Below are 60,948 nucleotides of genomic sequence, written 5' to 3'. Positions count from 1 at the left end.
AACATAATACGAGACTTGTATTGAAAGATATTTAATTTTTAATGAATAAGGGTCAAGCAACCTAACAATATATAGCGGGGGAATATTTGAAGAAAAACTATATTAATTGGCTTAAGTAGAAATTCTGAAATATTTATGGTAAAAAGTTCATTGAGCCTAGTTTCAAAAGCAAAAAGCAGATCTTAATTTCGAATTATGTAGGCCAAGATATAAATAATTTAGTAACTACTACTCAAGAAAATAATTTTGTTAAAAGTATATGTATAAAGAGTGAAAGAATAATTAATGTTACATCTAAGCATGCCATATTGAAGGTCAAAGATTATTATATAAATACATGTACATATAGGATGTCCTCAAGTCGTCTCTCAGTTGGGCTCAACATTTTGAATCTTTTCTGCTTGGAACCAAGAATGGATCTAGGCATTTAAAGATTCACCATCATTGCTCAGAAGAATGGGTGTTCCTATTTACGGATGGAGCAGTAACCAGAACCTCCGAGAATGCCTCAGCGAGTGGAGTGGTTCGTGATTAGGATGGAAATTGGATTTTGGGGTTCACATATTATCTGGGCAGATGTTCACCTTTGGAATCAGAACTTTGTGGTATTCTTGATGGCATCCTCATTCTTTTAAATAAGAGGTATAAGAGAGTCAGGATCCAGACGAACAATATGGAAGTGGTCAGAGCCTTAAATATGGAAGAAAATGTGGACTCCGACATTACCTTGCTTAGAAGAGTCAAAAGACTTCTGCATTCTGAAGGACAGTAGGAAATCATGTATGTTCCTAGAGAGTATAATCTAGTTGCTGACAATCTAGCGAAGATCAGCCTCTCTTGGCAGACCTCTCTCCAGATATTTGAAGTCCCCCTAATGGGGTGGCTACATCTATCTAACAAGATAAACCTTTTAGTTTATCTTAAAGCCTTTTAAGTAGCCTTTCTGTTCATGTTTTTTTCACAAAAAAATAAAAATAAAAATAAAAGAGGTATAAAATAAATTAATGAAGTCCTAATTGATAAATTGCAGGATGGAAAACAGGCAAAAACATAATCGAGGTTGCGACGAGCACAAATCAAACAATCACATCACGATGTAGAGATTCTAGAAGTTGCGTCGTTACCCTTGAATTTTTAAAAGATTTACAAATTAATCACTACTTGACCCGAAATAATTTAAAGAGCTAACGAAAGCTCGATTAAAGCCTGAAAAATCAATTGAGACTTTATTATAAACATTAATTGATCATGTTAGCTTAAAATTATAAAGGAATCGAACCGAATTTCTTTAAAGTTGTTTCGACAACGAATGTAACATTTCAATATCTAAATTAGCAATCGAGTCAACAATAAAAGTGTTACATACCAAAAAATGTACTAAGCCAAAAAAACTATTAAAAATTTATTAATAAATTCACATTTGACAGAGAAATGTACGTAGTGATGAGGCGAAGACGTGGAAGAGGAACAGATAACGGCAACGGGAAGATGAGCTGGCAAACGGCATGGTGACAGTGGACAAGTGATTTGCTGGCAATGTTTGGAAAACAGTTTTTTGAGATTTAATTTATTAATTATTCTTTTAATTAAATTATAAATTTTAATTTAAATACAAAATCTGTTAATATCAAATTTTATGTTATTAATTTTTATTTGGAAAATAAAAATAAATAAAAGACTACGCGTTTTCAAAAAAATAGCTTATGAAATCTTTTTTTGTCCTTTTTTTAATTTTCATAAATATTTAAATTTAAATTTTTAAATTTTTATAATTTTTAAAGTATTTATTGACGTAATATATATAAAAATAATATTTTAATTAAAATTTTCATTAAAAAAATTATTTAAACTTTTTTATAAAAATTAATAATTTAATTTAACTAGAAAATAAATAAAAATTAAATTAAAAAAATCTAAATATTAAAAACTAAATTTATTATTATACCTTATCAAAACAAAATTATCAAATTTAAACATAATTCAATTAACTTATATAAATAATTAATTATTAAAATACAACAAATGCCAACCCCAAAGTTTGAAAGTAATATAGAAGATGCTCATTACACTATACTATAATATTATATTTTATTATTATAACATTAAAAAATATTATTTAATATTAATAGTGTTTTGGGTCTGAGATATTTTTATTCTTCTCAGGGAAAGAGAAGACAATTAGATAAACCCAAAAGAGAAGTCAAGGAAAAAAAATCCAAACATATAATAATATATGTCGATCAAGTTTTAACTCGATTAAAATATATATTATTGTTAATGTAGAAGGACGTGAATTTGAGTACGCTAAAACGTATTATTCTCCCATTTATGAGTTGAAAACGGACTATAGGTAATTTTAGACATTATGTCAAAAAAACAGATATGATCTGAACTTATAATGAGATTATCCAAAAAAATAATACATAAAAATTTATTAAAATACATTATAAATTAAATTTGGATAAATATGGATATAGGAATTTTCAGATTAATTTCTGGCATACAAATTCATTAAAAAATAGAAATATATTATAGTTTGATTCGGTAAATATCAAAATTATACATAAAATTTTATTTAATTTGTAATGTTATATATCAATATTAGTTTGATGCATTTATACACATCAAAATTTAATTTTGGTTTAATTTTCTTATTTTATTGACCATCTTATCTATGTGATACAATTTTTTATTAAATTACGAGTAAATTGCTAACATGATATTTTATTAACCCAATTGGTATGGACATTATTGTTAGAGGTGTGTTGGAAAAAACGAGTTTGGAAAATACAATAGAAAATAAATTTAGGGAAAAACTAGAGTTTGAACAATTTTTCCAAAATAATATCAAGATTGTGATATTAAACACTTAATTAAAATTATACATTTTTTATCCGTCTAGGATGAGCACTTCAACTTAGTAGCCTTCTCCGTTATCCTCAAGCTCATGTTTGCCGAGTGTGAACTCGCTTCGAATAAGAAAATTTTTCACAAAAATTACCAATGGAGTAATTTTGTAATTTCTCTAAACTTTTGAGTTAAGTCATAATCAGAAAATATATCTAGAAATTTTCTAAAATATTCTCTTCAGAGAATAATGACTTAAGACTCTCTTTATATAGGGAGAGTTTAAAAAGTTTAACTATGATTAAATTAAGAGAATGATGCGCGACACACCCACTAAATATTACTAAGCTTGCTGCCCCTCACTTATCATATGAGGTGGATTTGGTTAATTTAATTAATTAAATTAACTAAATTAATATCTTAATTAAATAATTTTCTCAATCCAATTTTAATTTTGTTAAACAATTTTATCTTAGAAGAATCTATAAAGAAATATCTTTAATTTCTATATTCAATGGATTTATTATGACTAATTAGTTTAATTTTATTTTCGTAACTTCAAATATTTATTTATAATTGATTAAGAAATAATTCAAAAACCTTAAATTAATTCTCAAGTCATTTCTATACTCAATGAGAAAACGGATTCATGTGACCCAGTTCTCTAACTTTATCATTTACGTTCATTTGGTGTTACATGTATTTCATTTCTAGTTTCACGAGCTAGTAGATGAACCGATTTAACATATATAATTAGGGCTCAAATAATTTATAATTAAGTTTCAACTTTTTGCATATTAATTATAAATTTATTTAGTCATGAAGTCGTTCCGTTATAGTATAGTAACCGAGCTTTCCCTAATTTTTTGTCATTACGAAATCTACTTAATCAGTGCTCGTCCAATGACCTTCTCATAAATGTGTTACCTTCATAAGATATCTTTATCATAACATGATCCTATTTTATCTCATGATAGCCATTGTATTTTCTTTCATGAAAAGACAATTACTATCAAATAATAATCAAGTCATTTATCACAAAGACAAACGATATGTGACAACGTTTACTTTTCAACCCATTAGTTGGCTTATGAATTTCGCTATTATGAATGATGCTACATACTGCAAAAGTTGTATACCCAACACACCAGCTTTCGGTTCTTTACTTATTTGAACTCAGGATATCACAGTGTATGGGTCACATGTGCATAATCCATCATTCACTAAGGATTAAAATATATCACACTATGAATATTACAAATGAATATATCCATAAACAAATGAAATCTATTTTACTTGAAGGATTTCATCTTGTAATACTTGAAGGATTTCATTCGGTGGTTGCTTGAAAACATTTTTTCCAATTGTCTTTATTTACCATTTCATCCACTATCTTGTTATCATGCGATAATCGTATCGAGATTGGACTCAATTTTAATATAATAATTAATAAACATTCACTATTCCGGAATTATTCAATATCCAACAGCCTTTCACAGAAAACGGCACCGTTCTGACCTTGTCAAAGCAACAACGGAAAAAACATAAAAGTTCCACCTTTTCTTCATTTCTAAGTTCCATAGGGGAACAGTTATTCTCACACAGCAAACCTCACCACTCCCTTGCACTTAAGCTTTAAATAATCCATAAAAAATAAATAAAACCCACCGAAAATTTTGAAGCTTTAGACCTGTTGCTTTCGAACAAACCCCAGAAAAAAGATGCAAGCTTGGTTCTCAGGGAGCAGTAGTGTAGGTGATGGGCAGGGAAAAGAAGGATCATCGCTTTTAGCTGATTGGAACTCTTATGCAGCTGCAAGAGAATCAGAAGATGGCTCTGCGTTTGGGTTCGATCTTGAGTCTGCTATGAGGTCTGCCAATGATACTGTCTCTGGTACCTTCAACGTGTAAGCCCTCATCACTCTCTTCTTTTTTGATCTGGGGAATTTCGATTAAAGCTTCGATTTTTAACGTGTTTTTTAGGGTTGATTTGAGTTTGGGATTTGATTTTTTTATGTAATTGCAAGTTTAGCATTGCGTTTGTGTGTTTTACTAGGTGATTTCCATTTGGATGATGGGTATTGGGTATTTGATTTTATGGGAATTAGGGCTTTAGGATTTTGGGATTTTAAAGCATGTTGATTTAGTAATAGAACTTGCTTTGCTATTGTTGGATGCTACTAAAATTGATTTTTGAATTATGGTTATTTGTTAATTTATCATCAATTTTAGGATTTAGGATATGGGTAAAGTCAGGGTGATATGATTTTGTAACAATCATCTCTTTGCATGATAGATAAGTAGAAATGAATCTGTATGTTATGTATATATATATATATGGAACCCTTGGTTCAAGGCTTTTCTCTATTCTGTTGAGTGTTATAGGATAAAAAAACATAGGATTTATGGCATTAGTTGGTTCTAGAGTAAACAAATAATGGTTTAGACGGGTGGTTTATGGGTTGGAAACGATGTGACTCACAGTGGAAGAGGATTTTTAACTTGGTTTAATGATGAATTAGAAGGGTGGTATCTTCCTTATCCGGATCATGCCGTTTAAAGCCATGTCATAATGTGCCATTCCAAAGAATGGTCTTAATTTGTCTTTATCAAACTGCATAGTCGACAATGAAGAACATATCCGCTTCATATTTTGGATAGGATTCCTTCATGTTATATAGTTTAAGGGGGCCGTTCTTCATTGCTTTTGCAATGGTAAAAGCACTTTTACACAGCAGAAGCAATGGAAAACACAGTGTGTTTGAGAAAAAAAACATCTGGGTGGTATACAGCTGCTTCTAGCTTCTGCGTATCACGTTTAGGTAATAAAATTACCAAAACATCCCATTTTAATGGTCATGCTTCTAACAACATGTAGGTTTTCTGCTCACTTATTTCCTTTTAGAATTTTATTTTTGAATTTTTAATATTAAATATTTAACAATTGGTGGGAGAGTAGTCATTAGGTGAAATTAATGTTATATTAACAACTATTGCTATATTATCATCTTTAATGAATTTTGATGTATCCATAAATAATTAAGCAAATACTTTAGCAAAATATAGTTTTTATGCAACAAGTAATTTTTACTAATTATTTAAAAAGTATTTAACTTTTTTATATTTATGTACTATTATGTAAAATTTTTAAACATCATTTAAATTAACCTATTATTTACTTTCCAACATCATGTCTAAAATAGTCATTTTAACTTCTCACTGTAATTTTTGGCAGCGATGAAGAACACTTGAAATTAACAAACCATACTTTTTTACAGCACTTTTGAAGAACACTTTTCTAAAAGCACTTTTCAATTACAACAACAATGGAGAACTAAGCCTAAGCCAGCTTGCTTGATATGAGTTTTAGCTCTCGAGAGAACCTCCAATTATGTGATGCTCTAATTTAATGAACCATGGTATTTAATGTTTCGATTCAGGACTTACGAGTGCAATGACCATGTTAATCTTGATTTCTCTATGTCATAAGATCATTTATTCTTTTATCTGTTAATGTATTTTTTGTTTGGTTCTTGGTTCTCCAGCGTTTCAAAAGGTGTGAGAGATATTCCCGGAAACTTCCAATCCGCCACGAGTAGTGTCCCTTCAGGAAAAGCACTTCTCTATTTTGGTTTATTTCTGGCAAGCGGGATCTTTTTTGTTTTCATCTCTTTTACCATGTTTCTGCCGGTCATGGTGATCATGCCCCAAAAATTTGCAATATGCTTTACTCTTGGATGTGGCTTTATCATCGGGTCATTCTTTGCTCTAAGAGGCCCAAAGAATCAGTTAGCTCACATGTCATCAAAAGAGGTATTACGCTATACTTCGATTCTTCTTCTTCTTCTTCTTCGATTGTGTATATCTAATATATATGTTTCACACCATTGCTGCAGAGGCTTCCTTTTACACTGGGATTTATTGGAAGTATGGTGGGTACCATATATGTTTCCATGGTGCTTCACAGCTACATTCTTTCCGTTCTCTTTTCTGTGTTACAGGTATAATGCACCCTGTCATTTTTGTTTGATTATTATTATTTTACCTTAAACATGTTAGATTTATCGAATCATTGTCTGATATATAGTTATTGGCTTAGTGCCTGCATGAGCATCCAGTTTTGAAATCAATTCTTGATGTTTCCACGAAACTTGTAGGTTCTTGCCCTTTCTTACTACGCTATTTCTTACTTCCCTGGTGGATCTGCCGGGCTGAAATTTCTTACATCGGCTCTTACCTCTTCAATAACTAGCTGTTTTGGCAGGTGACCTGGCCACCTTCCACCTTTGTTTTTGACTTGTATACTTGTTTTGAGTCGTTAGATGGTCTTAGTTACATGTTTTGTTGCTTCCATGCTGTCATTTTCTTGTATTTTCTGAAGAAAAACCGCAAAAAGTGTACCTTTTATCTGCATCAAAATTTGGATCCATTAATAGATGAATTCGCTTCGTTTTGGTTTGTTACCAGTTTGTCACTCATATTTTCATACAATATCCTAACCTCAGCCTAAGTACCCACGGTTCTGGTTCTTTCGTTTAGTGGGTAGCTATGTTGTTCAGACTTGGTCGGATACAGATATATCCAATACAGGTATGGTTAGATATTCTAAGGTTTTTTTCATGTATTTAGCGGATCCTTGAAGGTAACATTCTCATATCTGTGTGTTCGACATGAATGTTGGACACAGGTATTTCAAGAAAATGAAGAGTCCGAGCACATAGGTTTTTAGTTCATTTTCATACAGAGATTATGACCTAAAACTGTTGAAGGGTGAAAGTTGAGCCTATTGGCTTCATTAATGAGATTTGCCCGAATTACATAGGCGCTCTTGTTGATTTATTGTGTAGTGTTTTATGTTGGATCTTGGATGCAAATTGAAGCTGCCATTGCCCATGTTATATGCTTTATATAGCTGTACATGAAATACTTAAAAAGAAATCAACATAATCATGTTGGACACATATCTCTAGCCATATGTGTAGTTTGTCAATTGGGCGAGTCAAGTTTGTTTTGGTTGTGTCAATTTGGATTGAGTCAATTTAATTTTTAAAATTTTCGGATCATTTTAGTTCATGTCAGTTCTGGGTTTCGGTTAATTTCAAGTTCGAGCTATTTTTCTAGTTTGGATCATTTTACTTATTTTTTCTGGTTGAGTCATTATGGTTCAAATTAATTTGGGTTCAAGTTTTGGTTTCGAGCTGCTTTTGGTTTGGATTAATTCAAGTTTAGGTGGTTGATTTTTCTTTTATGATCAAATCAGGTTGAGTTCGAGTTTGAGTTGATCGAGTTGAATTTTCTAAGTTTTGGTCAGCATTGATAACTACTTACAATTCTTTCCAACTTTTAAATAGAAAGATAAATGCATTTCAATGCACTTATGTTCTTTTACAGCGGCAACAATGCTGATACTAACTAAACTAAACTTAGTTGAGTTAATTAATCAAAGTTAATATTATATATTATATATCTATAACTCAAAATATTTGCCCATTATAGATAAGCTAAATGGACCTTTAACTATTGGTATGATGGGCCCAAGAAAAAACTATGATGAAGAACAATATTCATGAATATTGCTTTAATGTAATGCTAATATATTTTTAATGTAAAATTTAGTGTTATTATGTTATTTTCATGTTTCAAACTTGTTTGAAAAAGAAATTTAGTTATAAAGTTTGATTATTTCGGTTAATTAATTGAATTAATCGAAATTTATCTGATCAGGTTAACAGTTTAGAGTTTTAGAATTTCGGTTAATTCGATTAATAATAGTTTGAATTGGGTAATAACCAAATTGATCGTTTGAACATTCTGAATAATAACCAATGCAAAATTTCTACTCTTCACTATAATGTATGTGATAATTATCCGATAAATCTATATCAGATTAAAATTTAACTTTGAAGTTACATATACGAGAAGGAATAGTAAAACATTAAAATTAGAAGGAACAAATGAAGGTAAATATGATTTAAACAAGATTCATATTTATATTATAAAATATTTTTGACTAAATATTTATAAATCGCACTCTAAATATTTATTAATAAAACTATTTAAATTTTAATTTATTATTAAAATAAAATCACAATAGTAAGTAATTTAATTTAAATTGTAAACAATATTAATTATATGAACAATTTATTATATATAATTAAATAATATTATTAACATTAAAATATTTGGGATCAATAGTTTTGATATCTTAAAAATTAAATTTAAGAATTACTAAAATAGTAATCTTTTGCTCGATTCAAATTAATTTTTACTTATAAGAAAGATTTCGGTTGAAAAAATTTATTTTACGCTTTTCAAAAGAGAAAGATAATTTTTTTAAAAGTTTCATTAACTTTAAATAATTATTTATTCACCAAATTATTTGCCACAAAATAAACACAAAAAGTGAAAAAAATAAATAAATTTGTTATGGTAAAATAAATACACATTTAAATTTGATGTCTTTTCTCCACAAAAGGTTACACTTTTGGAAAATTCCCAATTTTTTTTTGGATATTTTAAAATTGGAAAATGGTATTAAACTGCACATTTTTACTCCCAATCCTTCTCACATTTTTTTTGAATAATCTTATTATAAATTCTGATCATATCTGTATTTTTTGACACAGCGTCTAAAACAACCCATAGCCCCTCCTTAACCTATAAATAGGAGTATAATGCGCTTCAATGCATTTAAACTCACATCCTCTTGTATTGGCAATAATACCCATACCAATTAAATTAAGACTCAATCAATACTCTTCTCAAATTTCTTTGTGTTGAAGAAATTAAGAAAAAAAAAGAGTCTACAAGCAATAAAAAAAGATTATTGTGGGTGATGTTCAAAGCAAGAAGCAAAATAACACGATTAATTTCATCAATCTTTGCATGTTGGTTTGACTTGTTGATTTTTTTTTAATATCATGCATGTTCGTTTTACAATTTGTATTTAGGATTCGTGACTGTTCTTCTCAATAATATTGTCTCTAAGATTTAAACTCATGCTCTCCCTTTAAAAGTACAATGTGCCTTGCTATTACACCCGACAACCCAACCACCTATTGGTTTAGTGTTAATGATATTATAGTTTAAACACATAATCTCTCAAATTTGGAATTTTCAACAAAGTTGATTCACATGCAAACATGTTATGTCTCAAAGCAAAATAACGATGGAATCTTTTCTAAAAATTGGGTTATTATTCCTTCGGTTTAATCAATTTTCATTGAAGTTAAGTTTTTTTTTTAAATAATTAAGCTGTTAAGTTTTCTTTTTAAAGTTTAATTGGCGAGTTTTAAGCGATGATTTGACAATTAGTACGATGAATTAATACCCATCGATGATAGAAAAGCATGCCTTAGATCCAAGTCAATTTGACAGTCAATGTTGGAGCTTAAAGGAGAAAACTCTCTGTATTTTGGTTCATAGATTTATGACATTTAAAACTGTTTCATGAAAAAAAAAGAATAGTAGAAGAGAAGGGAAGGAGAGCTTTCGGTTGGTGCAAGCAGTTCGAACAAAGAAGGCCATACAACAACGATTTTAATAGCCCAGTGACTTAAATGAAAGCTTCCGAATATTTCAATGACCATTTGATGTTTAGTGACCAAAACGTAAGCATACTAACACTTTAGTAACCTTAAGTGTACTTTACTCTTAAATTTTGTTAGGTTCGGATCATTTGGATCATTTTGAGGTTTAAGTAATTTTGAATTTGGATCATCTCCAGTTCGAGTTATTTTGAATTTTAATCATTTCAATTAAAGTCATTTTGAATTCAAATCGTTCGAGTTTTCCGATCGAGATCTTTGAATTAATCATCTCAAGTTTATGTTATTTAAAATCATTTTAAATCACTTATTCTGATTATTTTGATTTAAATCTTTTCAGGTTCGAATTATTAAACTTTTTAATTTTATATAAAAGATTTTAAATTCGATTCAATATTATATAAAAAAAATCTAATCATGCTTTAAATAGCACATTCTCGAAGTCAAGCCGGCAAATCTAAACATGCTTTAGATCGGAGAATCTTGAATTCAAGCCAAAATTTCTAATTAATAATAAAAATAATATAATATTTAATTTATTTTAATTATAAAAAATTATGAAAATTAAGGAAAAGTATTATTTAGTCCTTAAATTCAGTAATTTTCTTATTTTGATTTGTTCACATTCTTAAAATTTGACAGTTTTTTTTCAATTTGATACCTGAATTTTAGAGTTTAAAATTTTATAAAAATTTAAATTTCCTTATTTTTGTATTTTTTTTTAGATTTTATATAAAAGTTTTCAAGAATAACATGACATAATTTCATAATATCCCATCATCCCGCTTTAACGAAATCTAAATTCAAGGGTTAGATTATAAAAAATTGCCAAACTCCGGACCAAAGAAAAAGTTTAGAAATCAAATTGAAAAAAATTACAAAGCTCAAGGACTAAATATTAAATTATCCCAAATATTAGTTTTCAATATTTTATGTTTTGAGTTGAAAAACTTTTTGAAATTGTGAGTCACAAACACCTATACACCATTAGGTTGAGGCTATAATCAATTAATTTAATCTCTTTAGTACACAAAATTTGACCAAATTATTAAGAGCTTGATGTCACTTTAAACCCATAATTATGAAAGAGAAGATATGTTGGGAACCCACAGCCTGAAATTAGGGAAAGATTAGGAAAACAAAATTTTGATTAGGGGACCATGATTTGACCTTTAAATATGGAGCTTATGCTATCACCAAACCTAACCCTTTGTTTTTATTATTGCAATGCAACCTCTTCGCAACTCGATTTATCTGTTTAACTGGTTATTTTTAAGTATCGAAATTAGATAAGAAAGTAACACGAATACCACGTTAAAAAGTGTTAATTCAATTGATTTAATTGCTGGTATTGAAATTTTGATTTGATTTAATTTTTATAAATCATTAATAATACTATCGAATTAATATTATTTTATATTGATATATTATATTTAGACTTGATCCTGGATTGAGTCATCCGGTTTGGCTTGAAGGTTCATCCGAAAAGTGAGAAGATTTTGGTAAAAATATATGTCCGAAAAATGAGCTTGGGCAAAAAACGAGACCCATTTTCTAGACAGCCCAGGCCTCAAATAAGCTTTTTTTGGTCTAGGCCCAACCCAAATCGACCCGAATTTGCAAAAAGAATCCTGCTTTTTTTTGTTGTTGTTTCGCTATTATATTACTAGTATTTTGTTGTTATTGTTTGGATGTTGTATAATTCTTATTTTATTAATAATTTTGTTACTATTTTAGAGGTATTTACTTACTAAATTGCACATATTTTAGTGTTATTTAAGTATAAATAAATTTTTTAATTTATTTTTAATTTTTTGAGAAATATTTATTTTAATGTTTTTAGTGTATTTGATGTATTATATTTTTTAAATTTGTTTTTATATAAAAAATTTAATAGGGCCAGGTTGGACTTAAGTCTTAGCATTTGTATCCGAATTCGACTTGGGCAAAATTTTAGGTCCATTTTTTGGGGCTGGACCTAGGAAACGGGCCTAAAAATATATTGAGGCTCAGCTCGGCCTATGATCACCTTTAATTGCATGCACAAACAATTATATTATTCTAATATGAAAATAAATGTGCATATTCAATTCTTCAAAAATATATAATTACATCAAATTAAAATTTATATATTAAATTGTAATTAAATAAAAATTTATATATAAATTTAATATTTAACCCAATAAATTAAAAAGAAAAAATATTGGGATTTGAAGCTTCATAATTTGATTTTCTAGTAAGTGGAGGTTGAATAATTTGTAGATTCATGATTACAAGGAAAACTAGACCCATAAACTATACAACATTAGGCAAGAATTAAGTTACAATGAATGTAAACTCACAAAAAAAGAAGACCCTTTGAGGGTCCATTTTTTGAGAAAATAAAGAGCCCCAATATGAAAAGATAATGGAATTTATCTTTGATTGATTAGACATACTCCCTTTTGGAATTTTCCATTATTCAAAAGTTAAAGCGAAAATTATAAAAATAATTATTTTTGTTTACTTCAAATTATATTTTAATCACTTATGTTATTGTTTTGTTATAAATGTCACTCTACTGTTAATGGCGATTCTAGGTGGATATCCTGCGTGACAGTCCAAATTAGATTTATTTAATTAAAAACCTATTTTCATCCCAATAACTGGACATCTAAGTTGGCATTTAAAACCCATTTGGACTGTCACGTAGGATTGTCGTTAAGGAGATAACGAAGTTTAATGGTAAAGTGATCATTTCATAACAAAACGATAACGTAAGTGACTAAAACGTAACATTTCAAACATAAGTGATTAAAATGTAATCTGAAATAAATAAAAATGACTATTTTTAAAATTTATCCAAAAAATTAAAGGGTAATTTGGGTTTATCATTATAGGGTTTGGTTAGGGTTTTTAGAATTAAAAAATAATAATAAATTGTATGGTAATGGTGTTAGATTTATCCAATTGCACGTGTGCTAAGTACAAATTGGCTAAAAGGTGAGTTTGATTATTACCCTTTGTCTCACTCATTATTTCTTCTAGGGCCCATTTCTTGCCCATCATCATTCATAAGTTAATTATTATTATATAACATAAATATATATTAAAAACCAGATTGAATTTTAGCTCAATTGGTATCGACATTGTTACAAGTATAAGAGAACGTGAGTTTGAGTATGTTGGAGCGCATTATTCTCTTATTTAACTGTTGAGGAGGGGCTATGGATAATTCGAGACTTTGTATCAAAAAGAACAGTAATCTATGATGAGATTAATCTTAAAAAAATATATTAAAAAAATTACGGTAAATTACATCTAATTGAAAGCTTTTTTTCCTTCCTTTTTTTACAATTTAGTCTGTTTCATGAAACGGCTTTAAACGTCATGAATCTATGAACCAAAATCTGAAGAATTTTCTTCTCTAATCTTTGACATTGATTGACAAATTGACTTGGATCTAAGGTATATTCTTCTACTCATGATAGGTATTGTTCCAATATTTGCCAAACAATCTCTTGGAGCTCATCGACTGATTTTTTTTTAAAGATTTACTAATTCAGTAACATTTTAAAAATTAAAAATTATTAAATAAAATGAAAAATCTTAATACATCAAATTATGAATTTTTTACACATTATAACAACAACTAATATTTCTTTTTTTTTTTTTAAATTACAATTAATTATGTTATACAATAGGAAAATAAAATTCCCCTATTTTTTTTCTTTTCTAAATTGTTTGAATCTTGCTTTATTTTTTTTAATTGAATTATTCATCACATGGCATACATATTGTAATTAAAGTACAATAGTACATACCTTCTCTCTGTCATGTGCAAGTCTCATGCAACCCAAATCTAAAACCAACAATAATACGAAGTACATGCAACCCAAATTTAAAACCTAAATCAATACGATAAATATATCAGATCCATTTGAAAGTTTATATGTATATGACAAGTACAATTATATTAATATATTCAACAGTTAATAACATAAATAATTATAAAAATATATAAAAATTAATTTTTTTTACACAGTATAAATAGATCTGTCCTTCTATATATATATAAATCATCAATCTTAAATAAACTAATTAATATGACCCATTTGTTGCCTACTAACCTTGATTCCAATTTAATTTGTATGAGAGATAAAGTTCATCATGTGGAGGTATGAAGTCAAAGTGCCTCAAATGTGATTTAGATCCACTTTCATTAACATCTTAATTGTTTTTGGGGTTTAAATTTAAAATAATTTAATTTAAATATTGGTGACTAAAGAAGATGTAGATGAATCACAATAGGGGTATGGATCAATGCATGTTCATACCAATGGATTCAAAATTGAAATTAATATTATAAAGTTAATATTCGAGTTAAGATAATTCTGGTGTCATTTATAATCGAGTTTTTTTTAATAAAGCAATAAATATTAATTTAAGGGTATTTTTCGTATTCGTTGTTTAAAGTTCGTGGCTGTATCTCTAATAATGTTATATTTAAGGTTTGGATTTGAGTTTTTTTTAAGAATGGTAACAAAGTGAAATGGGTCGGATTTTTGCCCACCTTGACCTATGCCTCGAAAGTGACCTGATTTTGACTTAAAAAAAATTGTAATCCATCCCAAAAATAAATAATGTACCTAACTCCAACCCGAATCAGTATGCAAAATTTTCACATTTTTAATACATATTTTGAAAATTTTCAATTTTTTATTTAATATAATATTGTTGTGTATGAAATATAATTTCTATTTTTTTCATTAACTTTTGTCTTTATATTTTAAGTTAATTAAAAAAGATGAAAGAGATATAAAAAAAATGGAAGAAGAATACAAAGGTGAGTGGCACAAATAATGGAAATTAGGTTTTCTCAATATTTAGATCCGACTCAATCCAATTACTATTAAAAACACATCCGTCACTCCAATTTATCTTGAACCCGATCTTAAAATTAAAAAAATATAATATTATAAAATCAAGTCGGAATTTATCGAAAATGAGTTTTTACTTTTTACTACCCCTATCTTTCTCTAAGAATGTAACAATCCTTACTATTATACTTTACTCTTGTCGTGTTTGAATTTTAAATCTTTTAAATTATATCTTTTAAAAATAATTATATGTATAATTAAATTATATTTAAAAATTTTAAATTTTTTTTTTTACATTTTGGGAAAAATAATTCTCCTTCCTCCCTCAGTCCATTTTATTTAAATTTACTGTGGATTAGGATGTCATGTAACTATCAACTCTGCTGGCCAAAAGTTGTGAAAGAACAAGTTCCAATATTGACTATTGACCTATTGATTATTTTATATTGAGAAAACTTGCTAGTGGGGTAGCTGAAGATGAAAAATTAATATTAACCATTTCCATTTTTATGAACATCATGGGGTCCATTATCCAAATTGTTACCACATATTAATAATTAGTTGAAAAAGGTGAATGTGGGATTTTCTTCGAATATTCGGGTTAAGTTTGAATCTTAAAGTTATTATCATTTTAATTCAAACGTAAAAGGGATGAGAATATTTATGGTTATAAAAAAGATATATATTAAGATAAATTATATTCGATGTTATTAAATTATTAATAAATTTACGTTTCAATCACTCAACTGTAAAAAATTATAAAATAGTTCGCTGAACTATTTGAAAGTTTTTATTTAATTTAGTTCGCACCAGCGACAACAACTGAAAACTTTCATTCCCTTCTCTTTGACAGTTAAGTTTTTTTTTTCTTATAAAATAGCTTTGAACGTTATCAATCTGCAAATTAAAATCTAAATAGCCTTTTTATTCGATCTTCAACATTGATCGTCAAATCAACTTGGATCTAACGTATGTTCTTCTACTTGTCGATGGGTATTGACTTATCGCACCGGTCGTCAAATTGTAGCTTGAAGCTCGTTATCTAGACTTCTTTTAATTATAAAAAAGTAACTTAGATAAAATTTTTTGAATAGTTTAATAGCCATTTTGTAATATTTTTAACGTTAAATAACTAAAACGTAAACTTACTAATAATTTAATGATCTCGGACATAACTTACGGATATATTATTTGTTGTTTGGTAGTAGTAAATGAGTAGGAATTTATGGTAATGTTAAAAGGTAAAATGATTCAGCAATACAGACAACATAGCAAAATTAGTACTGCTTCTTTAAATTCTACCTTGGAATGGTCCCTATCATTCAATATTTTTAAACATCACGTACACCAGTTCGATATTATTGAAGATTCTTGAGAGTTGTTCGATTAAACTTGTACACATGTAACGTCTGGTATTATCAATTAAATATTGGGTTAAAGATAAATTTAAAAATATATTTAAAAAATGTTAATAAATTTAAAAATTCTTTAAATTATTATATTTTATTTAAGTCCTTAACTTAATATTTTTACTCATGAAAGTCTTTAATTTTAATATAAAAGAAAAATATTTTAAAAATGTTAAATTAATTTACATTTTAATGCATATATGAATTTATTGAAAATAGTTTATTAAAAAAATAAATTTTTTTAAAGTGGTTTTATGCATAACACTTAATTTTAGTAAAAAATATACCTAAATACTTGCATTTATATTCAAAATATTAAATATAAATTCATTATGGCTTATCTAGGGGTATAATCGAGTCAAACTAAGTTAGAATACTATCAACCTTGATCTCGATTCAAGATATAGTTAAGTTACTTGAGCTCGAACTTGATTCAATAATGAAGTTTGGGGTTAATAATATATATTAAGGATAATAACGTAATTTAATAATATAAAATATAAAAAAAACTCGATAAGGCTTGCAAATTGTTCAAGTCAAGTATTATTAAGTTCGAATTCGACTCAATCGATGGTTCGAGCAAACGATAACTACCGAATTGAATTTGATTTTTTTAATCGAACTCGAATAACTTGTGAATATTAGTGTCTCATTTACAACTCTAAACTTATCTAAGTGTTCTAAAAGAATTTAATTCGAGTCTTAATTTAATCGAGAACCAATTGGTGGCAGAGTTGTACCTTTCAATTAACAGCAAACTAAAACTACATCATTTATTTGGATTTTTACAGCAAAGATTGCCCGACAGCTTGTCCCAATATGCAGTTTAAAATGAATTTCTAAAATATTCCTAATATAATTCCTTATTTTCTTGTGCTCTTCATTATTCTAATGCATTATTATAAATAAACCAAAATACAGCTCTTTAAATATATATATTTTTTAAAAAATTATTATTAAATTATTATAAATTTATGTTTTGATCATTTAAATTTAAAAAGTTATAAAATGTTCATTATATTGTTTGAAGGTTTTATTAAAGTTATCGAGCTATTAAAATAGTCAATGTATGACCTTATTTATTTATTCTCACGTTCGACACCAATCGAAAGAGTAAACTTTCCATCCTCTTTTACAATTTTTTTTTATGAAAGGACTTTGAATTTCATTGATCTACGAATTAAAATATGAACAATTTTTTTCTTCAATCTTTAACATTGACCATTAAATCAGTTTGGATTTGAAATATATGTTTGTTGAGGAGGAATTGGTTCCTCCGGGAGAAGTTTTCTAAATGTCGTCCTCGAGGACACCAACTCGGTTCTTTAACAATGAAGGTATTTTAGTCAAAGTGGTACTATATACCACAACAATTGACCTATATAGTAAATGTTAGGGGTTTGAATCCCACCAATGTGAGATTCTCATATCGCCTCTTGGCGGGTGGTCGGTTGAGACACTTCTACTTGTGAAACGTACACGACTCTCCGTATAAGGGAGACAAAATCTTTCTTGCGGGGCAATTATACCTTCCATTTTTGAGGTATCGAATCAGTGTTCTCAAGGACAATATTTCAAAGACTTCTCCCAAAGAAACCGATTCTTTTACTCGTCAATTGCTACTGTTTCACCATATTAATCATCGAATCGTTACTTGAATCACGTCAACTAAACTTAAAAAAAAAAAACATAACGGTCCAATAACTTAAATGAAAACATTCGAATAACTCACTGATTATTTTATAATTTTTGAAGTTAAATTATCAAAACATAAACTTATAATTTAGTCACCTTCAACGTAATTTACTTTTTTTTTTATACATAAAACACTTTCAAAAACACAAAAAAAGAAAGTTGTCTGAAAAAAAAACTGTACTTTAAAGCTTCATAATAAATCATTCTACTTGGAAACAAAAACACGTGGTTGGGAACTGAATTGTAACCACATAAAAATTTGATGGACCACTTTTATGTTTGGATATTTGCTAATTACACAACACATTATTGCTCCTTATTTCAAGCTTAAGACATTCCATCCTTATTTTTATCTATTTCTTAAAATTCGGTTTTTAAAATTTTCGAGTCATTTTATGGGAGTTTAGTGTTTGCATCGTTCAAGTTTGAGACTTGAATTTTTCGGGTTTGGATTATTTTGATTACTTGCATGAGTCATCTCAAATATAGGTTCGAGTTAAATAAATCGGGTTTGTAGATTTTTTATGTTCAAGTTTAGGTTAACTAGGTTAAGTTCTAGTTAACTAAACTATGGGTTAACTAGGTTAAGTTCTAGTTAACTAAACTATCTTTTTGAGGGTGGAGAAAAATAAAAATAATTGATAATTGATTTGAATAATATTTTTTAAAAAAAGTTATAAAATAGTTATTGAATTATTCAAAAGTTTTCATTTAAGTTATTGGGTTATCAAAATCGCTACTACGTGGCCTCTTCTGTTCATATTGCCGACACCAATCAAAAGCTTTCCTTATTATTCTCTTTTACAGTTCAAATTTTTTTATGAAATAAATTTAAACGATACGAAACTTGAACTAAAATCTAAACAACTTTCTTTTTCAATCTTCAACATTGACCGTCAGATAAACTTAAGATATGTTCTTCCACTCGTTGATAGGTACTGATCCACTGTACTAGCTATCGAGTTTTTGCTTAGAGCTTACTAGCCAAACTTTAGAAAAAAATTAACTACCTAGTGACTTAAATAAATTTTTTTGAATAATTCAATAAATTAAATGAAAACTTTTGAATAGTTTAGTGACTATTTTGTAATTTTTTGAAGTTGAGTAACCAAAACATAAACTTATAATTTATGAGTTTGACTGTAGTTTACCAATAGCTTAATTACGGTAATAACAACCGAACTAAAACTCAATTTACGAATATTTCAATAAAAAAATGGATAAGATAATATATTAATTTAAAGAAGTACAGCTATTAGAATAATGATGGAAAAAGAGAAGAGCACTTGGGGATTTCAAAATCTTCAGCTTTTTGGTTCTATAAACAAAAAATTCTTTTACACAAAAACATGGTGTTCCACCCTCAACAATCCCAAAACAGATCACTTGTTTCCTTCTCAAAGCAATGCCTTCAACTCTAAACACTCTCTTTTTTCTTATTTCAATTACCTTCCTTTTCTTCCACCACCATTGTTACTCCATTGATGAACAAGGCCAAGCTTTGTTAACATGGAAGAACAGCTTAAACGCCACCAAACCTGCATTAAAATCATGGGATTCATCAGACACTACACCATGCAACTGGTTTGGTGTTCATTGCAATTCCAATGCAGATATTGTGGAGATAAGCTTGAAATCAATGGAGTTACAAGGCTCATTGCCTTCAAATTTCCAATCTTTGAAATCCTTGAAGACCCTCATACTTTCATCAAACAATCTCAGTGGTGTGATTCCTAAAGAGTTTGGTGATTATAATGAACTCAACTTTATTGATCTTAGTGGGAATTTTCTCACTGGTGAAATCCCAACGGAAATTTGTAAGCTGAAGAAATTGAAGACCTTGGCTTTGGATAGTAACTATCTTGAAGGTAAAATCCCATCAATGATGGGTAATCTTAGTGGTCTTGTTTATTTAACGCTTTATGATAATCAACTCAATGGTGAAATACCAAAGAGTATTGGTGAATTGAAAATGCTTCAAGTGTTTAGAGTTGGTGGGAATAAAGATCTTAATGGTGAATTGCCATTAGAGATTGGGAACTGCACCAGCTTACTGATGTTAGGCCTAGCTGAAACCAGCATTACAGGCAACCTTCCTTCATCAATTGGGATGTTGAAAAGGGTCCAAACTATAGCTATTTATACATCTTTATTATCGGGTTCAATCCCTGAAGAGATTAGTAATTGTAGTGAGCTCCAAAATCTTTACTTGTATCAGAATTCTATATCTGGTTCAATCCCAAGGGGCATTGGTCAGCTTAACAAGCTTCAGAGTTTACTATTATGGCAGAACAGCTTAGTTGGTACCATCCCGGATGAGCTCGGTACCTGTTCGGAGCTGACGGTGGTCGATTTATCTGAGAATCTACTTACAGGTAGCATACCAAGAAGCATTGGGAAACTATTTAAGCTTCAAGAGCTTCAATTGAGTGTTAACCAGTTATCAGGTACAATTCCTTTGGAAATCTTGAACTGTTCGGAGTTGATTAATCTCGAGATAGATAATAATGCATTCTCCGGCGAGATTCCGGTCAATATTGGCAAGCTAAAGAGTTTGTCTATATTCTTTGCTTGGCAAAATAAGTTGACCGGTAATGTTCCTGATAGTCTTTCTCAATGCAAAGATCTTCAAGCTCTTGATTTGTCTTATAATAGTCTATCAGGTTCAATCCCAAAAGACATTTTTGGGTTGAAAAATCTCACCAAGTTACTGCTGCTGGCCAACGATTTATCTGGTTTTATTCCACCGGAAATCGGAAACTGTACCAATTTGTATAGGTTGAGGTTAAACGGTAATAGACTTGCAGGGACCATTCCATCAGAGATTGGAAACCTGAAGGGCTTGAACTTTGTTGATTTAAGCGAGAATCGGTTCGTTGGAGGGATTCCTCTGTCGATATCTGGATGTCGAAACCTCGAGTTTCTTGACCTCCATTCGAATGAACTTGCAGGTTCCTTGCCAGATACTCTTCCTACAAGCCTCCAGTATGTTGACATTTCAGACAACAGTCTTACAGGTCAACTGAGTCATAGTATTGGGTCCTTGAGTGAATTGACTAAGCTTAACTTGGGAAAGAATCGACTTGCGGGTCAAATTCCGGCCGAGATATCATCTTGCAGTAAGCTCCAGTTGGTAAACCTGGGTGACAATGGTTTCTTTGGTGAACTCCCAAAGGAGCTAGGCCAGATTCCGGCACTCGAAATCTCTCTGAACCTTAGTTGGAATCGGTTTTTGGGCAAAATCCCTTCCGAGTTCTCTGGTCTTACAAAGCTAGCAATACTTGACTTGTCCCATAACAAGTTCTCTGGCAAGTTAGATGTTCTTACAAGTCTTCAAAACCTTGTTTCACTTAATGTCTCCTTCAATGACTTCTCAGGTGAGTTGCCGAATTCATCTTTTTTCCGGAAACTCCCATTAAGTGACCTTGAATCAAACAAAGGCCTATATATCTCCAATGGTGTTGTATCTTCTTCTGATCTTGAACATTCGAGGCATGTTGGACCAGCAGTGAAGCTAGTGATGTCGATCCTCATAAGTGCCAGTGTGATCCTAGTACTACTTGCTATCTACGCGTTAATCCGTGCTCGATTTTTCAACAATGGCCTTATGGAAGATTATACTTGGGAAGTGACTCTATATCAGAAACTCGACTTCTCGATCGATGACATAGTCCACAACTTGACATCATCTAACGTGATCGGCACTGGGAGCTCCGGGGTTGTATACAGGGTAACGATTCCGAATGGCGAAACGTTGGCAGTTAAGAAAATGTGGTCATCAGAAGAGTATGGGGCCTTCACTTCTGAAATCGAGACTCTAGGCTCGATCAGGCATAGGAACATTGTAAGGCTTCTCGGTTGGGGTTCGAACACGAATTTGAAGCTACTGTTTTACAATTATCTGCCGAACGGAAGCTTGAGTTCGCTCATTCACAGTGGCGGTAAGGGAGGAGCTGATTGGGAGGCACGTTTCGACATCGTGCTAGGCATAGCACATGCCCTCGCGTATTTGCACCATGATTGTGTGCCTTCAATCTTGCATGGTGACGTTAAAGCCATGAATGTCTTATTAGGTCCTTGCTATGAGCCTTACTTGGCTGACTTTGGGTTAGCTAGAGTTTTGAATAACAATGGTGACGATAATGATAAAGTTTCAAAATCAAGTCCGAGGCCACACTTAGCTGGTTCATATGGATATATGGCTCCAGGTATTTGTTTAAATTTTTTTTTCAATTTTTTCTATCTTTTCGATTAAGCTTTAATTTTTTTTATATACAATGGTTACCTTTCAGAACATGCAACAATGCGACGTATTACAGAAAAAAGTGATGTCTATAGTTTTGGTGTCGTTCTATTAGAGGTGTTAACCGGAAGGCACCCACTTGACCCGACTTTACCAGGTGGTGCACACTTGGTTCAATGGGTTCGAGATCATTTGGCTAGCAAGGGAGACCCGAGTGAAATCCTAGACCCAAAGCTCAAAGGAAGGACTGATCCTGCCATGCATGAAATGTTGCAGACATTAGCTGTATCGTTCCTTTGTGTTAGCACCCGACCTGAAGATCGACCCATAATGAAAGATGTCGTTGCAATGCTCAAAGAAATCCGTCATCTTGAAGCATTAAGGTTTGAAACTGACGTTTCAAAGGGAGCCTTAACACAATCACCACCATCCAAAATAGTGGTTGCGGATGGATCATCGAACTGCTCGTTTACTTTCTCCGATGATTCGCTCCAATTTTGAAGATGGGGTTTTCGAGTTGCAGCTATGTTTGTAGATTGTAATAATTAAGTACTTAGCTTTCACCTTATGTAGAATATTAGCATATGTAACCAACAGTAAAACCAAAAACCTATTTGGTTTAATTTGAATTCGATTGTTAGTGTTGGATTTAAGCAATTAGAATTTTATTACAAGAATGAGATTCTGTGTCTCCAAACCTAGCTCAACTCACGTGGTCCCATCTTCCCTACATCACATGTCCATGTGCTGTCTGAAAATGACATTACTTTCAGCAATGCAAAAGCCTAACCTAAGTTTGGAACACTCTGTATGTCCTAATCTGCACAGCACATGCTACTAACAAACTTCAAACTCGGATATAAGAATCGAATACGGGTTATATCATATCTCATACCCGAATAAAAACGTCAAACATAAATGTCGGATATAAAGTCGAACATAAGTGGCAAGATAATTATACATCGAATATACATAGAAAAACAAAATAAGTGTCCCATAATGATATAATGCTCCAACCTGCAAAAGAATTATGATCCACAGATGTTAAAGATAATGCAGCTCCACTAGCAATGGCTACTGTCATTGTCTCAATATTTTGATGTTTTTGTCTCAAGATTTCAAAAAACAACAAACAGACAGATGAAACACATCCACTAATTGCTCAAATTCTTACAAGCTTTTTAATCAAGAATTCATCTATAAGCTAACGACACGGCTGTAAAAAAAATGGGGTCAATCTAATCAATGTCAAGACTCGAGATGGTATCAACAGGTTAGAAATGGCCTATGTTAATTGGAAATGGGCGTGAGCATCAAATACGAGTATTCAAGCATGGTTTTTTTTTTTTTTACAAGACATGGGTGTCAGACACGAGTACTCGGAGCAATATAGGTAATCACATCCGGATTAGAGTCTATGGGGCACTATGGTAAGGTTTATGTTAGGAGTTAAGATGAGCTGTTTATCAGGGTTGGCATTTCAAAGAAGTGATCCTATCTATATTTTCCCTGAGATACATTTCAAAATTCAAACAACGGGTATCAAAATCTAAAGTCAAAACCTGGGTGCTGAACCATAACTGAGTAGCTTTTGGTGCCTTTAGGAAGGATACTGAGATTCCAACTTCTTTAAAACAGAACCAATAACACCCCAGTTGAAACCGCGATACTGAAGCCACCGAACAATCCTTGACTTCCGTGTCTCTTTGGGAACATCTCGACCTCGAAGCCATTGCTTCGAGGCCTGAATTAATAGGTGATCCATTGAAAGCTTTGAAAAGCCAAGTCGGGATTCCTGATCATCATTTGAGTCACTATCCCGACCCTCGAAAACTAGTTTTAACGCATTTTCTGCATCAGCTTCACTTATACCCTTCTTGAACAATGCCTGATTCAACATTTTCATGAGAATTCAAAATTTTTGCTTGAAAACATCAAATGCGAGAAATCAACAAGTCATTTTACTTCTTTACCTTAGTTATTTCCGTTTCTTTTATTACAAATAAAACAGTGAATGTACCTGAGAGGTCCTTGTATTCTAGGGGCCTAATCAAATTAGTCCCTCTACTATTAAGTGGATCAATTTAGTCCCTGTAATACTATAAAGAATCAACTAAGATCAAATTGGAATAGAGTTAATATTTTTATTGTTTAAAAGACATCATTTACTGTTTAATAGAGTAACTATCTTTTTAAAGTTTTTGTGGTTCTGTAAATGAAATCTTTTGTTTGGAATTGAACTGCGACTGAAACAAATAATTTTCAAGACATTTTTTTATACAGTAAATGTTAACTGTGCTACTATTTGGACTTATTTGATTCTTTTTAATAGTATAGGGACTAAATTGATCCATTTAATAATAGGACTAATTTGATCCAATCCCTATAATATAAGGACCTCCTAGGTACTTTAACCCAAATGAAACCTAGAGGCTAAATATTATGATCAATTATAAAAACAGCAAGTTCATTGTACATATAGAACTAAAATGGTCAAATTATAGTTTTGGTCTCTCTACTATATTAAAATTTAAGATCTTGTCCCTCATACTTTAATTTTGCATAATTTTGTACTCTTACTTTTGTAATATTATTAGTTAGCCCAAATTATGCCAAATAAATTTAGTACCAGGACTAAATCCCAAATTTTAGTATAGTAGAGGGATCAAAACCAACTTTCTGAGAAACTTAGTACTAGCAACCAAACAAAGCCTTATTTGTCAATATGGTTTTAACATAATTACGAAACAAAAGAAGTTACTCCAAAATTTTAATTCGAAAGAGGAGTGCTTACTTGCTTGATTCTCCTTGGTCCCCAGGTTGATGAAGACCATCTAGATCGAGAAAATGCTTCCGCATACAAACTATCATTGATCAACCCTCTACAATAGGCCAAAATAGTCGAATTAGTTGTTTAACATGCGATAAAATCAAAAGGAATATAATGTAGGAAAAGTTAACTGAATAAATTACATATAGAACCAAATACGACACCCTCGAAAAAGTCAATACGATATCTTTCCTTATAATCCACACACCTATTTTGTAAATCAGTAATCAATGTCTCGACAATATCCGGATCAAATCTCTTGCCAAGCAGTTTCTTTCTCAGTTCAACTGCGGTAAATGCTCTGCAGAAAATGAAGATTGCATTCAGTGAAGAACTAGTGAAAATGAATACACTATATAGGGTAAAAGTACCATGGAGGCCCTTATATTAGGAGTTGGATTATATTTTACCCCCTTTACTAAAAAAAATAGCAAATTAATTCCTGTACATTAAATCAAAGAGCAACTGGTCATTATTTTCATCCATTTTTATTGTTAAAAACTGACCTGACTGATGGAATAACCAGACAATTATACATGGCACACCACGTATACCTTATGCTGACGTACAAGGACCAGTTTTCAACAGTAAAAATAGATGAAAGTTTTAATAAAAGGGTCGGTTTGCTCTTTGATCTAACGTACAGGGACTAATTTGCCCATTTTTTTTAATAGAGGGAGCAAAATGCAATATGACCTTTAGTAGAAGGGCCTCCATTATACTTTTAGCGCTACATAGTGAAATAATCAGTGAATTTCATATCCAAGAAATAGCGTGTTAACCTTGCTGCAAGTAATTCAATTGCCAACTTCTCGGCATCTGACATTCTCTTGCAAACTTGTAACGAATTCTTTCTGTTCATGTTTTGTCCTTGAGGCACCTCCTCAACCACCTCTACAGGTTTCACCATTATTTCATCACCTACAAATAGGAGCAATTTAAGTTTCCCAAATCAATGTGTAATAACAATTTAAGCCGTATGAATCTAAAAATACTAAGAAGACTAAACTTGGTAATGTGTTCGTGTTTCCATCTTAAAGGCCATCACTAGCCCAAACTAACATATATTACCGTCTGAGCTTCTACAAATGGACATAAAAACAATTCGAGAAGAAAAAGAAAAATCATTACATCCACAAAGCTGTGAATTCAGAAACAATAATTTTATTGATGTTCGCACGCACGAGTCAAAGTAAGCCATCAAGAAGTGCAAACTTTATTACCAATGTAAACTTATATAAACTGACATAAATACGACTCGGGAAACCATTCCATCCACAATGCTGTGAGTTTGAAACCCACAATTCTAGCGATGTTTGCATACACAAATCTCGTAAACCATCAATTCGCATGCACAAAACTTGTAAACTATATTACCAGTATAAACTTCTATACATGGACATAAATACAATCCAAAAAGACCATTACATCCGTAATGCTGCGAGTTCAAAATCAACAATTTTATCAGTGTTCACAAACAAGAGTCTCATAAACCATCAATTCCCAATAGCAATCCACTAGGATTAGATACTACAACATGTTCATTATCATTCATACCTTGTTGAACATCATCATGTAATGCAATTTTCTTGAACATTCCGCTTTGTGTTTGTGACTTTTTATCAATAACACTGCCTTCATTGTTTGTAAACTTTCTACCAAATACATTCCAAGCAGTGCTTTTACGAGATTCATTCTTACTCAAACCCTTTGAATGTGAAGAAGTTTCGGGCTCTTCAGTTTCCAAAGATTTCTTTGGTATATACCTTACTGGAACTGATGAACTATATTCCTTCTCTTTCAAACAAAAGATTGCCTTGTTGCCATTCACCCTGAAAAGTCAAAGCTTTAGAACTAGGCAAGTCGGGTCAATCTAGATTGGGCCAAATCGAGTTTTAATATTTTCGGATCATTTCAGTTTGAGTCAGTTTAAGTTATTCGAGTTTTTGGGTTGGGTCATCACGGTTGGGATTATTTCGGGTTCAGGCGACTTCGGATTACACTGACGTTTAATGATCAAATTGGATTAGGTCAACTTAGGGTTCGGATTGATCAAACGTGAAACAGGTGAATCAAAGTACCAATTTTCCTTCACTCACTTTCATTTTCCTACGAAACAAACAGAGAATAGAAAAATTAAAAAAAAACCAAAATTTGGAGTGAGAGAGCTTACCAGGGAAATGAGAAAACTCGAAACTGAAGTGTGGATGAGATTTTGAAGCTAAAATTGCCCGCAAAAATCGACATTTTGAGAATCTTCAATTTCAAGTTCAGAGATTTTAGTTCTGTTAAAACTTTAAAATACCTAACCTGAAGTTTGTGTCCGAACGACAGCGTACTGACTGGTAATTTAAACGCGCCCATTTTTATCAACTACGCCTATTATCGGTAAATTTATGATTTAGTTATAAAACTTTAAAAAGTTACAAAATAGTCTCTAAATTAATCACTGGACTATTAAAATTATTGTTGTATTGCCTTTTTTATTCCTATCGTCAGCAATAATCGGAAGCTCTTATTTCCTTTTGTTCTACAATTCATTTTCTATTATGAAACAATTTTAAACATCAATAATCTTTAGATCAAAAGCCAATAACTTTCTTCTTTTATTTCTGATACTAACTATCAAATCAATATAAATCTAACCTGCCAATTCTCGTGGGAAATTCATTGGATATTTGTTTGTGGCGTAATTCCAAGTAAAGTCATTCATTGTTTTGGATGTTTATAATTGGGTCCTTGAAGTCCAGTTTTCAATTTTGATAATTTGTCTATTGCTACCAGTTTCGTTCAATCATGTTGTAAAGAGATAATTTATTATTAGTATTTGTTTTATTCATTTATTATTGAATATTACCCTTAATCTGAACGAGAATGTATTATTTAAAATTGTAATTACATGTCATCCCTACCCCTTTCTAATAGTAGAATAACAAATTTATAGAAAAAACATGAAATCACACTTTGATACAATCCCTTCTCTAACCTGAACACAAACAGAGGACTTATAGTGATATATATTTGTAGTAAAACACTATATTGATGCTACAAATGTTTATGCTTTTTCTAGATAGCATCTTATTTGTAAGATATAGAGATCACAGTGCCATACAATAAACTGAAAATAGAACAACAAGGATGTTTAATTTCATGTCTCTGAAACTGTTATCTGCTTTATTAACCCATTGAAAGAACTTGTAGAACCGTCTTCCATAAGACAAAGAGCAGCTTTCTTCTTCAAATCCATAGCTCTCTTTCTGATATCCTTTCCTTCCATATCCACCATTAGTCTTTTTATTGTTCTTTCTATATTCCCTCTTTCTAGATTCTGCAATTCCAAGCCTATTTTCCAAACATTACATATGTAACTTGTGTTCAAGAGTTGGTCGCCAAAGAAAGGTCTGCATAGCATTGGTACCCCTTCACAAATGCTCTCAATGGTTGAATTCCACCCACAGTGGCTCCAAAATCCACCCACTGCACCATGAGCCAACACTTCCTTTTGAGGTGCCCATTTCACAATGCAGCCTCTTTCTCCCACATTCTCCTCAAACCCATTTGACAAAGATTCAATCCATTCTGAGCCACAAACCATACCAGGTCTAACCACCCACAGGAAGGGTTGTTTACTGTTGGATAATCCCCAAGCTGTCTCAATTAGTTCTTGCTTATCAATGTTGGCAATGCTACCCAAGCTCACATAGATGACAGATTTGGGGGCTTGTTTGTTAAGCCAAGAGATGCATTTATCATCTTCAGTCAATAATGAGCCGCAAATGGCTGGAGCTAATTTGTGTAATGGTCCTACAATGAAAATTGGAGTACGAAAGTATTGTCTTACCTTTGACAGTGCTTCTAGTTCCAAAAATTCCATTGAGTTCACAATTATAGCTGATGAGAACTTCATCGCATTTGTGAATGCAGCTCTCACCTCCATCATCGCTTGAGTCGGATTCTGTACTATTAATGCTCGTAAGCGTTGAAGCTGCAGAGCTTGAAGCTCTGGTGATTCAATTCCAGACATTAATTCTGCAACACAAATTTAACCCAGACCAAAATTACGTATGATCATCATGTATACAACTTGTTGCAACCAAATATTAAAGTGGCATGTATACCTTTCTCACCAAGTTGAGGAAGTACCGGAAATAATAGCAATGTTGTAGCCGAACTTGTACGCAAAGTTATCCCGGGTAGCCCCAGATCGTTGACTATAGTTTGAGCACAAAACATGAGTGTATCATAGATGACTGCAGCAATATGGTGATGAGAGTGCAAAATGTTTTCGAGGCATTTTTTTAATGGTGCTGCACAGTTTTTGTTGAGACTCTGCACGGAACCTGCAACATCTACAGTTGACACTAGAGATTCCTTGAGCTTATCTGCAAGGTCTTCATCTGAGAGTTGAGATTCCTTGATCTTATCTGGTATGGGTACGAAGGTGAATTCGGGGTGGTTTGAAGGGTTAAGAGAGTTCAATTCAGGGTGAACTATAGTAATTGAGAAGCCCTTTGAGTGCAAGATAGTAGCCAGCTGGAGCATGGGAGTTAAGTGGCCTTGGAAGGGTGCCATAACAAGCACCAAATGACCGGATTTCTGTTGTTTCTCCATTTTTGTTCTCTCTTTCTCTGGACTTACTGGTGGAAGACTCGAAGGCTAATGGGATCAATAAATAACAAGAAATTAGATATTAAAAACTAATTTTTCCTATATTGGTTTGCTTCCGGAAAAAGTGTCAATCAGCACATCAAATTTGACCCTTGCTCTTTTCAAAAAAGGCCTGCTTTAGTCTTTGTTTGAGTGGAAAATAAACCCAGCATTCGTATGATACGTCCAAAATCAACCCCACATCAATTCGATTAAAAAATTTACCAAAATATTTTTATAAATTTTTTTATTTTTAAATCAAAACTTTATTTTAATATAATATTTATATTTTAATTTTGTTATTCTGTTGTATATATTGATAATATTATTGATTGAGTTGGTATTACAAGTAAACTTGTTTATGGGTCGGGCCGGGTTGTCCACCTGAAAAATGGAAGGATTTAGTTCTAAACTAATTTTGGTGCAATTAGAATTCTTGATATGATATATTAACGTGTTTAAGTTTTATTTTACTCACTATTTAATTTATTTAAATTTAATTATAAAAAATATAAAAAATTATATTTAAATAATAGAATGAATAATCAAGTTGTTTTAAATTAAAGAACAAACAATATCTAAGTTTTGACCCAATTCATTAACAAAAAATTATAGATAAGATAAAATAATCATTGAAAATTTGTGTTACTTTGGACTTTTTATTTTATTTAAATTATCCGTGATTTTATGTTCAACATATTTTTAGACATAATCGAGATATGATCTTCTAAATATATATACATATAAAACTTAAAGTTACACTCTTTAGGTTTATATTGAGTTCACCTACAAATCCGGACAACATAGATGTAACATACAATTACCAAACTAGACCAAATCAAAACAAATGTTTATAGTTTCCACCGTGAAAGAGAATGATGCCTACTTAGTTTTCCAAGCATATAAAACATAACAAAACTTTGGAACATTTATGTTGCAATCATCATCACTGTTTATGATAGAATTTGAACCCGGTTCACCTGGTATGAAAATAAATAATCCATGGCTTGAACTGGATTTATTATATAACCAGTCATGTACATCCCAGAAAACTTGTATGGATGTTTTGTTAACTGTGACTATTTCATTTCCTCTGAACCTCCAATGAAGGTTCATAACTCGAATGATGGTGGTACCGTCTATGGTAACCCACATTTCGGGATCATCGGGATCGGATAGACAGTTCTCGATTATAATGTCGTGTTCTTGTATCCCTTCACCTAGTTTGGTCTTGGAACAAAAGAGTCTTTTCCCACAAATATGCTCTTGCTTGCACAACAAGGTAGGGTCTATCAAGGAAAGTTTTTTCTTGGTTCTTTTTAAAGCATCTTTTGTCATGTCACCTATAACTAATACCACTTTTTCATCACACACCATTGCTACATAATAGTCTGAGCAAGGCTCGGGGCTAGCATTGAACTTCGTTTCTCGAAAATCCCAGTAAATATCGACCCTTTTGCCATCTATTTCGATGTTTTTCAGACCTTTTTTTCCCCAAAATTGCCATCCATTTAAATCAATCTTGCAGGTATTATGGCTTTGATCATCACAAGGACTTTCTACACTTATAGTAAACGAATGGCTAACCGGGCTTTTGCACCATTTAGCCGTTACTTTGCGGTACAAGTCCCCAATATTGGCACCGTAGATAGAGGTGACTGAACATTGTGCAGCATTATCCGTTGTTACCTGATTCTCCTTCTGTTTCCCCGTTGATGGCGGTGGCCTTGGAATATTAGGTAATGCAGCTCCCTCGAGATTTTTTAACATTGTTGAGGCCCTCGGCACAATGGTGTTTCAAACTTGCAGCTGTTACCAAATGCTCTCTCTATATCCGATATGATCCAAATCTACTTTCTTTTCTGCATAAAGTGGATGAGACATTAGCCTCAAATGTTGCATGAATGTAAGATTTGCATCTAAAATAAGCTATTCTGAGAAAGCTGAAAGCCTGAAACTGACCATATACTAGAAGATAATATATCGAAACCGGTACGTATTAATGGAATGAAAATTTGCACATATATGAGTTGAAGAAATGGTTCCATGCTAATGGTTTCGAAGTTAGTAACAATGGAAGTTTAACTTTGCAAATTTTACATCTAAACTGAGGTTGTCAATGTTTATCAATCTTAAACAGAAAATTTTCTGGTTTTTCTCTACCATTACTATTTATAGACCTTTGAACAAGTTTTTTAAAAGCCATCTAAATCAATGTCTAAATTTAGGCAATACTTAAAAACAGTAGTGTACAAGATTGTCTGCAAAAAAAACAATGGATGAAAAATAAGTTATCTGGTATTTGGTTTGAAAAACATATGGATGCAATTATTCACTCATAACCGAGTCCGGTTAACATTTTATTCATATAACTTGTGTTTGAAGGTATCCTTGATTATATTTAATGAAATATAGACCTTCTCTCAAGTAAAACAAATCATATATATATATGTGTATGTTTTTAAGTGTACATATAATCAGCTTCAATGACATATCTTGATCAGCAAATGCAACCTGGAATTTGGAAACACCAACCTCAGTACTTACTGTACAAAACCTTTAAAAATATATCGAAGTCCAAGAATTTAATTCCCCTATATACTGTAGTATCATCAAGGCAAAACCAAAAATTTCCCACGAGGTGATGACCGGCTCCTTCGAAATTCAGGCATCAAAGTTTTACTTCCATCCTTTGCTTGTCGGTTTTTCTCTCCCAAAAAAGGTTCTACTGCTTGCACTGAGCCCCTGCACATGGTAATACTATGTACGTTATGACTAAATTGATGGTATATCATAACTTACAAATGGAAATTGGTAAAAGAAAGCATTGAAAGTACACCTTGGTTCAACATTCTGTGAATTCCTGGTGATGTTCTGTCGAAACCTCTTCGTCTTCAACGCGCTGGATGTAAGAGAGCCAATGAGTGTATTCTCATTTTCTGTCTCGGAGAAGTCGCTTTTTCGAGGCTCCTCTATTTTCTCACCTGTATCTATTTCAGAAAGCAATGTGACTGCTGCATCGGTTTTATGAAGTCTTGTAGGCAGTTGGTGCTTCATTTTAGCTTTGCTCTCAGCCTTGCTTTTCCTAATTCCACCTTGTCTAACATTAAGGGCTTGCCTAAACTGCTCTTCTTCGTGTTCCGGATGCAGTTTCTTCGTGCTAAGTTTATCAGAGATGCTATCTTGTTTGGAAATCTCTTGAGAACTTACATGAACCCTGGAGGAGTTGCTATCTGCTGATGGGGTCACGGTTGTACTGGCTAAGGATTTGTTAACCGGTACTCTAGCCGGAAATGGTACTTTTGAGACTGGTTGATTGTCAACTGTGTCAGCCTTGATCCTGCTTCTAATTAAGGCTCCTCTATCAGTGGATAAGGACCTCCGAACAGGAGGAGACGGTGACCTTGCATTTACTACACTCGGTAATCTCTCTTCAGCTAGAATAGGCATCTTAGGAAACGTCTCCTTGTCTGCAAACACGGATGGAAATCTTGACCTCCTTTGCTTACCCGAAGAACAGCTTCTAGCCTGAAAAGGATCCAATATAGCCATAAAATAGATGTAAACAGCTTCATTATTCAACAAACTCCGGTCGAACTTTGAATGTCCAATATTTCTTCAGTTACCTCTGTGATTCTATTATCATCACCACGTCTCGGAGATGATTCAGGCTTACGTCTTGGAATATGGAAAGGTGAAACCGCTCTTGCTCGTTGAGATTCAGTCGCGCTTCGAGCATTTCCACCTTTCAGTTGTTCTACTTCTGCTTCTTTCTTTTCCAATGCAAGTTTAAGATTTGATATCTATAACAATTATTAAATAAGGTATAAGACAATTTTGCATCCAAACTATATATAACAATGGCACTTAAAAATTTTAATAACTTGCCTCTTCTTTAAGTTCTCGGATTTCACCGGTTTCCTTGTTCGATTTAGCTGCCCCGAGTTCTATGGAAGCAACCCTCTCAGCAAACTTCAGTGTGCTTACTGTCTCTCCAATGGAATTGACTTCAGGACTTATGTGTACAAACATTAATGTTTTAGCTTGACCACCTATCACACAAAAAGAAGATATGAATAACTAAAGAACATAAATTGAAACATATGTATATATATGTGTGTATATATATACCTAAAGAATCTTGTAATACTTGAGTAAGCTTGCTATTTCTGTAAGGAATATGTGCACTCTTTTGTGCAAGTGCTGAGATGACATCTCCTAGTGCCGAGAGTGATTTATTTATGTGTTGAGCTTCCTTCAATCTGTCACCTACTGCCTCAGACTTATCCACTCTCTCGCTCCCAGCCAAATCCACCAAATGCAGGCAACCTTTGAGAATAGATCCAGAAACCAACTCTTTACCATACACATGAATAGTCAAAACACTGTGAGAACGGCTACTTCGCTCGTTTAAAGCCGTAGCACCTACAGCACGATTCTTTTGACCTGTTCTCATCAGTTCAAGAACATCTTGAGTACTTGAAACTGGAACCCAACTTGCATCAGGCACATTTAGGCCATTCAACTGAGAATTGTTCCGAATATCCAATGTATGGGTTGTTAAGGTGAACCGTATGCCAGATTCAATAAAGTTATACAGTTCAACTATATAAACAAGAAGTAAATGTGAAAGGATATCTTCTATTCGAGCCATCCATGACTAATAAATCTCTCACTTGTTCATTGTATATTTCAATCATTTGCACACCAACTTCATATTTAACAAAATCTGCTCTCTCCTTGGATATTTGAAACAGGTCATTTAGAGCACGGTAGTTTACACCCCACGTTTGCTCGGTAGTCAAATCCGGTCCACTCTACAAAGAACAAAGAAAACGAATTGCAATTAAAGCTAGATGAAAGGAAAGAAGACTGTGTGCAGTTGGATACACAAGTACGGTTGACGAATATACCATTGTATATGTCTTTCCTGAGCCAGTTTGTCCGTATGCAAAGATGCAAACGTTAAAGCCGTCTAATACAGATCTGACCAGCGGTTGAGTGTCGACATATATTTGTTCTGAGAATAATGCCATCACGATATGAATGTAAGAAGAAAGCCGTGATGGATAACAAAGACTTAACCATATTGTATAGGAAAATACCTTGTGAGATGGTTGGTCCAAACACTTTGTTAAAAGAGAATACTTTTCTTGCATCTTTGCCCTGCTTTAAAGGATTGACAATCATAATGTTTCCATTTTCTCCTATGTAATCCACAGTTGATTGTCCGTTTGTTTGGCCTTGCAAAAAGGGCCTCACTCGACAGTAAACTCGTATCGTTCCTGTTTGAACATCATAAAAAGGATTTAAGTCAATAACCATTCATAACAAGAATAGATTCAGCTCATGTATCCAACATCGATGCAAACCTTTGAGGTCTTGGACTTGATTGTAAAGCATACGATTTTCTTCTAATACCTTGTGATAAGAAGAGGATGCCACTTCGAGACCCTTGATATGATGCACTAAAAAAGGAAAAATATACAGTTTCATAATTTTATTCAAAAACATGTTAAAATGAATATGTAATGTCTTTGGTTGTAAGATTCTTACCTAGTCTCTTAAGTTCTTCCTCCCAATTTGAATGAATCTGTTTGACTTCAAGCTTTGTTTGTTGAAAATCTAATTTGATGTCCTAAAATGATATAAAACATAAGACAACAGGATGTCAGTTGTCTAAGGTATGTTTAGAAGTATTCACGAGCTAATGAATGATAGCAGATCAGTTACTAAGGGAAAAAAGTTTCTAACCTGTATTTCTCTCTGCTGAAGATCAAGAAGGTCTGCATTAACAGCAGAATGACTAACGCTACGGCGAACAATGTCTCGTTTCCCACCACAGATGCAGAACTTGGAGACATCATTTGATGCCAGGCTAGTCTTTTGACCGAGATATAGCGAGATGGCTTCTATAAAATTGGATTTCGATAGAGAATTCATGTCAGCTTTCAAGAGTTTCTTCAGAAACAGCCCAAGCTGGAAAAGAAGCAACAAAAGAAACTATTAGATCATTTCAGCTCAGGGAGAATGACAATAAGGTATTTGTCTTGTAACTAAAAGCATAGTTACTTGCTTTCCAAGGCATAAATACTAATCGGGACAGTGGCATACTGGCAGTTTAAGTTCGTATTACCTGTGTTCCTTGGTAAACAAGCAGTGTTGAGAAGTCCTTCACGATCTTACTGATTAATGTATCTACTAACTGCAAATTTGATCAATAAATCATACCGGACTACATGATAAAACAAAGAACCGACTTGGTTTAGACAGATCGATAATTTGGCAAGGATCTTACCTACCATTGCATTCAAGGGGAATTCTTCAATCCCATTGCTGTCTCTAAGGTAAGCTTGTAGAAGCCAAAGACCAAAGCGATCAAAAAGAAAAGCTAGAGCATTGGCAGTTTTGGACTCCTCAATTGTGACTTCATTAGAGAGATGGAGAAACTCCAATAATTGTTCATATTGCGATGAATCTGACCCATCCAGAGAATCATCGGCACTTTCACTTCCAATCAAGGAAGGTAGTGACCCTTTTGGGAAGGCCGTAATCTTTACAGTTCCTCCATATCTCCAAACTCCAATTCCTCCTGCTTGCTTCCATTCATAATATCCTTTCAGACATAGAATGCAGTCCACAACTTTAGTCATTGAACCACCCTGAAGATTCAAGTTTTCTGTATTCATTAAACAGCATACTTGAAGCAAATAGAACCATCAAGATAACAATGCAGAAAGCCGGGAAATTTCGAATCAATCAGCAAAAACATGCTTCTTAAAGAAATAATTGATGGAGCTTGAACTACTTGGATTGCAAAGTAGACCAGGTAGAGAAGTATGCTACAAAGGCTGAAGGACTGAAAGCAGTACATAAGTTTAATATATATCTAAGTTCTAATTTCAAACCTTTTCAACATCAGAAGCTTCAAAGGTCAAGAGCTGCATATCTTTCACAGCTACCAAGAAATTCCTCATGTTTTCAAAATACTGAATAGCAGATTGTGCTGCTCCTTCTGTTGACTGGTCTGGGATTATTGGATTTTCCACTATCTGTATACAAACAAGTTTCATAATCAGAAGCAGTTCAATTTTTTATTTCGAACAATGATAGAACATAATAAAGTTTGTGAAAGAAATGTGACAGCATTCCATTTGGGAACCTTAAGAACAGCTCCAGGATTGACTTTGTTAAGGACATTGCAAAGAATGAGCCCATTTCGAAGTGCAAGGCAAAATTCTTCTTCAGAGGGTTCTTTGGGCAGGGTTTCTGATGCACCTTGGTCCATCTGTCTCAACCATTCTGCTGCTTGGTACCTCCTTGAAGCTGATTGACATAAAGGATTAATGCAGTTAGTTTTTTTCCTCTGTTTCTGGGTCTCAGGTTTGAGTATCCTATACTGATATGTGTCTAACAAGGGTATGTCAGTTTTTTCTATGTGTTTGGAGGATCTTTAAAGCTCATATCCTCATATGTATGTGTTAGACAGGAATATCAGGTATGGATACTAAAAAAACAATGAAGAGCCAGAGAACATAAGTTTTTAGACTCCAAATTTCATTAATCTCCCACAAGCAATATGATCCTAAACCCTAATCACAATTTGGAACAACAATTAAAATACTTTGAGCTATTGCTCCTTTGTTATAGCCTTAAAAGTATTAGAACAATGTGATCCTATGTTACTCGGTCTCGAGAGTATGTGCCCGAACATGGATATGTTTAGAATTTTCCAAGTTGTTTCCATGTATTTAGAGGATCATGAAGACTCATATTTCAAAAACTTTTTTGAAAGTGTTACAAATACAATCAAAGTATCAAAACAAATATATGTCCGAAGAACCATAAGTATCAAACTATTACAACTCGGATTGTCTGACAAATCACAAAGTAGAACCAAACTATTACAACACAACTAGAATAAGAACTGGTACAGTTCAGATTAAAGCCAACAAACTAGACTAACTAGACTAGAACTCACATATGGAAACTGCACGTGATGGGACTTGGAGACCCACTCATATAATTGCACATGACGGATCTCGAACCTAAATGCACAAGACCCAAAGCCTCCGCCTTTGCCAACCGAGCCATGACCTCATTGGCAAGATCTTAAAAACTAAACTCTACTCATCTATCATTTCATCTCTAAAATATCATATTATTAACATCAAATACTTCACATGCAGTTCTCAATTTACCCTTTGTTCCTTTTTTTTTTACCATCATAATTTTTATTAACTGCTTAATTGATGCTCATCATCTATTTAGCCCCAAAAATAAGGAAAAGAAAAAGATGAAAAAGAGAAAGAGACACACTGATAATAATGAGTTGGAATGTCCCAATACCCTACACCAAAACTAAAGTAACATGCAGAAGTGGGTTTTCTTTTACTTTTTACAAAAGATTTTTAAAAACGAGATCGTAGTTCAAGGATAAGGAAAGGGTTACAACCACTGAAAAATTCTAACTTCAAACATGTTAGAATGTCACTATTGAACCTAAAACTTTAAGACAATACTTTCATGCAACCCCTTTTCTACTTAAAAATTAAATATACACCTAACAATCCAATTGATGTGGGTCTAAATCAGCACTATGATGGTATCAACAAGTAATAATACTAATGATAATACCAGAAGCAACTTTCTCAGAGAAAGATATATATATTATATATGGATGGATGGATGCATGGATGGATGTGTGTGTATAAGTAGAATATACCTGCTTCTTCAGCTTTTCTTTGAGCTAATTCATTTTCGTTGAAGACATCATCAGTGTTTGAAGGCTCAACATTGTTAGAGAGTAAAGCCTTTAACCCTTTGAGATTCTTGGAAGGAGAAGTGAAAATTGAATTAGAGTTGATTAGCTGAGGCATTTTATCAGTCACTTTTTCCCCCAAGAAGAGTTCTTGTGAAAGATTTTGATCACTGGACAAAAAAAAAAAACAAGAAACAACAATGTTGGTAAACAACTTAAAAGATGGTAAGAAAAAAACATGGAAAGAAACCATTTTTCTTAAGTTCTGCTAATAATATATGCTTCAAAGAAAACAAGCAGTTTCAGACAAGACACATAAGAAAGAACACTAAACCTTTGGGAGGTACTGAAACAATGGCAGAAACCCAGAAATCTTGGAGAGAAGAACAAGTTGAAGGGTTGAAGCTAATTAGTTTAATTACTTTGAACGATCCAATATATAAATATTATATATAGATATAGAAATAGATATAGATATAGATATCTGACAACTGATATATGTATGTATGTGAGGGAGAGTGGAAAAGAACAGAGAGAACAAAGAAAAGGACTCCTCAAATTCAAAGTTCAAACGTTGGTGTCTTCATTTTATTAAAGACGACAAAAAGAAGATTGAATATATATATATATGGTGTTTGTTTAATGTTTTGTGATTATTTAAGCATGTATCAACACCGTTGATTACATTTCTTGATTAATGTTTTGTGATGATTAAGTTTGCCATTGATTTCAAAGCATGAAACAGTAATCGATACAGATGCCAACGTGCATTCAACAAACATAGCTATATGTATTGGATTTAGAAACATCACAAATATTGGACCCTTTAATTTTCTGGATCAAAGGATTATATTTATTTTTGTGAACCAAAAATGTATCCCATAATTTAATTTGGTCATGATATCTCACCACTACTATTTACATTTTTAAAATTTCTAGTCAACAATATAGGGACATCCATAGGGATTTGGTGAAGAATAACTGAGAGTAGGTGAGAAATGTGAGAAGATTCACCTGAGAATATTAAAATCACCACCACTCATTTCATTTAAGGACAAATTACACTCATTGTCTCTAATTATTATTAAGTTTTCGTTTTAGTCACTCAATTTCAAAAAGTTTTTTTCATGGGTTTTCTGTTAAATACCCTTTATTTAAAAAGTTACAAAATAGTCATTGAACTATTCAAAAGTTTTCATTTAAGTCACTGGGTTATTGAAATCGTCAATGTATAACTAATCGAAAGCTCTTTTTCTCATTCTCTTTTATAGTTCAGTTTTTTTTATAAAACTATTTTGAACATTTAGATTTTCTTATCCGATATCTGATGCTAATCGTCAAATACTCTTTATTTAAAAACACCCTACTTTTTCAACTTTTTGAATTGTTTAGAATATTGTATACTGTTGGCCCCAATCTCAAGTATACGTTGGGAAATGAATTTTTAATTTAATTTTATTGTATGCTTTTGGTTGGTTTGAAATGAAGAAGAGGCAAATAAAAATATAAAAAAGTAGGGTAAGGTCCAATTTGGAACGTTGGATCCCTCAATTCAAATGATTGCAAAGGGCTTAGCTTTTGTACATTTTGTATCCCCCATTAAAACGTTGGGTCCCTTTGCTTCTCTCATTACCTCTTTACTTTCTGTTTTTTTCTTTGTTTTTGGCTATATATATATATAGTTAAAGAAGATCAAAGGTGGGGATGAAATTGAATACAACAAAAACTTGTTTTATAAGCAAGTACAATCAACCCAAAGGAATCAGGGGTTAAAATTTTATGTTGGTATTTAAGGGTGAGGTTAGAATGAATTTTTTTGAACGTCGGGATTAGGTTATATTTTTAGAATTTTTAGAAGGATTAAATCAAAATTTTATTATTTTTAAGATTAAATTATGGACTAACTTATAAATTTATAGATTTTGAGGGATTGGCACCTCAAAATCTAAGGTTTGAATACTGATTTTAACATCCCATTAACTTTGATTGTACCAAAAAAAAATTCAAAATGGTCAAAATAAACATAAATGCAGTTGAGGTAGGTTGATTGAATCAATTTGAATAATTTTAGGTTTGGATTTGAACTATTCTGAGTTCGAAATATTTACGTTTGTTAATTGAGTTTTTCATGTTGAGTTATTTTGGGTTCAGGCAACAGTTTTGAGTTCAAATTTAATGAATTTAGGATATTAATTTTTTATGATTAAATTGAGTTGGATCGAACTTGAATTGGAATTGATTAAGTTGAATTTTTGAGTTTAAATTATTTTTTGGATCGAAATTAGTAATTTTTTTTTAAAGAATAGAATAAATATAAAAAGATGAAATAATGATGATCCAAACTTTGTGCTTCAAACATGAATGACACAATAGCCGGTTGACCCGGTTCTCCAATCAACCGTTCTATTCTTTGTGATTCATAGACAATAACCCAACACAAAAACTATTACTACTAACTTCTTCAACTAATGCTCCAAAATCTCTTTCATCAAACACTATATATATATATTCTTTTAGCTTGTCTTGTCTGCCATTGTAACATTCATGTGTTTATGCTCAAATTTATTACAACATTTGATAACCCAAAGAAGTGGATTATCTCTGTAGCATTTTGGGTTACTTTTTATATAATTAGATTGAGTATTAGTTCGATTAGTATACGTAGGTTCGAGTGTGTTGAAACGTATTATCCTCCTATTTATGAGTTGGGGAGAGACTATAGATAATTTTAGACATTGCGTTAAGAAGAGTACATTTGATCAGAACATGTCCCTTTTTACTCAAAAATGGGTAAATTAGCTTATGTATGTTAGATCAAAGAACAAATTGATCATTTCTGTTAAAAATTTTATCAATTTCTACTATTAAAAATTGACGTGGCTGACTGAATAACTAAACAATTACACGATGTGTGCCACGTGTACCTCATTTTAGTGTATAACGACTAGTTTTTAACAGTAAAAATGGATGAATTGTTAATAGAATTAATTCGATTAATTACCCGATTTCGAATTGAATTAACCGGCAACCGAAATTTCAAAAAACTATTAACCAACCACCAACCGATTAACCAAATTAACCAAATTATATCAGTTCGATGAATTAATTCAATTCTAAATGCGCGTAATTTATAAAAATTAAATATTGCATTATTTTTCATATTTTTTTTTGAAAGAAAAAAGCATGATGGTTTGGGGTCCTCCATTATTCACGCATGACATATATTCTTTTCTATTGTTATTGGTAACATTAATGTTTATATAACTCTAAATTATTTTCTTCATAATTCATGTAATAATTAGATTATTTAAGATTGATTAGTAGCATGACAAATGTGCAATGTTGTCTTTGATTGTGTTGCCAATGGTAGATGATCTTGGGATTAGCTTAGGAAATTGTTTTAGGGGCTAGAAATAAATAATTAGACTACAATTGTTTTAGGGATTATTTTTAATTTATATATAAAATTTTAATCCCGATTAAAATGGTATTGGTTAAATTTATTAAGTTATTTTATTTTTAAAGTATGATGTAGCAAATCGCTATTTTTACGTGCTAATTACAAAAAGAAAAAAGCTAGTTATAGGATTTATTGACTATCATTTATGTCAAGATTGAAATTTTCACATTTGAGAAGTACAGGGGCTAAGAATGATCTAATTAAAATGTATGAACTAAATCTAAAACTTTATACATAGTATAAGACTAATAGCAAAATTTAACCAAGCATATTTAACTACTACCATTCGGGTCAAGACTGAAATTACAAAATTTAAAAAATATAGAGTCTAAAATTGACCAAATTAAAGTACATGGACTAAATCTATAATTTATGTAAAGTGTAAAGACTAATAGCAAAATTTAACCCGAAATTTCTCGTTTTCCAACCAAATATAAAAAAAATGGAGAAAAATTGTTTTAAAAAATGGACCAAAACTAGAAAGTTCCATTATTAAAAAGATATTCAAAGTCGACTTGCTTAATAGCTTCGACTTGCTTAATAGCTCAAGCAGCTTAAGCTTGAGAATGACTAAATCGAATTTGTATTTCTTTTAAAAAATAAAATTATAATAGCTTAGAAGCATATATATATATATATATCTACGCAAAACCTTAAAAGATGAAATCTAATAAATTTCAGCTTCGAATCTACAATTATTCCCCTACCTCAATACAATCTCTTGCGAAAAAAATAGACTTAATTCATGATTTGACCTCTAAACTATACTCGTTTTTCATTTTGGTATCTGAACTTTTATTAGTCACACTTTAGTATCTGAACTATTATTTCCGTCCCAATTTAGCTAAAAAAAAGAGTTTCTAATAAGAATGTGACATGTGCCACATTCTTATTAGACATCTGTAATATTTATGGTAAAATGAGATGAAAATGATAGTTTAAGTACAAAATTAAGATAACAAAATTTATGTACCAAATTGGGACACTGATAAAACTCAAAGCCAAATAGTAAATAAATCCATAAAAAAATGTAATAATGTCTGTTTCCTTATACTTTGGGCAATTTATTGTGAGGAGCTTAGCCCAATCAACACTAAAAAACGGGCTTAAATAAAATCATAGCTTAATGTAATGGTTCCAAAGTGGGCTAATTCTTTGCTCAATGAACAAGATCTATAGATTTAGATCTCACCATTCGGATATTTGTAATTCTTTTTTATCATTTATATCTGTTTTACGGTTTATATTCGAGATTTATAATTATTTTTCTTAATAATGTCGTCTTTAAAATTTAAAAATGCGTTCAAGAGTGAAGCCATAAATTTTCTTTAGAGGAAGCAATTTTGAATTAAATTTTTGAGAGAGCTAAAACTATAATTTCGTCATTGTATTAATGTAAAATTTTACAACTTCAAGAGATTAAACTATAATTTTTTTTGTTTTTTGAGGTCATAATTTAATTTTATATTTTGAGAGGGGCCAAAATAAAATTTTACCATTAAATTAATTAAATTTTTTGCAAATATTCAAAGGAATAAAGGGGCAATTTTTTATTTTTGGGAAGCCAAGGTCCCTGCCTAACTCTCTAGCTTCACCCTGCATGCGACCTTTGTTTGAAAGTGTAATTGGATTAGTGAATCAAGAGTTGTCATGCTATAAATTTTATCTGACTCAAACACAAAAATCTAATTAATTTAGATAATTAAAGGTTTAATCTTAATTATCAAAAAAGGGTTATCAGTTTTTTTTAAATAATCAAACAAACAAAGCCTATTTTATTGAATTTTCTTTCATTTTTTTCTCTTCTTCCCTAGCCATCCCACTCTTCTCTTCTTTCTCTCATATTTTTCTCCCTTTTCCTCTTTGTGCGGTGTCGTTTTGCTTATTTTTCTCCTTTTCTCCTCTCCATTTGTTGTCGATTTTTGTTGCTATTTTTACAGCCAATTTATTGCTATTTCCAGCCTCCAAAATCATTCTTTTGTGACCAAAAATTCCTTTTCTATGCCGCCCTGATCAGATCTTTTTTGCCGTCGCCTGTAGTGGTGTGCTGCCTTTGATCACCACTTTTGGGGCCGCCATTTTTTCCTTCTTTTGCTGCACTATTTGATACCTTATTCCATCACTTATTCCTTGTTTAGAACAACTCCAAAACTTGTCAATTGAGTGTGCATTCGATCTTTTGTAGGTCGTTGATTTAGATCTAGGAAACAAAAAGTGTAAGTGCGGATTATTTCATTTAAAATTTGCTATTTTGGGTCGATTGTTCTAGGGCCTTAGATTGATTTTTACCTACTGACTTTAACACTCCAATTCAGCAGTGAAGTTAGATCTTATTCGCACTCTCGCTAGGTGTTGTTTCAGTGTAAGATTGATCGTTTTTGCGAATCTGAAAATTCATTATTAAATATTAATTTGGTTGAACCCTTAGAGGTGTTTTAAGGCTGGTCTTAAGTGTAAAATTAATGTTTTAATGTTGTTTTATGTTGTTTTTAGATCAACAAACGTTTAAGGTTTAAGGTATGAAAGTGCGAATTTTACGGCGTAGTGCTGCGAGTTGTGAAATTAAGATATGGGTCCTAACTTTGCATAATTGATTGCAAATTGATAATTTAAAATATAATTTGATAAAAAAAAATGCTTGCTGGTCGAGCATGGCCAAATGGCCTAAAAGAAATAAAATGTGTCAAGCAATGTATGTATCCTAAAATATTGACCGAGTGTTTAGGCCCCTTAATTATCAGGATTATTTGTATGCAAAATTTCCATTTATGATTGTCTGTTTGGATGTCATGGTTATGGATTATTGAATGTTGGTTGTGACATATTCTGAAATGATAATATATTATGAATATGGATTAATGGATGCATGCGTAATGCTTGACATTCTATAACACTATTCAATTGTATACTCGTATGACTTGATTGTATTGTATGTCACGTACCAATGAGATTGTTAAATGGATTGACTAGCTGTATGCAAATTTGAAATTGAATATGTTACTAAAAACATGTATGAATGCCAATGTTATTGTCAAATGAAAAGTATGCAAAGCATACATCGACACTAATTATTGATATGCATGTTAAGCACATCATTGTACCGAGATTGATTTTGGTAGCATGAATTGCTCCATGAGTGTATGTCATTTTGCATCTGATTGACTTTAGGAATATCAACAAGGCTCCGTGAGTGTAATATATTTGAGTTTGATATGGTAAATCTGACGAGTAAGTCCGTAAATATTATTATATTATTCATTTAAATAACATAATTTACCATATCAAAATCAAATATATTATAATATTTGACTCGTAAATATTAAATAATAATATTTACAGACTCACTCGTCAGATTTGTGGCCCTGAAACCATTGTTTTCGGCACCATTGAGAAACGAGTTGTTATAACATTAGCTTTTCTAGAAAAAGTAAATCATTTTCTAGAAATTATTTTTAGAAACTATTTTGAGTAAAAAAATTGGAGCCTTATTGATATGAACTCCATGAGATGGCTTTATGGTCTTTGGTTAATACATATATGCACTGATTGATAAATTGCTTTATTCATTATGGTCATTGTGTTGATGTCCTTGTGTCTTACTGTATTGTTATATGTTTGCTTAAACAACTCTTAAAGTATAGATGACCTAATAAATGAATGTTTTTAAACTAACTCAAAGTACAACCGTGATTTTTCTCTAAAATGAGTCGATTTAATGTCTTCAAAAGTATCGTAAGTTAGCTTAGCCATTTTGGTGGCTAATGTAGCCTTCTGAATCTAGCCATAAAGTCTAGATCAGGTTAGAGAGGTTGACTCATTCTTCATATTAGATTATGGTATACTCATGACTTATACTTGTTTATAGATAGAGCTATTCTCCCGAGGTTGAAGGCCTACTCGAAATTTGGGAAGGTTGGGCTTGAAAACAAGTCTGAGAAAAAAAAATAGTCTCGTTTAAAACATGGGTCAAGCTTGGGCTCAAATGTTCAAGCTCGGCCTAACCCATGAAAATCTCTACACATGATGTGGGTTAAAAAATATTTAACAAATATATTTATAAAAAAATAAATGAAATTTTGGTTGAAATGGTGAAGTTAATATATTGAAAATCATGGCTATAAAGTTCAAATACTATCACATGCATTGTTTTAAAGATTTTACATAAAATATAAAATAAAAAAATACCCTTATAATAATGTTTGTTATTTTTAAAAAAAGAAATGAGTTTTCAATAATTTCTTAACTGAGTCAGGTCTCGATTGATGGGTGACACCTAAAGGTATTCATGGCCCGGGCTTAGGCATGAACTAACACATTTTATGTTTGCCCAAGCCCGAACCGACCCAAAATATGAGCCTAAAATTTTGTCCAAATTCACCTATTTTTGTAAATCTCTAACCCAAATCCATTTTAAGTCCGCATATATATATTTATTTAAAAATTTTTAAAAAAATTTATATATTTTTAATTTAATAAATTTGTCATCTAACATTTTTTATTGTTTACATTTTATAGATTTAATTTTTATGTGTTATATATTATATAATATATAAAAATAACATAATATAAAACACTAAAAACTTAAAAAAAAAAGGTTCGAACCTTGAATGTTCAAGCTCGAGCCCGTCTCATATTTTAAACGGGGCTAATTTTTTTCCAAACCCATTTTTTAGGCATAATATTTTTATCCAAACCCTCTTAAATTTCAATCGGACCTTTAAGCTTGGGTGGATAATCTAACCCATGAACAGTTCTAGTAACATCAACTCAGCTAGCACTTCAAAAATGTATAAAATTTATATATTTTTTTATACAATAACTACTACTAGTACCCAAACTCACCCATAACTGCTAAAACTTTACTTTGGAGAAAAATGTTAGTTTAAGTACACTTTAATTCATATTCTCTTAATTATTATGATAACCACAACACCAATTGAATTAAAACTCAGTTCATTTTATATCTTTTATTTTCGTGTCATACCCAAAATTCTGGTGGCCCATACATTTCTTTTTTCTAAATGATATCGATAAAATACCAATACAAGATGAAATTAGATTAGATACATCTACAAGTTTTAAAGTACTAATCTTTAATACAAATCGAGTAAAGTGATAAATCATATTGTACCTTAAAATCATATAAATTCAAATTTTAAAAATGACATTTATCGAACACAACATAAAAAAAAAGAAAAGAGAAATTAAAAAGCTGATGCAAGCTTTAAAAATGGGGAGACAGAAATAGACAGCACAACTGGTTCACCCACCCACAAAATCAAAAGCAGGTGGCTGGGTCTTCAAATAAAATTTTTAGGCAAACGGTCCCTACACCAAGATTTGCCACTCTACTTGAAACTTTGGAAGGGACCCCCTTTTTTCCCTTTAATTAATTTATTTGTATTATGCATGTACATTATATGATTTATATCCGGGATTTGTGATAGTAGTTTATGTTCGAGATTTGTGATTATTTTTTTAATAATATTATTTTTAAGATTCGAACTTACATACTGTTTTTGAAAAATGTAATATGTCTTACCATTTCATCTAATATTTATTAGCTTCAATTAATTTATAACATTAAAATTTTTTAAAATTTAAAAAAATATGAATTTTTACATTATAAAAATACAGAAAAATCATAGAAATTTTATAAATTTTCATAAAATTCTAAAAAGATACTCAAAATTTTGAATGATATTCTTATCTTGTTTTCATATTAATTTTTTTTCAAAGGGATTGAAATGCTAACCCTTTTAGCAGCAAAGCCAGGTCTATGCAAAAGAGAAAGAAAAAGGTTAAAATATGTATGAAGTCTCTCTACTTTTTAAAATGTAGGAATTAAATTTAGTTTATCTGCTTTTTAAATTTTAAAATTTAAATCTAACTGTTAAATTTTTATTAAATTCAAGTTAATTACATGATTAATAAGTGAGTAAAAAATTTAGCAAAATATAATTAATAGTCAACAATTAAAACTTAAATTTTGAAATCTAAAAAATAGAAAAACTAAATTCCTGACAATACAAGTACAATAATTAAATTCCTAGCATTTGAAAACCTAGAGGCTTATATATATATATGCATGTATGTATTTCAAAGATGTGAATCTGAATGCATAATGTTAAATTCTGACTTTGTTAAGAAAAATGTGGGAGAAGGGGGATTCAATGTAGAACATGAAAATGTATTTTTATATATATATATTAAGATTAAAATATATATGAATAAGTTTTTATACTCTTTGTGAGTTCGGAATTTAGTCCCTATAATTTTTTTTTACTTTTGGGACTTTAGTCCTCTATTTTTTTAGATTTTAAAATTCTTAATATAGGCAACAAATGGATTGATTTCAAGTTGCTAGAAATGTCAAATCTTGTAATCTAAAAAGAAGATGTCAAATCTAACATTAATAGATAAATCAGTTAGGAATAATTCAAGAATAATTATAATAATAAAAGATTAAATAAAAAGAGATGAAAGATAGAAGGATGATAATAATAACGATGGTGAGATGAGAAAGAAAGATATTTAATGGAACCCCTTGAAGAATAAGCTTCAATAAATTCCACTAATGGCTTTAATCGACCCTTCAAGCTAGATAACTTGAAAAACCAAAGGGTGAAGAATTTTCACCAACAATCTCGAAGAAGATTAAGTTGAAGGCTCTTATAAGAAAACAAGAAAAGATTTATTCCAAAGGAGAAGAACTCAACGAGTATCTTTATACAAGAGAAAACTACAAAAAGGAGAAACAAGTTGCTAAAAACTAGCCTAGAAAATATGGATGGCTAAGATTAAAAACAAATCGATGAAAGTAGCCTAAAAATATGGGCAACTATGAAAGGTAACTCTTTATTCCTAAGAAACTTAAAAGGAGGAAAGAAAAGACTTGAATGAATTTGACCAGCTTTATGAAAGTTGTGTATGGATCAAATTTACGAGAAAATAAATTAACTTGGGTTAAAAAAAAACTTTTTCCAAACTTTGATGCACTCTTTTCTCTTAGCTTGGAATTGAAGTAGTTGTTTACTTAGTAGGGATTTCCACACATCTTTTGTACCAGTTGGACATTATTTGGGCATTTGTCACTCATGGTCTCTTTTCTCTCAACCTTTTTTACTTTACTACTTTGAACCCTTCACAAAATTTCTTCATTTTCACGTGATCATTGCACACATCTTTGGAATCCAAGGGGTTAAAGTAAACTTTTTCACATGAAATACTAGGGAGTATCTTTTCAATTTTCCATGGTAAACGACATCTCGACCAAACTACCATGGTCTCCATAATAGTAAATGAACAATATGCATTGGGACTACATCACACCAAACATCATCTGTATAATTTCCAATTTTAAAAGTGATAAGACATTGTTTTACCACTTTTACTTTGGATCTTTCATGAAGCTAGCCACTAGAGACGATATGAATTAGGGTGGTTTTGACAAAGTAATGAAAGGGAGTCCACCAAAAAATTGCTTACCACATTAGCATAATTGCCACTATCAATAATGAGTGAACATAGTTTCCCTTTGTTCAAACAACAAGAATGGAAGATGTTAGTCCGTTGCTCATCAGAATCATCCCTTGCTTGGATATTAAGGGTTAATCGCACAATAAGGCAATTGGACCCTAAAAGATCCTTACCATTAGTAGGAGGTTCCAACACCTCCTCTTCATAATCTTCAACCAAAGTGAGCACATTAAGATCTTCAAAATCAGAATTGAAAGTGTACTCTCCATCGTCTCGAACATGCATAATTCGTTTATTTGGACACTTGTTGTGATAGTGCTCACTCCCATTACACTTAGAGGATTTAATCTCATGAGCTCATTTATGATCTTATGGAGAAAAGATGACACTCTGTTTAAAAGGGGCATCATTAAAAGAGATGTCTTATTTCCACTCAAATGGCTTTAGCTCGTCTATTTTCAGCAATATACGATTCCCGTGAGTTTGGGAATGTGTCGAACTCCTATAATGAGGAGTAGAGTTTGATCCTCCCCGATTTGATGAAAAACTTGAAAATTGTGCCTTAAATTACCTTTGAATTTATTGTTCAATCTGAATGGTCTTTTGAAGTGCTTCCTCAAGATCCACTCATGTTTGGAGCTCAAGGATATCAAATATGAGAAAATTCAACCCATTCATAAATCGAGCTATGTTAGTCTCCTCTTATTTAGAGATATTTGTTCAAATCACGAGCAATTACATTACCTTTAAGTATTCATCAACAGACTTTGTGCCTTGAGCAAGATGTTGAAGTTTTCATTGATTTTCTTTATGATAAAATGACGGAACAAATCTCTTTCTTATTTCATCTCATCCTAAGACTTAATCGATCTTTCACGCAGGGGCAAAGCTAGAAAAAATTTGGGGGGCCGAAGGAAATTTTAATTTTTTATAGTATATATATTTATAATTTTTAAAAGATTAAATTGAATTTTTATAATTTTAGGGGGGCCAAAGTGAAATTTTACCTTTACTAATTTAAAATTTTAAAAAAATCTAAAGGGCCTAAATGAAAATTTCCCATTTTAGGGGGGGCCGGGCCCATGCCTGCCCCCCTGGTTTCGCCCCTGCTTTCACGGTCCATTCTTTGATTCAAAAACAATTGAGTCCAATAACTCAAGGCATAATCAGAAAATTCTAAGGCTGCCAATTGTACCTTTTGCTATTCTAGACACTTGTAATAGGCAAACATGAGCCTGGTATTGCTTTCCTAATTATAATATGCATTTAGATCCTTCTTCCCTTTGAAGGAGGAAATCGAAAACTTTGGTTTAACAACACAATCTTATGGCGCAAAGAGGCCAAGAAAAAGCTTGACACCAAATATTTGAAGTTGCACGGAGGAAGGAAACTACAACTATCATTGTACCTACTAACAAAAGAAACAAGAAAGTGTTAGATAACGTAATAGAAGTAAAGAAAACTAAAACAAATGAAAACTTAAGACTAAAAGTAAAAGGAAATAAGATTTAACTTAAAAAACTCAAAATTGTGAAGCAACTTAAAATTTTCGTTCAAGGTGTTCCCAATGTGCTAAAATCACAAAAAATTACAAGATACCTCCTCATGTGGTGAAAACCAGCTCTAGAAATTTTGGGCTTGAAATGTGTTATGAATTTTCTTTTGTTTTTCTCATTTTTTTGAGGATTTTTTATTTTTTTTTGTACAAATTTTTTTCAATGTAATAAAACTAAAAACTAGTGAGAAAAATTTGGGGTTCAAAAGAATAAGTTTACCCCACTTTTGGAATAAAACGAACCAAATTTTGGTATAAAACAATTTCTTTGGGAGGTACACAAGTAACAAAAATTAAGAATATAGTTTTAGCATACTAAAAACGTATCAGAATCTGATATCAACTGATAGCTAGAGGGCAGTGAATAGATTGATTTCAAGTTGCTAGAAATGCTTAGAGTTCTGAATTTGAAATTTAAACAAACAAACAAATAAAAAGAATGAAAATAAAATAGATTTGAAAAGAAAGAGATTGAAACAAGGGGAGATAAATTTAACCAATGTGTGATAGATTTTTGAAGAAGAAAAGTCGAATCTTGTTCTCCACAAAGATGATGCCAAATTTTAGAAAAACTTTTAGAATTTTACGTACGTTTTTAATTTCTTAAAGATTCTTTTTTTTTTCAAAATTTAAGAATTTTTTAAAGATTTAATTAGTTTTTTTTATTTTTAATAATTTAAAAATTCAAAAAATTCCCTTTTTAGATTATTTTATAATTTTAGGTATTTTAAGTTTTTTAGAATTTTTTAATTTTTTTTATAATTATAATGTTTGGAAAAATATTTTCCTATAGTTTCAATAATTAAATTATGATATTTTTTTTATAGTTTTAGAAGTTCTTGAAAAAAAATTAAACTTATCCTTAAAAATTAAATTTATTTTAGCTATAGTTTATTAAATTGGGATAAATATAAAATTTGATACATAAACTTTGATTTGATGCAATTATACATATGAAACTTGAATTGTAGTTCATATATATCTACGAAACTTTGATTTTGATTCAGTTGTATACATTTAAAGAAATGAATACATATATTTATTTTCATATTGGATTGATATAATATATTTGTGTATGCAATATATTAACAAAAAATCGTGTTAATTCAATTATAATGTTACTGTTTTGTGAAATTTGAATAAAACCAAAATTTTATTTATATAAAAATAAAAAAAATTAAAATTTATATATAATTTTAATATTTATCGTAATTACTCGCTTCATCATCCCATTACTAAATTATGGAATAATAAAATCTTATAATTATTTTAATGATTAAAAAAAAATAAAAAATTATTTAAATAAACAATACGTTTAATTACATAAAAATAACGGTAACGATAAAATTAAATATCGCAGTCAAAATAAATCCCATCCAGAGGAGCCATATAGAGAAGGCGATGAATACGGGAAAGACAGCTGTGAGAATAATAATTGAAGATTCGATAGGGAGTAGGGACCCACCTTTGAAAGGAAACACCCAGCCGTTGAAGAATGGGCCATACACCTGCCACTGGGGCCCACTGCTAACTGAAATAAAATCTACACCAATCAAATCCTTCATGTTTTCCACGTGTACTTCCCTCTCAAGGGGGCGGTGCTTTTATTGAGATGGTAAATGAGTTGGCTGAATTTTGAATAATATGTCGGATTTGAAATGGTAAAATTGCTATAGAGGCCCATATATTATAAGTTTAATTACATTTTACTCTTTTTATTTAAAAAATTGAATAAATTAGTCTCTGTATGTGATATAAAAGAACAAATTAATCTTTTTGTTAAAAACTAATCAATATAATAATTTAAATATATAGATATAACTGACCTTTTGCATAAATTACTCGAAATTGATAAAAACTCAAAAAACAATCACCTAGACTTGAGATCTGAAATCTAAAATGTAAAGAACTAAATTTCTAGAAATAAAAATATAAAGATTAAATTCTAAATTGTCGAGAAGTATAACAACTTATGATATATTTTAACCTAAACTAATTTACTTGGTGAAATGGAGGAGTTAAAGCACATGTTCTTTTGCATATGAAAAGTGAGTGACTTTGAATGTAATTGATTGTATATATCCAATAGAATTGATCTATATATGGTAAATAAAAGGATAAATTATAAAAATAGTCACTTTTTGTTTGCTTAAGATTATATTTTAATTATTTATATTTGAAATGTTACGTTTTAATCACTTACATTGTTGTTTTCTTACGAAGTAGTCATTCTGTCGTTAAGTTTCGTTACCTTCCTAACAACAATCCTACGTGGCAGTTCAAATGGGTTTTAAATGCCAACTTGCCAACTTGGATGTCCAACTAAGGTGATAATAGTTTTTTAGTCAAAATGAAAAAGAAAATTAAAAAGAGACGAACGATTTTTGTTTTCAAGTTCAAGGTGTAATTAATTTAAAATTTTTAATTAATTAAATTTATTTAATTAAAAACCTATTGTCGTCCCAATTGAACATCCAAGTTGGTATTTAAAACTCATTTTGATTATCGTTAGGGAGGTAACGGAGTTTAACAATAGAGTAACCACTATGTAACAAAACAATAACGTAAGTGACTAAAACGTAATATTTTAAACATAAATGATTAAAATATAATCTGAGGCAAACAAAAATGATTACTTTTATAATTTACCCAAAATAAAAATATCATTTTGATTAAAAATTAAAACTTTAGGGTCCAAAATGCAAATTCAAATTCAAATACAAATTGCTTACACAAAACCTCTCACTCACTCTTAAACTGTATAAATACCTTGAACTAAAATCAATTTCCCCATACATCTCACCACCACTCTCTAAAAAAGAACATTTTTTTCCCTCTCCCTCCCTCTAATAATCCATTGAATCTGGTAATTTCAATTCAATAAATCCTCATTTTACTAGTTAATCTTTTTTTTTACTTGGTTTTTTCTTTGTTCTGCTTTAAGTGACCTAGTAAATATATAACCTTTGCTTGAAATTCACTATTTTCTCTTTTGTTTTTGCTTGTGTTTAGTGTGTTGATTTTGATCTGGGTATTTTTAATTCTTTCAAAAAGTGTTAGGGTTTATGAAGAGATTATATAGATGCTAGATTCACCTGATTGAAGCTAAGACTCTTGTTTTTTGGTGGTGGATTTTACTTGAATGTTGTTAAGTATAACTCTGTTTTGTTGTATTAGAGATTGGATTCATGTGTGGTGCTTGTGTTTGAATGTTTGTGAGTGATCTTTATTGGGGTTGTTTCTATGATGATTCAGCTTCTTAATGAATTTACTGTAACGGGGTTGTTTGCAACAGGGATTTAAATTGCGGTCGCGGTCGCGTTTTCGGTCGCATTGCGTTTATCGCGGTTGCGGACATAACGGATGCTATTGCGGTCATTGCAGGTATCGCGGTCGTGAATTTTACATTACTTATTGTGTATTGCGGGTATAGCGGGTTTCGGCAGTAGCGGTTTCGGACGGTGCCGTTACCGCTATATAACGGCCGCTATTTCGGTAACGGACCGCTATTTTGCAATATGAATGGACTAAGATTCAATTCAATCAAGCAAGATAGTCCATGTTGGATTTAGCTTATATAATATTCTATCTCATATATTTGTTTTCTCTTATATTATGTGTAGGCTTAAGGATATGGGTTCTGCAGCAGTTGAGAATATGATAGAGGCTTCTTCTGGGGTGCATTTTTCTGGGTTCCACATGGATGGTTTGGATTCTAGACATATCAAGAAGCCTATGATTTCACCGGCTACTGAAAATATGCATAATCAACCTTTTCTTATCGGTAAGTTCAAAAATATTGTTCTTGTATTACTTATGTTGTTTTTTAGATGCAATAATGATCCAAAGTTGTTTAAGATTGATGAAAAAAACTCTATGGACATCCAAGCACCTCTTTAATTTTTATTTTTTGAAGAAACGATTACCATAATAGTATATAGTATTTGTTGAGGGTGGATTGGCTCCTTTGGGAGAAGTCTTCGAAGAGTTGTTCTTTAGAACCCTGAACCCCCAACAATCGAAGATATTGTCCCCGTGTTCGGGTTTTGCCCTCAGCTTCTGTGAAGAGCCGGTTCGCAGATGGGAATGCCTTAGTTGGTGAAGATAGGTACGGGCAAGACTCAAGAAATGTGTCAATATAGGGTGTGAGAATAATAATGGAGGGACCTGGGCGCGGGCAGGATGGCATGAACCACCAACCAAGGCTTAATGGCAACATGTTTGCAAACATGGTACAACTTGCCTAGAGGACGACACTTTGAAGACTTCTCTCGAAGAGTCGATATACCCTCAACAATTTTCTACAAAATATCACCTCTTTTCCTTTTCATTGGCCCAAGATGCAAGCCTTGTTGATTATACTATGTGGTATTTGGTTAATGAATTGGTTTCTTTCAATTACTTAGAGCTTTTTTCCTTTAGATTTCTATCTTATTTAACTTTGGCTATTATTTTTTGGTTCAGGAGTTGCTGGTGGAGCAGCGTCCGGTAAGACTACAGTCTGTGATATGATTATTCAGCAACTTCATGATCAACGTGTGGTATTAGTTAATCAGGTATTTTCTCCAAAGTTCCAAATGTAGCTTTATTAAGAGTTATTGAATAACTTAAGCTCTCTAAAGTGTCAGATGTTGTCACGCATTCCCTTAGCCACTTGTTTCGATATTTATTTTCCTCTTAAATTCATTTAAAATTAGATACTTTTTATCTGTCGCGAATCGTATTTGGTCAATCGGATACATTTTTAACATAAGCAATGTGCCAGGATTCCTTTTATCACAAACTCACTGAAGAGGAACTTGCAAGAGTTCATGAATACAACTTTGACCATCCTGGTGAGACTTTTTCTGTAACAGATATCCAAAGCATTCAGAAAAGAAAACAATGACCTGCTGATATATTTTTTATGCTTATAAACCGACAAAAACTCGTACTTTATCTCTTTCATCAGTTGGTCTTTAGGAAATGTGACTGTTTTACGTGTGCATGTTGTTTGGTCTCTGTTTGTTTCGGATTTTATTGATGTCGTATTGGCTCTTTCCTGCAGATGCATTTGACACAGAGAAATTATTAGATTCTATAGATAACTTAAGGCATGGCCGAGCAGTAGATATTCCAAAATATGATTTCAAAAGTTATAAGCATGATGTTTTTCCTGTAAGAAGGGTAAGGTCTCACAATGTTCAAAATGTATGTCTTGGCCACTGTCTTAATGTGGCCGGCATCTTTGTTGTTTTTGGAAGTATATGAACTCTTTTGATGATAAAATTTTTCTGCAGGTTAATCCTTCAGATGTTATAATTTTGGAAGGGATACTTATTTTCCATGATCCCCGCGTCCGAGAGTTGATGAACATAAAAATATTTGTTGATACAGGTTAATCTATTAAACTTTAACAACACTAAGAGAACTCATTTGTATGCTTTGTTTGATGTAAAATAACTATCGATAACTTATATAGAAGTATATTGCCGAAATCTTTAAATGGAATAACTTGCATGTATTAGGGAACATACCAATCGCGTTACTTTGTCGGTGTTACTGAGTTTGGGCTATTACTTCACATTGAAAAAATTTCAGTGCAGATGCTGATGTGCGACTGGCAAGAAGAATAAGGCGTGATACTGTTGGGAAGAGCAGAGATATTGGTGCTGTCCTTGATCAGGTCCAAATGTGCTTCCCTATATATTTTGGCATATATAAGATTGTTTCTATCTCGTTTACTACTGTGTCGGATTTGTATTCTTTTGGTGGTGCGACTCTTTTCAGCTGATATTTACATGCAATTAATTTTTAATGCAGTATTCAAAATTTGTGAAGCCAGCTTTTGATGATTTTATACTTCCAACAAAGAAATATGCAGATATCATCATTCCCCGAGGAGGAGATAATCATGTAGCAATTGATTTGATTGTACAACATATTAGGACGAAGCTTGGCCAGCATGATCTCTGTAAAATCTACCCGAATCTATATGTCATTCAATCAACCTTTCAGGTATGTTTTCTTCGATTAACTAAGGTTGTAAATTTTTTACTGCATGCATTGAGCTCCAAATGTTAAAGCTAATGATTATTTATTTATTTATGCAGATACGAGGTATGCATACCCTTATTCGTGACTCTCAGACAACGAAACATGACTTTGTTTTTTACGCTGATCGACTGATTCGTCTGGTGGGTGATGTAATTAATTAGTCTTCTGGTTTCTTCAAATGGTTTTGATTCTCACTCATATAAGGCTCCTCCTTTTCTAGGTTGTTGAACATGGGCTGGGACATCTGCCATTTACAGAGAAGCAGGTGATCACTCCTACAGGTAAGCTGAAGTTACTTCATCTAGTACTCGGCCTCCTATAAAGTACTTTTCGGTTTATAGGAACTTTGACTACCATTTTTCTCGTTGTAATGTTCTCTGAAATTGAGTTTTGCACAAACAAATAGATTTTATGCTATGGACTATAGCAAGTTCGAAGCAATCATAAATTATTATATTGGTGTTATTGTGCATGCAGGGTCTGTATATACAGGTGTGGATTTCTGTAAGAGATTATGTGGAGTCTCTATTATTCGGAGGTACAATTCTGGTCTAATATCTTAAAGCACTTCGTAAATAACTCCATTGCTTGTGTGATTTATAACTTGCTTGGAATATTTCAAGGAGATGGGAATGTTTTCGAAAGAGCAAAAATAATAGGGAGTAATGGTTAGAAATTAAGGTGTCGGTCATTCCTTTTGCCGTAGACAAACTTAAATTAAAACAAATACAATTGTAGTTTACTGTGATTGAGTGTCGGGAGTTGGAAAAATATTTCAGATAGCTCTTAGGAGAGGTGTAAGTGGGTGGTGTCTATCAATGTTCTTCACTTATACGAATGTACTTTGTTTAAACCATTAAGTACTTACCGTTTGACATTTAATGATAGTGGTGAGAGTATGGAGAATGCTTTGCGAGCATGTTGCAAAGGTATCAAGATTGGCAAGATTCTTATTCATAGGGAAGGTGACAATGGTCAACAGGTTCGTAAACTTGATATATCTTCTTCCACAAGCAAGAAATTTTGTTCTCCTACTTTCTTTCTCACTCTTTCTTTCGTGCTTTTATGTTTGATTAGCTTATCTATGAAAAATTACCACAAGACATCTCCGAAAGGCATGTGCTACTACTGGATCCTATTCTAGGCACAGGTTCGTTCTTGTGCTAACCGAGAACTAAAACCCCATAAAGGACACCATTAAGCTAGAAGTTTGTTTCGATAATCATGCGGTTTTAACATATTGCAAACTATTCTACACAGGCAATTCAGCTGTCCAAGCTATTTCATTGCTTATAAAAAAGGGTGTACCAGAGTCCAACATCATATTTCTCAATCTCATATCTGTAAGTTATCTCTTACGATTACAATCTCATGGCTGTCATGTTATATTTTCGTATCATCTATGCACTATAACCATATCACTCGATTCCACAGGCACCCCAAGGTGTACATATGGTCTGCAAAAGCTTCCCAAGACTAAAGATCGTGACATCCGAGATTGATATTGGTTTAAACAAAGATTTCTGTGTTATCCCCGGAATGGGTGAGTTTGGAGACCGATATTTCGGAACAGATGATGATGATGACCAGAAAGTGGTGGCCTCTATGCAACAGTCATGTTGAGCTTCACATTTATCAGTTTTGAAACAATTTTGACTTCATTAGACCAAAGAGTTGCCGTTGTTGAATTCATTTTCTTTTTCTTTCTTGAATCGTTTTGAGTCACACTAGGGGGTGCCATTTACATTTATTTATATATATCATTTGATGATAATACATGAAAAAGGGTCAAATTTGTTAGGATCATAGTCAACCCCCTCACACACACAGAAAACAACTTTATGAATGATTAGCATCATATGTGTATTTGGAAAACCCAGTTGTTTTTTTTTAATAAAAAAATTGAGATTTCATTGTATATGTATATTGTATGGTACTTGAGAGTATCCTTTCCAATTTTACACAAAGAGTTTTAACAATAACTACAATAGTTGGGCATAAAATAGTAAGATTTAAACTTGAAACTAGAAAAATGAGTAAAAATTCATGTAAAAAATATGATCTCTTTAAAATAAACGAAAAATTTTCCTTCTCTTTAGTAAAAACAAGTCATAGAAGTCCTTAAATATTACCAATTGAATCAATTTATTACTAACTCATATGCTAAAACTTCCGGAAAAAAAAAACAAAAAACCAAACATAACATAAGTGTTATAAAATGTTAGAAAAATTCTAACAAGCTCAACATTTAATATTGAAAATTTCTAACAAGCTCAACATTTAATGTATATTTTTTAGGTTAAGAGTAATTAGTCAGCTATTGAATATATTCGAATTATGATTTATCCTAAGAGTAATTCAAATTATTATTTTAATCAATTTATTTTGGTTGATGGATTTGGGAATATATTACTAATATCTTTTTCGTTATTGGGACCATATTATTGTTATGAAGCTATAGAAATTTACTTTTATATATATAGAATACGATGAGAGTTGGGGAAGAGGCCTTTATTTTGTGGGAGAGTTTAAAAGGAGGAAAAAAAAATGATGAGAAGGGGAAGTCCAATTTACATGATATTATCGTCCCATTATCCATTATTCCATATTACAAGGATGAACCCAATCCAGAATATGAACCATAAAAGAAAATATTTATTAAACTGATTACAGGAATACCAGTTATCTTACCTATTATCCAAAGAGGAATCCTTCCAGTAGTATCGGCCATTTATCTCGCTTCCCTCCGCATTTCATCAAGTGGAATGAGACACGTTAAGACAACTAACAATCAATTGCTCTAAGTTTTCACGTAGCCCTTATATAGTCTTAGTAGAGTTATTCCTTTTCAAAGTTAACTGAGTCGGAGTTTGTAAACTAGCTTAGGTTCGCAATGTGGTTAGTTCCATTTGGAGGCACATGTTTAGCTCTCATGAATACACGGTTAAGTTCGTGAGGAACACTATAAGGTCTGCGAAACCCACTACACAAGGTATAATATAATAATATATATTCAGTATTGCCCTAAAATGTGAAAGTGGATTGCTTTATAGGAGGCTCGTAATTGGGGGAAAGTGATGAATTTAGATTAGGGTCCGATGTGAAAATGAGACCAATAATTTATTTATCACGACCATTTAAAGTTCAAATCCGAAAGATTTGAATCCAAAATAATTTAAATTTAAAAATATCAAAACATAAAATTAATTAGAATAAACTAATTTGAAAATTTTAAAAATCTAATAAACTAATCCAAATTAATCCGATTTAAAACCATAGTTTTATTGGTATCAAAGCATTACAATTGTAGAAATTTGCATATACCTATTTTGAGGATTTCACAAAAAAGAGAAAATGAACTATTTTTTGTTTTTTTATATTCTTATAGAAACCTAGGCACATGTGATATTGGAGGGGCTCTACTTTGAAGATGGATTTTTTATTTTTTAAAATGAGAATTAAATTGATAAAATGTGTAAAGTTGAAGGACTAAATTTATTGATTTTTTTAAAAAATTAAGATGAAATTGGTATAATCTATAAACATTGAAGAGTTAAATTTGTTATTATGCCAATAAAAAA

The 60,948-nt window shown here is 31.5% G+C and overlaps 7 protein-coding genes across 12 annotated transcripts; 3 read left to right on the top strand and 4 right to left on the bottom strand.

Annotated features, from left to right (window-relative positions):
• The first annotated feature begins 4,309 nt into the window (after nucleotides 1-4,309).
• On the top strand, nucleotides 4,310-7,309 carry LOC107931074 (protein transport protein SFT2). The gene is made up of 4 exons (XM_016862861.2): nucleotides 4,310-4,753; nucleotides 6,392-6,659; nucleotides 6,743-6,847; nucleotides 7,004-7,309. Exons 1-4 carry the CDS (start codon nucleotides 4,569-4,571, stop codon nucleotides 7,112-7,114), a joined length of 669 nt encoding a protein of 222 aa, XP_016718350.1. The 5' UTR covers nucleotides 4,310-4,568; the 3' UTR covers nucleotides 7,115-7,309.
• A 12,304-nt stretch (nucleotides 7,310-19,613) lies between these two features.
• LOC107931151 (LRR receptor-like serine/threonine-protein kinase RGI3) lies at nucleotides 19,614-23,252 on the top strand. Its single transcript, XM_016862935.2, has 2 exons — nucleotides 19,614-22,564; nucleotides 22,649-23,252. The coding sequence occupies exons 1-2, from the start codon at nucleotides 19,762-19,764 to the stop codon at nucleotides 23,098-23,100; spliced, it is 3,255 nt and encodes a 1,084-aa protein (XP_016718424.2). The 5' UTR covers nucleotides 19,614-19,761; the 3' UTR covers nucleotides 23,101-23,252.
• A 207-nt stretch (nucleotides 23,253-23,459) lies between these two features.
• On the bottom strand, nucleotides 23,460-27,748 carry LOC107931152 (uncharacterized). Of its 2 annotated transcripts, XM_016862937.2 has the most exons (7): nucleotides 27,603-27,748; nucleotides 26,987-27,261; nucleotides 26,212-26,350; nucleotides 25,638-25,730; nucleotides 25,394-25,481; nucleotides 24,162-24,487; nucleotides 23,460-23,616 (listed from the first exon to the last, which is right to left on the bottom strand). In XM_016862937.2, exons 1-6 carry the CDS (start codon nucleotides 27,674-27,676, stop codon nucleotides 24,200-24,202), a joined length of 957 nt encoding a protein of 318 aa, XP_016718426.1. In that variant the 5' UTR covers nucleotides 27,677-27,748; the 3' UTR covers nucleotides 23,460-23,616; nucleotides 24,162-24,199. The 2 variants fall into 2 exon arrangements, with proteins under 2 accessions (XP_016718426.1, XP_016718425.1); XM_016862936.2 differs by having other exon boundaries at nucleotides 23,460-24,487.
• Nucleotides 27,749-28,288: 540 nt separating this feature from the next.
• On the bottom strand, nucleotides 28,289-30,103 carry LOC107931078 (UDP-glucose iridoid glucosyltransferase-like). 2 transcript variants are annotated; one of them, XM_016862869.2, is made up of 2 exons: nucleotides 29,557-30,103; nucleotides 28,289-29,458 (listed from the first exon to the last, which is right to left on the bottom strand). In XM_016862869.2, the coding sequence occupies exons 1-2, from the start codon at nucleotides 30,038-30,040 to the stop codon at nucleotides 28,578-28,580; spliced, it is 1,365 nt and encodes a 454-aa protein (XP_016718358.2). In that variant the 5' UTR covers nucleotides 30,041-30,103; the 3' UTR covers nucleotides 28,289-28,577. The 2 variants fall into 2 exon arrangements, with proteins under 2 accessions (XP_016718358.2, NP_001314253.1); NM_001327324.1 differs by having other exon boundaries at nucleotides 28,371-29,458; nucleotides 29,548-30,040.
• Nucleotides 30,104-30,905: 802 nt separating this feature from the next.
• Nucleotides 30,906-32,366, bottom strand: LOC107931178 (uncharacterized). Its single transcript, XM_041110655.1, has 2 exons — nucleotides 32,039-32,366; nucleotides 30,906-31,938 (listed from the first exon to the last, which is right to left on the bottom strand). The coding sequence occupies exon 2, from the start codon at nucleotides 31,844-31,846 to the stop codon at nucleotides 30,959-30,961; it is 888 nt and encodes a 295-aa protein (XP_040966589.1). The 5' UTR covers nucleotides 31,847-31,938; nucleotides 32,039-32,366; the 3' UTR covers nucleotides 30,906-30,958.
• A 136-nt stretch (nucleotides 32,367-32,502) lies between these two features.
• LOC107931177 (kinesin-like protein KIN-14F) lies at nucleotides 32,503-39,418 on the bottom strand. Its single transcript, XM_041110654.1, has 17 exons — nucleotides 39,172-39,418; nucleotides 38,802-39,007; nucleotides 37,239-37,402; nucleotides 36,985-37,128; nucleotides 36,379-36,738; nucleotides 36,213-36,281; nucleotides 35,831-36,055; nucleotides 35,633-35,714; nucleotides 35,449-35,544; nucleotides 35,182-35,361; nucleotides 34,990-35,096; nucleotides 34,715-34,893; nucleotides 34,208-34,626; nucleotides 33,965-34,128; nucleotides 33,703-33,879; nucleotides 32,916-33,604; nucleotides 32,503-32,821 (listed from the first exon to the last, which is right to left on the bottom strand). Exons 2-17 carry the CDS (start codon nucleotides 38,953-38,955, stop codon nucleotides 32,689-32,691), a joined length of 3,342 nt encoding a protein of 1,113 aa, XP_040966588.1. The 5' UTR covers nucleotides 38,956-39,007; nucleotides 39,172-39,418; the 3' UTR covers nucleotides 32,503-32,688.
• Nucleotides 39,419-54,092: 14,674 nt separating this feature from the next.
• LOC107931072 (uridine kinase-like protein 3) lies at nucleotides 54,093-59,285 on the top strand. Of its 4 annotated transcripts, XM_016862859.2 has the most exons (16): nucleotides 54,093-54,197; nucleotides 54,627-54,715; nucleotides 54,955-55,115; nucleotides 55,796-55,887; nucleotides 56,097-56,166; nucleotides 56,379-56,497; nucleotides 56,611-56,707; nucleotides 56,917-56,996; nucleotides 57,134-57,328; nucleotides 57,424-57,507; nucleotides 57,588-57,648; nucleotides 57,845-57,905; nucleotides 58,256-58,349; nucleotides 58,445-58,517; nucleotides 58,628-58,710; nucleotides 58,802-59,285. In XM_016862859.2, the coding sequence occupies exons 3-16, from the start codon at nucleotides 54,965-54,967 to the stop codon at nucleotides 58,988-58,990; spliced, it is 1,449 nt and encodes a 482-aa protein (XP_016718348.1). In that variant the 5' UTR covers nucleotides 54,093-54,197; nucleotides 54,627-54,715; nucleotides 54,955-54,964; the 3' UTR covers nucleotides 58,991-59,285. The 4 variants fall into 4 exon arrangements, with proteins under 4 accessions (XP_016718348.1, XP_040966586.1, XP_040966585.1 ...); XM_041110652.1 differs by lacking the exon at nucleotides 54,093-54,197 and having other exon boundaries at nucleotides 54,320-54,715; nucleotides 57,185-57,328; XM_041110651.1 differs by lacking the exon at nucleotides 54,093-54,197 and having other exon boundaries at nucleotides 54,329-54,715.
• The last annotated feature ends 1,663 nt before the right edge of the window (nucleotides 59,286-60,948 follow it).

This window comes from Gossypium hirsutum, chromosome A04 (assembly GCF_007990345.1).
Source record: "Gossypium hirsutum isolate 1008001.06 chromosome A04, Gossypium_hirsutum_v2.1, whole genome shotgun sequence".
NCBI classification, from domain to species: Eukaryota; Viridiplantae; Streptophyta; class Magnoliopsida; order Malvales; family Malvaceae; genus Gossypium; species Gossypium hirsutum.
Note: the sequence above shows the minus strand (reverse complement) of the source record. Positions and strands in the feature narration are given on the sequence as shown.

Bases quoted from the DNA above. Each gene is read 5' to 3' on its own strand.
- LOC107931178 (XM_041110655.1), bottom strand. From the start codon at position 31,846: ATGTTAAAAAATCTCGAGGGAGCTGCATTACCTAATATTCCAAGGCCA.
- LOC107931072 (XM_016862859.2), top strand. From the start codon at position 54,965: ATGGGTTCTGCAGCAGTTGAGAATATGATAGAGGCTTCTTCTGGGGTG. The intron at 56,498-56,610 runs GTAAGGTCTCAC...ATTTTTCTGCAG, and splicing joins ATGTTTTTCCTGTAAGAAGG to GTTAATCCTTCAGATGTTAT. The intron at 58,518-58,627 runs GTTCGTTCTTGT...TATTCTACACAG, and splicing joins GGATCCTATTCTAGGCACAG to GCAATTCAGCTGTCCAAGCT.
- LOC107931078 (NM_001327324.1), bottom strand. From the start codon at position 30,040: ATGGAGAAACAACAGAAATCCGGTCATTTGGTGCTTGTTATGGCACCC. The intron at 29,459-29,547 runs GTATACATGCCA...TTTGTGTTGCAG, and splicing joins TCCTCAACTTGGTGAGAAAG to AATTAATGTCTGGAATTGAA.
- LOC107931074 (XM_016862861.2), top strand. From the start codon at position 4,569: ATGCAAGCTTGGTTCTCAGGGAGCAGTAGTGTAGGTGATGGGCAGGGA. The intron at 4,754-6,391 runs GTAAGCCCTCAT...TTGGTTCTCCAG, and splicing joins GTCTCTGGTACCTTCAACGT to CGTTTCAAAAGGTGTGAGAG. The intron at 6,848-7,003 runs GTATAATGCACC...CGAAACTTGTAG, and splicing joins TTCTCTTTTCTGTGTTACAG to GTTCTTGCCCTTTCTTACTA.
- LOC107931152 (XM_016862936.2), bottom strand. From the start codon at position 27,676: ATGTCGATTTTTGCGGGCAATTTTAGCTTCAAAATCTCATCCACACTT. The intron at 25,731-26,211 runs GTTAACACGCTA...CATTTTCTGCAG, and splicing joins ATTGAATTACTTGCAGCAAG to AGCATTTACCGCAGTTGAAC. The intron at 24,488-25,393 runs GTAAGCACTCCT...ATGTTGAATCAG, and splicing joins GACCAAGGAGAATCAAGCAA to GCATTGTTCAAGAAGGGTAT.
- LOC107931151 (XM_016862935.2), top strand. From the start codon at position 19,762: ATGCCTTCAACTCTAAACACTCTCTTTTTTCTTATTTCAATTACCTTC. The intron at 22,565-22,648 runs GTATTTGTTTAA...GTTACCTTTCAG, and splicing joins ATATGGATATATGGCTCCAG to AACATGCAACAATGCGACGT.
- LOC107931177 (XM_041110654.1), bottom strand. From the start codon at position 38,955: ATGCCTCAGCTAATCAACTCTAATTCAATTTTCACTTCTCCTTCCAAG. The intron at 37,129-37,238 runs GTTCCCAAATGG...GTTTGTATACAG, and splicing joins ATCCTGGAGCTGTTCTTAAG to ATAGTGGAAAATCCAATAAT. The intron at 36,056-36,212 runs GTAATACGAACT...CTTCTTTTCCAG, and splicing joins TTGTTTACCAAGGAACACAG to CTTGGGCTGTTTCTGAAGAA.